Genomic DNA, 69,789 nt, shown 5'->3' with positions numbered 1-69,789 from the left:
CAACCTGCCAAACCCGGCCGAACGTTCATGACCCGAACCCTGGCCAAACCCGACCCGAACCCGTCCCGAACCCCAGACCGACAGTTAGAGCTGAAGTTCTTTGCCCGAACCTGACCAAACCCGACGAGCCTGAACCTTCAGTGACCGAACCCTGACCGAACCCGCAGTTCTTTGCCGAAACCCTGACCGAACCCGACCGAACCCGACCGCCGAACCCGGCCAAACCCGACCGAACCCGACCTTCAGTTAGAGCTGAAGTTCTTTGCCTGAACCTGACCAAACCCGACCCCGAACCCGGCCGAACCCGACCGAACCCGACCAAACCCGAACTTCAGTTAGAGCTGAAGTTCTTTGCCCGAACCTGACGAAACCCTGCGAACCCTACCGAACCCGACCGAACTCGGCCGATACCCGACCGAACCCGACCTTCAGTTAGCGCCGAAGCTCTTTGACCAGAACCCGACCCGAACCCGACCTTCAGTTAGAGTTGAAGTTCTTTGCCCGAAACCCATGACCGAACCCGGCCGAAACCTGGCCGACCCCTGACACGGACCCGGCCCCGACCCTGACCGAACCCGGTCGAACCCGCCCGAACCCGACCGAACCTGGCCGAACCCGGCCGACCCCGACCTTCGAGTTAGAGCTGAAGTTCTTTGCCCGAACCTGACCAAACCCGACTCGAACCCGGCCGAACCCGGCCGAACCCGGCCGAACCCGGCCGAACTCCGACCCCTAACACGGCCGAAATCTGACCGAACCCGGCCGAACCCTACCGAACCTAACCGAACCTGCGAATCGAACCCGGCCCGAACCCGACCGACCCCCAACCTTCAGTTAGAGCTGAAGTTCTTTGCCCGAACCTGACCAAACCCGACTCCGAACCCGGCCGAACCCGGCCGAACCCGACTCTAACACGGCCGAAATCTGACCGAACCCGGCCGAACCCTACCGAACCTAACCAAACCCGGCCGAACACGCCCGAACCCGGCCAAACCCGGCCGAACCCGGCCAAACCCGACCGACCCCAACCTTCAGTTAGAGCTGAAGTTCTTTGCCTGAACCTGACCAAACCCGACCCCGAACCCGGCCGAACCCGGCCGAACCCGACTCCTAACACGGCCGAAATCTGACCGAACCCGGCCGAACCCTACAGAACCTAACCGAACCCGGCCGAACCCGCCCGAACCCGGCCGAACCCGACCGACCCCAACCTTCAGTTAGAGCTGAAGTTCTTTGCCCGAACCTGACCAAACCCGACTCGAACCCGGCCGAACCCGACTCCCTAACACGGCCGAAATCTGACCGAACCCGCCGAACCCTACAGAACCTAACCGAACCCGGCCAAACCCGGCCGAACCCGGCCGAACCCGACCGAACCCGACCTTCAGTTAGAGCTGAAGTTCTTTGCCTGAACCTGACCAAACCCGACCCCGAACCCGGCCGAACCCGACCGAACCCAACCTTCAGTTAGAGCTGAAGTTCTTTGTCCGAACCTGACCAAACGCAACCAAACCCGAACTTCAGTTATAGCTGAAGTTCTTTGCCCGAACCTGACCAAACCCGAGACCGAACCCGGCCGAACCCGACCCCTAACACGGCCGAACCCTGACCGAACCCGGCCGAACCCTACCGAACCTAACCGAACCCGGCCGAACCCGGCCGAACCCGCCCGAACCCGGCCGAACCCGACCGACCCCAACCTTCAGTTAGAGCTGAAGTTCTTTGCCCGAACCTGACCAAACCCGACCCCGAACCCGGCCGAACCCGACCGAACCCAACCTTCAGTTAGAGCTGAAGTTCTTTGCCTGAACCTGACCAAACCCGAACCCGGCCAACCCCGACCTTCAGTTATAGCTGAAGTTCTTTGCCCGAACCTGACCAAACCCGACCCCGACCTTCAGTTAGAGCTGAAGTTCTTTGCCCGAACCTGACCAAACCCGACCCCGAACCCGGCCGACCCCGACCTTCAGTTAGAGCTGAAGTTCTTTGCCTGAACCTGACCAATCCTGGCCAAACCCGACCGAACCCGAACTTCAGTTAGAGCTGAAGTTCTTTGCCCGAACCTGACCAAACCCGACCCCGAACCCAGCCGAACCCATCCGAACCCGGCCAAACTCGGCCGAACCCGACCGAACCCGGCCGAACCCGGCCGAACCCGACCTTCAGTTAGAGCTGAAGTTCTTTGTCCGAACCTGACCAAACCCAACCGAACCCCAACTTTCGGTTGAGAGCTGAAGTTCTTTGCCCGAACCTCACCAAACATGACCAAACCCGACCCCGAACCCGACCTTCAGTTAGAGCTGAATTTCTTTGTCCGAACCTGACCAAACCTGACCAAACCCGACCTCGAACCCAGCCGAACCCGACCGAACCCGGCCAAACCCAACCTTCACTTAGAGCTGAAGTTCTTTGCCCAAACCCGACCCCGAACCCTACCGAACCCTACCGAACCCAACCGAACCCGGCCGAACCCGACCGAACCCAACCTTCAGTTAGAGCTGAAGTTCTTTGCCCGAACCCGACCTCGAACCCGGCCGAACCCTACCGAACCCTACCGAACCCAACCGAACCCGAACGAACCCGACCTTCAGTTAGAGCTGAAGTTCTTTGCCCGAACCCGACCTCGAACCCGGCCGAACCCTACCGAACCCAACCGAACCCGGCCAAACCCGGCCAAACCTGATACCGAACCCGATACCGAACCTGGCCAAACCCGGCCGAACCCAATACCGAACCCAGCCGAACCCGGCCGAACCCGATGCCGACCCTGTCCGAATCCGACCGAACCCGATCCCGAACCCGATCCCGAACCCGATGCTGAACCCGACCGAATCCGACCGAACCCGAACCCGGCCAAACCATGCTGCTTTTATCCGTGGTCAAAACAATCATACTACTAATAACTTTTTGAGCGTGTTGAACAATGTTGTAACCATATGTTATCCACATAACATTAGGGGGGAGGGGGGTGTTGAGAATAGCTGGACATTATAACCGGGTGAACCCTACCGAAAGTGATCGAATAGCATTAACGTTAGCTACTTCTCAACCAGCACATTGTAGTAACGTTCCCAAATCCAATCCCGAACCCGATACCGAACCCGGCCGAATCTGACCGAACCCGGCCGAACCCGACTGAACTCGATACCGAACCCTACCGAACCCGACCCCGGCCGAACCTGGCCGAACCCGATGCCGAACTCGGCCGAACCCTGCTGCTTTTATCACAAATTTATTTTAAATGCATGGTTTTCTGTTTTTCTGTGATATCCTGTTTCTCAGACTGGAATACTATCAGTCCAATCATTTCCTGAAGGAGATTCTTCTCTATGATTATGCTTACCAAGTGAAGCTCAGCAGTAAAATAGATGTAAAGCCACAGTTGCACATAGTTAACCAGTTTGTTGCATACATAACATTACAATCAAACAGCAGACAACAACGAAGTACTGCTGACCACTTTGTTACCACAAGGGTTTGGAAACAGTAAAGGAAGTAAAGGTTTGTTGGGTATCCGGCTCGATTGGAACGCATCTTTCACCCAGAAGACTGCTCATCAGAACATGACAGTACTGTATGGGGTCACTTTGGCAGGGATGGATGGTGGTTTGGTGTTGTATGATGTTTCTGTTTTGTAGTGAAGACAGTGATGGACAGTGTGTGTGAGAAATAACGTAGCTGGAATGGAATGAATCCTTGTAAAATAACTGCACTGATTTGTGTCCAAACCTGCTTGTGTGCAGTAGCCATTTTTGGCACGGGCAAAGCGGGCAGCTGCCCAGGTCAGCATTTATTCATGACACATGGGGGGCGGCACGAGCACTTAAAAAAAAAGAAAAATCTTCTGCGCTGCGAAGCCAAATGTCTTCAAATGAAAGGATTGAAACGTTGATAATAAAGAACAGTGATTTATTAGTGATCTAGGGATGGTGCACTCCCAGGCCGGGGGGCAGTTGTATCTGCTAATTGTAGTGCTATCATCAACAGTTTGTCCACCACTTGTTTTTGGCTCAATTTTATCAAGGGGCAAAGAGTTTTAAGAGGAGTTCTGCTTACCGCAGGTTCTACCCTCACTCCCTCATCTGTCCCTCTCCACCTGCGTCTCCACCTCACTGTGCATGCCACTGCTGCCGACACAGACACCACCACTATCATCAGCAACTTTTTCTCACGCAAATTCTCTGCACCTCCTTTGCGTTTCTTCGCCATGATCTCTATCATTATTCTAGCCTGGCAGATGCACACTGAGCTACGTGTTTCATGGGCCACGTCTGTCAGAAGAAAAAAACCCTAGCCTATGTGATATTTTGTGTTAATACTTGTTATTAAGTGTTTTGGGCCAGCCCAGTGTCAATTGAAAAAACAATGGGCCGCCGATCTAGGCCTACCACTTTTATGGGCCGGTTCATGGGCCAGACAAAAGAAATACAAAATAAAAAAATAAAAAAGTGTCAGCGGTCGGCCCAAAAAGCACGTTGGCCCACCAGGAAAGTGCCAGGTATGCCAGATGGCCAGTCCGCCCTTGGCTGTAGCCTACATTCACCACTTCGAACCAGAGGCAGAATATAAAGTAGGCCTAATCTCGGAGATTATTCCTTCACAGTGCTGTGCAATGCGAGAATATCTCAGAGCTGAACCGGGCAGACACAGCACTTTTCATCATACTCACCCTGGGTTAATTAAGTCTAGTCTACTGCTAACTAATAACATTACCGTCGCCAAAATACTCCCACGAATCAAATCCCCTACTTCACCGACGAGCCACTAAACCTGTATGGAAATTAACACCTCTGCTGAAGTGTTAAATTCGTTGACGATCATACAACACCGTTGCTCTCTCTCTCTCTCTCTCTCTCTCTCTCTCTCTCTCTCTCTCTTTCTTTCTCTCTGTGCACACACACACAAACAGTCCAGTTCTGGTCGTTGATGAACGCAGATATGTGCTGATTAGGTCTCATAACGGGCTAGGTGGATAGCGCACTGTTGAGTCCATGACTGATAATGTCTGATTACTCCACATTGTTATTGTCTCGCCCAGGGTGTAATTCAATGTAGAACCTCCACTGCTTGTGTGCATGTTGAATATGTGTGCTGGTCTACTTTGATGAAAGACATGTACTTAAATGAAATAAGTTGCTTTTTTAAGGACAGAGAAAAGCAGCCTTGGGGTCTGAATACAGGCTAGGAGAGGGTTTACATTATCTGGGATTATCAGATTATCAGTTAAATTTTGATTCAACCTTGACAAAGTCTCATGACTCTGCCTTTGAAAGTCGTTTTATAATTCCAATATCACTGCAACAAAAGCTGCTTAGTTTGTAAAACAAACTGAGAAACAAACTGAAAAAAATGTTTGTTTGTGAATTTGGACTAATTCTGATAGTAAAAAGAGTTACCATCCAGAGGAGAGGATCATGACTCATTTTCACTCATATTCATGCTTGGACACAAAAAAAGTGGTGTTTGTTGAGGGGTTTTCAAATTTATACCAATACAATTTTCAGATAATCCAATGGGATTTTAAAGGTGTGTCATTTGTATGAGCTAAAAAGTAGGAGAACTAACAAATCATTAATATGGTTTTTACTTGTTATATCTACTGTATATCTGTGTTTTTCTGCATAGTTGTATATTTGTTATTGGCACAATTAACCACAAAACACAAACATACTCATTTGAAAGCAGACCTTTATACATATATACAAAAAGAAAAACAAAGTCTCCACACATAAGAGGAAACCAGTCAAAGAAAGTTTCATTCCGTCTGCAAAGAAGTCGTTCTGGAAAATCACAAGAGATGAATATTGACACTGAGATGTAAATACAGCAAAACAGAGTGAAACACAAGAGGCCGTTGTAATGAACAAGGAGTAGCTCTGCACCAGCGTCTTTGAGGGAAACACTAAATGTTTAAAATGGTACACCATAAAAATGTCTCGTAGAAGTTCTGCCTACTTCTCTTTACTGTGGTGTTTGAATCTGACACATTAGACACATTACACACTCATACACACACAATATCCACAAGCCGCAGACCAAAGCTTTATTGTTTTGATATTCTATAGGTTGCTGGATTTAATGCATATTTATGAGAGCAGAGACAGAGCCTGTTAAATATGAAATCAAAGTTTCCGTTTTCTCACAAGCAAAATGGAAGGGTTGAGATAAGATATAACAACAAAAATATAACAATGATTCTGTTAGCATTCAACAGCCCCCATGAGACTCATACGATGTTGTTTGAATGCTCACATAAATTACTGTTCACTTGTCGTGTCCTAAATGACATATTTGGCAGCAGTCTGAGAACACACCAGATCCTGATTTCATTTGAATCATACTGCCAGCTTCACACTCACCCACACACCCTTTAATTTTGAGACGTGGCTATACCTAACACACGCCCATACAAACTCTCTCTGTCTTTACTCAAACACACACACATTCAGAAGTAGCTCTCAGCACTGGTTAGCTCTTTCATGTGGCCAAAGCCAAGAAGCCAAGGAGCCAAGCCCATGTCCATTTTTTTTTGCAGGCTCTCCATGCTCTGAGTCTGTCCGGTTTATTTTTCTTACAGCATCAAAAGTGTCTCCGATCCATTGCTGAGTTCCCCATTTGGAAGATTTACTGGCTTGGTCTCTGAACCTTCATTTCAGCTCCTCTCACTGTGATTCCACTTATGTCAAACACGCACACAGATGCATACTGTACAGACAGACATATAACCAGCAATGCAAAGGGATTGGGATCCTTAAGGACCCAGCATGGGATATCTTTACTCTAACATGGACAGAATTGCGTGCTCAAGCATCGTTATTATGGAACGAAATTAAATATATGAAAATATGAGAGGCTGTTATTATTGAACTCAACCATGCATGTATATGCATCGTTTTCAAGTAAACCATCCAAAATAAAGCATAGTTTTAATTTAGTGAGATTGTTTGCCATTCTCCTCCCGCTCCATTCTCTCTGTAAACTACAGCAGAGCACCGGCTGAGTTCTGATGTTTCAGGATTCGTTTGTATCCGTTGTTGTGGGAAAAATATAAACTCTCAGAGAAACAGAAAGCCATCACATTTCTGATCTTGCTGCCCTGAGCCAAAGTAGTTACTTTTACTTTTAAATGCCTGCAGGAATGGCCAGATTCTCAATTAAAAATGACCAGGATTGCAGGCAGGACTGCTCTTAATTTCTACAGGCGGTAGTGGGAAGGTGCATCAACAGAAGCAGATGGCAACCATGCAGACTTGAATGTGTGGGCACACAAACATACAGTACATACATACAAAGACGGACCAACACAAATGTTAAATAAGTCCAGTTTGTGATACATTATGGTTGAATTGGTTGATTTGGGAGCTTGATGTATTTCCCAAAAACTTTGACCTTGCAACTTCTGAAACAAGCAGTTTCACTCCAGACTAAACAATAAATACCACTAGGAAGAAAGTTACATAGAGGTGGAAGTTGTGTTCATTTAAGATTTTAACATTCAGAACAAATCACAATTTACTGCCTTGCAAAGTCACTGAAGTCGCTCAAATTCCACACACCAGAGTCCATTTGACACCAGTCCTGTTTAGCACTTTCTCAAGTTCCAATTTTGTATAATAAAGGCTTATTTATTATAAATCAAGCCTGCTTCAAAATTTACAGCCAGATGTCATTATTAGCTGGAGCTACAAGACCAGCAATATATTACTGCACTTCTTTAGTTGGGCTGGATCCCACTCAAAGTCACAAACGGCCCATTTTGGGTCCTGAGCCGTGGGTTAAAAAACATGCATGTTCTGTACAGAGTCTCTTGCCAGTTCAGTTCATGCTTCGGTCCTCTTCGAAACCTGTTTCCTTGTCCATTTTGTATGAAACAAGACTGAGAAAAAAAACAAAAAAAAGCATCTTGACATTCTACACGGTTCAGTATGCTGAATTAATGACCAGTGACAATAAAAACACAGTTTTATCCAATAGATAGACTCTTACATTTCATTGGAAATATGATTTTGACCAATTCAAATATTTCTGTGTTTGGCCAAAAATGTCTGGTAGTAATGACCCTGGTTAAGACTCATTAAAAACATTTAAAACAGATGTCTTGAGGAAAAAGTTCTTTTTTAAGACAAGTAACTGGAAAGGCTTGATTGTGCCTCGTCTAATAGCAGCTAAACATTTATTTTTTCCCCAGAAACTTACAGAGAAAAAATTACAATTTGTAGATCAAACTGGAGCTGATGTTGAGATGTTACTTTTGTCCTACATAGCAATAATCATATTTCCTATATCTGTACACTATACTCATGTGGGACTCCAGACAATCAGAATAGGATAGAGCATTTCTTTTCTGACATTATAAAACACATCAGATCCACCGTGCCTGTTTACTTTTTCCAGCACTAAGCTCTCTGTTGCGTGGCAGGGCCAGATATGTCTGTAAACGTTACCAGCTAACACTTGTGAACCTAAGGAGAACATAATGGCAACATCTCCTGCAGTGTGTGTGTGTGTGTGTGTGTGTGTGTGTGTGTGTGTGTGTGTGTGTGTGTGTGTGTGTGTGTGTGTGTGTGTGTGTGTGTGTGTGTGTAGCTATTACGTCCTGGGAAAGCTGATCTGTAACCTCATCAAAGCTGTCGTCCTGCTTTTCTCTGCCTTTCATCTTTGCGGTCACGGTCAGTCGTTTTCGCAGTAAGACCCTGCCAATCTGAAGACACCAGTAAAACTCTCACTGAAAGTGAACTGTTGGTATATATCCATTTGGGGAAAAAGATGCATAATACATTGCTACTATAATACAGTGCTATTTACTGCTATTCACAACCTAAAGTAAATAATTACCTTCTCAACGCCCTTTATTTAACTATCACTATTATTTTCCAAAAAACACCTACATCACAGAGAACATTTAAACATTTTGTTTTGAAAATAATGCTTGCAACTGCAATACCATAACTTTGAGAAACATATTCGAAATCTCAAGCATTTTGCATGTTTCTGTGAGTATGCTTTTTAAGCATACTGAATTTAATGGAAACCAGTGCCTGCCTGGAAGGTACAAAATCAATCTAAACACATCTGTTCTGCTTTGGAGAATAATTGGCAGTGTGTATGTGATTTATAATCAAGCCACCAGTATGGTCCTTTAAGGCAGCACTCCCTTCAGAGGGGTTGGATGCTTTTTCAAATGCTGAATATCTATTATTGTAATTTTTTCTTCTCTGTAGAGGCTCCAAATCCAAAACATGCTCTGCCATGTCCTTGTCACAACACAGACTCAGTTAAACTGAGTGATCTGGATGTGCGGTTCATCCTTCATTCAACATGCTACGCAGCCTAAGGTTCTACTTTTTCCTTTTTATTCACAAGTCTTTTGTCCTCCTGTACATACTTCAGTTTGTTTGTGTGTAACTTAGTTTGAAAGTTTGTCACTATAATGAAAGGATGCCTTTTTTTTGTAGATAAGTGCATGCGCATATTATAGTCTCTGTACATACAGTATGTGTGTGTGTCAGTGTATAAGTTAACTGTGTACATGTGTGTGTCTTAGTGTGGACGTTACCATAAGTGTGTGTGTGTGTGTGTGTGTGTGTGTGTGTGTGTGTGTGTGTGTGTGTGTGTGTGTTTATGTCGCCCTCCTGTTCTGCGACACATTCAAGCACTCCTCGGTGCCCTTTGCTGCGGCTTGCTCCTGCTCTTCCTCCCTGCTGCTCTTCCTCCCCCTCCAGCTCCACCTCCTCCTCCTCCTCCTCCTCCTCCTCCTCCTCCTCCTCTTCCTCCTCCCCCGTGCTTGTGCCGCTCCCCCTTCTCTTTCTCTTTGTTCGGCTTCACCATGATGTCACTGTGGCGACGGTGGTTGCGTGGGGGGCGGTATCCTAGCGCCTGGCAATGCTGGCCGAGGTTTCCAGGGTGAATCAGCGCCATCACGTCCTCATACCAGGGCTGGGTCCCTGCGCTCTGATAAGACGAGGCGGACCAGGAAGCGAGGAGGCGATTTGCCGAGGGGCTCCAGACGGCGAGGCGGACAGTGACGGCGGTCCAGTGGTAGCCATGCTCTTCCACCTGGCAGTGGTAGACGCCGCCGTGAGACAGCTCAGCTTGACGAATCAGGACACCCCGCTCAATCACTACGAGCTGGTCACCTGTTACCACCTGGAGAGAGAGAGAGAGAGAGAGAGAGAGAGAGAGAGAGAGAGAGAGAGAGAGAGAGATCAGATGCTGAGCACTTGTGTTTTTGGCAGTCTGGCTAATGTCCATAAATTAGTGATGAGGGACTTGTGGAGGACACTGATGCTCAAAACAAAAAAACTAAGTTATACACTTGTAAGGTACTCTGCTCTGTCTTTGCAATTATTGGCAGTCGCTGTATTGGAAGACAGGGGTGCTAGCTGCTTTTTAAAATAAAGTAGATGGGTCGCCACTGTCACACTATTCTTGTTCTTGGGGGAATTACTAGAATTATTGGGACTTTATAAATTATAGAGTGTGGTCTAGACCTACTCTATCTGTAGTGTCTCAAGATAACTCTTGTTATGATTTGATACTATAAATAAAATTGAATTGATTTGGTATTGGAAAATTCTTTATTTAATAAACAAAAGGATTACAATAAAATGTGTGTGTGTGTGTGTGTGTGTGTGTGTGTGTGTGTGTGTGTGTGTGTGTGTGTGTGTGTGTGTGTGTGTGTGTACCTGGTTTAGTTCCGGACTGTTCTCTCCAGCCTGTTTGTACCAGGTAACAGCAGCGTGTCTGGATCGTGGCAGACACTCCAGGTAGGTGCTGTTGCCCTCGGCAACCATCATCATCCTCTGCTCCGCCTCCACCTGCAGCCCGGCTGAATGACAGCAAGGGAAAGATGTGACTGATTATACATCTGTTTTTTGTTTAATTTTAATTCAGTTTCCTTCTTTTTTTCCCTCCAAGAATTGTCTCTTTCATTTTTTTTATCAATTTATCACAGATTTTATGTGTTGGCCTATTTACAAAATGTCCTTATTTTAAGTGTGTTTTACTCATTTATGGAGTTTATCTGGATAAAGGTTCTAAGAATGGAGGGTGTTGTATGTTGTGCTGATTGATGATGACTGTAAAGCTCCTTCATAATATATTCAATCATATATTTGTTATTTTGGGCCATATAAATAAAATTGACTAGAATATTGTAACTAGTTTCATCTAAATGTATTATTGTATCTTACTGTAGCTGAGGCATTATTAAATTGTTACAGTAATTGCCTGCCAAAGGTTACACCACGTTGATTGTGTCTTTAAGTACTGCTGAATGAATCAATACTGTACAGTAAATTAGCTTCTCACCTCCCTGTCTGACACACTGAGTTAGCGGATCCTCATCCTCCCCTAAGTGACGAGCATTCCTTCTGTAGAGAAAAAGATATGAAATTACAGTAAACAAAGAATCACAACCTGCTAGTCGCAAGAGGTTGCAATGTCTATTACATCCTGTAGTGTGGAAGTGTTTGACTTAGCGAACAATACACAGACAGTAATAATAAGGTTTAATCCACTTAGAACATTATTGGATTTTGTGTTTTATGTAAATATGTCTGTCATACTTTGTAATGGAAAAGTGTTGGTCAAGTGGAAGATTTCATTTCAGATGTAATTTGAGCCACATTTCAAACTATCAACAAATGTGGTTAAAATCTGATTTAAGAAGATCAATTCCATGTGTTTGTCCTTTCCTATTCAGACTTTAGTGAATCTTTTTAACTTGTAAGAGATATGCTACATAGCCAGATTAATGTTGTTTGGATGAACAGATCAAATTTGTTGTCTCTACCTGCGTACGGTGGGCATGAAGGGGCTGCAGGCGTGTCCATCCCAGGTGCAGTATGGGTCCCTGGCCAGGCAGCACTCAGCACAGGCCTGGCCATACAGCTCACACTGGTACAGGGCCAGCTGGGACACACCCTCCCTGGAGCCCACAAACAACCACTGCTAGAAGAGGAGGAGGAGGAGGAGGAAAGGAAGAGGGGCATGAAATATAAAGATAGAGGAGAAAACAATGGACAACATGGGGAAGGAGGAAACAGAGTAAAGGATGGTCGGAGAAGAGGGAAGGAGGAATGGAAGTAGGAAAGAGGAGGAGAGTAAAAAATGAAGGAGCGACAAGAGAGAAAGGAGAGCCAAGGACATTTAGTTTGCTCCCATAAAACAGAGATACATTGACAATCAACAGCTGAACCAGATACATCTTCACTCTCTGAGTCACACTCGCACTATAACAATGTCAGTGTGTGGCCACAGGGTGTGTGTGTGTGTGTGTGCGTGTGCGTACGTTTGTCTGTCTGTGAGAGAGAGGGAGAAACATGGTGATGCTTGCATTTTATAATCTTGATGTGTGTATGTGTGTGTGCATCAGCTTTTATTTTTATTTCATGAAACCCAGACTATTTTAATAATGCAAGGTGTATTTCTGTGTGTGTGTGTGTGTGTGTGTGTGTGTGTGTGTGTGTGTGAGTGTGTGTGTGTGTGTGTGTGTGTGTGTGTGTGTGGCATCGCTTCATTACTGCACCCACTGAAGTAGAGTAACCATAGCAACTGGTGATGAAGCTGTCCTTGGAGATACAAGGTGGAGAGATGAGTGATAAGTGTGATGTTGTGCATGTTCGTGTGTGTGTGTGTGTGTGTGTGTGTGTGTGTGTGTGTGTGTGTGTGTGTGTGTGTGTGTGTGTGTGTGTGTAGGGGAGTTTGGAAGTTTGAAAGTGAGTTTCTGTCTGTCTCTCTCATTTGTTACCTTTTTCTTTGAGAGTGTCATGGCTGTCACAGGTGATTTGTGCTGTGAGGAAGAGAGAAAAGAAATCCAGCTCAAATTGAGACAAACAAGAAAAGAAACTGTCGCACTCAGATACACAGACAGACAGACAGACAGATAGATAGATAGATAGATAGATAGATAGATAGATAGATAGATAGATAGATAGATAGATAGATAGATAGATAGATAAAAGAGAGGGTCAACTAACACTGAATAAGGCATTTGTCTAAACAGCTTTTGGAGCGGCTGCAAACCACAATCATTTTAAACATTTTTAAATAATTATGAGAGCTGATCTCATAGTCTGGTAGTCATTCATATCATTTCAAATGGGTTTCACAATGCACATACTTTACAATAGAGAGCAGAAAAAAAAAATTTGAGCCTCCAGTGGAATTAATATTGAGCTGAACTGGGAATATTGTGAACTGTGGTTGCAGGAAAATATACTTTTTTACAGTCTAACACAATAACTATGTGCAGCTGTAGAATTTTGTGCTACATTTTTGAGTCTTGGTAAGTAACAAGTCTTGGATAAAAGCATTTGCTACATTTCATGTGTAGCTATTGGTTTCCATTCATTTTCATATTTTAGGAACAGTAGGTTTGTAGTTTGTAGTAGTGAACATCATGTTTGTTTGAACAACTGTTAGATCAAGTTTGAAAAGTCTGATGTTTGATATTCGTACAATAAAGGAAATGGATGGACAGTGGACACCGCATAAAATACATAAAAAAATCTGAAACATAACAACTAAAACATTTGCAGAATGATTAGCTGTTATGCAAAGTACACAGTACTCAAGTGTATAATAAATATGGGAACCATGCAAAATCCCTGGTATGGAAATTGCATTGTGTTTTGTACAGAAGGAGTTTGCTGTACCTGAAAGACCTGCAGCTGCTCCAGAGTGACCTCCTGACTCTGACCGTGTTCTCTGGGCAGATGGATGGCCTTTAGCACCAGGCCTGAGTCTGCAGAATTAAACCATTATTGTGAAACAGGATACAACATACACATTGGGAGTAAAGATCCACTGCACACACTCTACCTGTGCCGATAAACAGAACATCATAGGTGCCGTCGACGGCCTCCACTCTGTCCACCAGCAGTTTGCTGAATTTGTAGTGAACACCCACTCTGACCAGGAGGGGGCGCTCTCCCAACGGCAGCACGTTTTCCTAAAACAGTGTGACAGTTAAGGGTTTTCATTTTCAGATTTAGAAAACATTACATGTGAATGAACAATGCCATTTATTTTATTGTGTTTTTGTTAAATCATTTTTGTCAGTGTTGCTACTGGTGTCCCTTTGGTGAGGACTGTCGGCTGATTTAATATGTTAATCTATCTTAAGAATTGGAATAAATAGAGTGCGCTTGACCCCTCTGTAAAATATTCCACCATCTAATTAAATTAGATTGGTGTAAAAAAAAAAAAAAAAAGTGAAATATCAGCCGAACCTGCAGCAGCGGGTGAGTCCTGCTGAAAAAGATGACGTCATCAGGATACTGTCTGGTTGAGCTGTAACTTCCATATGTGCTGCTGGGACACTGAGAGAGAGAGAGATAAATAAAGAAACAGAGAGAAAAAGAAAAGGATAAGAATGTTTGGAAGACACTGAGAAATATTTATTCAATACGTGTGATGTAGTTCAACTTAAAAACAATTGCCTGAAGGAGTTTTGATTAACTTACAGTTCCTGGTCGCGGGTAGGGCACCTTGCCTGTAAACTCTGCCCACTTATACAGAGGCCCCTCCTTATGAAGGAAGTTTCCCTTGAAAGCCCGAACCACATCCTCCATTCGGTAAACGCACACTGCTGAACCATTCAGGATATCACTGCAGATAGACAAGAAAGAAAGGAGAACTGTCATTCATCACAGTCAAACTCATATATAATCTTTCCATTTGTTATTCCTCCAGCATACATGAATAAACACATACACTGAGTATGTCTTTGATGAATTCACTTTGTGAGTTACAATGGTCTTAAAGCAGCAAATTAAATAATGAAGTGATATACTGTATGTACTGTATGAAGAGCTGTGAGTCATTGTGGCTTTTCAGCTTGAACGCATCAATTCACTGAATGTGGTCCAACCCAAAGTCCAGCTTGGATGAATGTGCTGCTTTCAGCACATCAGTCCCCACCCCAACACATCCCATCCACTGTGGCTAAGATCATGGTTAAGATTTTGGCTAAGTGTATCTGAATTACAGATTCCAGTTGAGTTTGACAAGCAGAGCTGCCCAGAAACAGAACAGATAGAAAAGCAGTGTTGTAATATTTTAGGATAGTTTCCTTCAGCTCAGATGGCTGACACCAACCTCCAACCACTGGATGGGAAAATGGTATTTTACAATAACTTGGAATGCACCACGAGGCTGGCGAGGCGAGGCTGAGTCTGTGCTTTTTAGACAACGGCAGCTACAGTCTGGTGTTAGAATCCTCTCCAGTGAAATACAGTCGCACTTTACACTGTTTAGCTTTCAGCATTTTAACCGTGTTTACTCCAGCTGTTAGCTGCTGCTAAGTGTAGTGTTAACTAGCGTCCCGTGCAGCGATGTTTCAGTTCCCTCTAAAGTCCGTTTTTGGAGCATCAGAGAGAAGCACAGGCATTTAAGTGGCATCTAAATAAGGCACCGAAATCCGTGTTGCTATTTCGGTCCGGTAGATAAAAACTCTTCAGATCTACACGATTCACGTGGATGACATTTTCCCATTCAAAACGGTAATTTTCGTTTGCAGGTATGTACTACTCTTTGGCCGGCTCGCAAGCCCAAACAAGTGTGTCTGTTGTTTTCTTTCCGGTCTAGCCAGATCCAGTGTAGTGTTGTAGTTTTTCTAATGTTACTAGTTGTTGCAACAGCATGTGAAAAAAACTACAAAGTTTGCTAGGCCAAAAAGAACATTAATCTCGCAATAAAAAAATTTACGGCGTTAACGCCGTTAATAACGTGTTTAACTGACAGCACATATATATATATATATATATATATATATATATATATATATATATATATATATATATATATTACATGTAGATTGTCAATTAAAATAAGTAATGAGCCAATGAAAAACTAAATGATACAAGCAAATAACAGAGGACAGATCCACAGCCTAGACTCACTTGACTTCATCACAGGGGACAAAAACCTCTGTGTGTGCAATCATCAGTGAACCAGAAAGAGAAGTTTCCACTCAATGAATGATCTTTCTGCAGACTGCAGTTCTGTGGTCAGGACCCCACCCTGGTTGATGCTTTGGATTTCTGTCCGTTCCCCGCTGAGATTCCAGACACTTTCCAAAACCCAGAAACAGAGCAACTCCCTGCTGTAAAGCTCTGGCGTCAAAAACTGGGTTATTCTCAGAGCATGTGGTGCCGTCAGTAAATCTGGCGGAAATGAGACACTGCAGGCATTTTTACTTTGCTCATTTGTGCTGGCTTTTCCTCATTTTATATTCCCCCCTTTATTTCAGCCAGTGCCTATTTTTCAGTATAATTATCTGTTCACCTGTTATCTGTCTTTCAGTCTGAATGAGAGCCTCTCTTTTTGAGTACCAGACTTAATTTCGATCCATCTGTCTGTCTGCCTTCTGTCTTGCAGTGTTATATGTTTGTGTCAGTGCTCTGTTTCAAAAGGAGACTCTGTTATGATGACTGCCCCTTAACAAGATGCGGGCAAATTACCATTTTGGAGATAGTAACAGAAAGTATATGGACTCCAATTTAAACCCTTTTCAGTGTTGCTTCACATTTTCCATGTTTTGACATGGTTTTTAATAAAGTGTGTAGTTGCACAGGCTTTTGTTGTTCTGGTTTGACCATGCAAATTGTATTTTTTCTTTCTTGAAGTTTCTTGCGGTCTCCTCAAGAAGAGATCTCAGTGAGAAACTCTGATTGAAAAGAAATTAAATGAATAACTCGCTGTTAAACAGTCAGAGCACTGATGATGATGTTGATATGATGATGAAGGCTCAAATGAGCTCCATTTCGTTAACACAAATTAATGTGTTTCATTAATGAGTCACATTGTGACGGAAGACACTTCGGCCTATGTCTATCAAGGTTCAAGTTCAAGGCTCCTTATTGTTCATGTGCACGACAATAACACATTGTATCTCACAGTATGTGACATCATCTCTGGGTCACACATTACATGGGTGTCATCACATGTCACAGATTCTCTCTCGACTGCGTTATTGTCTTATCCAGAAGTTCTTTTTTCTAACTACTAACTTTTATAGCTACTGTAATTCTCCATATGGTAACATAGACCTGTTTCATGTAAAATAAAATAAAACAGGTTCGCTATTTTGTATACAAAATGGCATGTTTTAAATAGTCCTTTCATAGAGCAGTAATATTATCCGAAACAAATTCCATCTCTCTGTTGTGGATTATAGAATAGGTGTCAGGTCAGTTGTGGGAAATCTTCTCCGCATGAATCATCGCCAACTAAAACGTCACAATCACCTCCACTGTCAGATGCAGTTCAATTCAAAGCATTGGTTTTTAGCTAATACAGTTCCTTTAAACTTCATTTACACAGCTACAGAGGCTGATGCTGCCACTTGGGGCCACAGAAGTGCAAAGTTGCCTAATGCAGCTTTAAACAAGAAGTTAGAGTTTCATCCCCCACGATCAATGTTTGTTTTTAATTTTAAAAAAAACTAGTTTTCCTTTGTTTGATTTTTAACAATGAGGATTTCAGGAAATCATATAATATACATAGTGTGTAAATAGTATCCCATTTACACATGAGGCTTACATGAGGCCTCTGAGCTCAACTGAAGCTGTTGGGGGTTAAATGCCTTCTCTTCTCTTTCACTCTTCTGAACTCTGGAGTTCTTTCTTTCACACACAAATAATGGTTCTGCTGTCCTGCACTGTAGCACATATCAGCTGAGCCTAAATATATCTGCAGGGGTTGTTAATCAATTCCAATGACTGAATGCATTTTTCTTTCACTATAAACAATTTCTGTAGGAATGAAAATTCTCCACCCAGTGGAATTTGAAAACACTCACAGTGCCTCCCACCCACCATCATACTGGCACATTCAACTTTTAAACAAGGGTGCACAGATTACTAATACAATTTAAAGTCACTGCAGTATATTCCCTTGTGTTCTGCCTTACAGAAGTACATACCTAGAGGTGGTAAACAGGCCGTAGATGAGAGGGTTCTTTTTGTCTTTCGCCTGGAGGATAAAGATGTCTTCTGGATTGAGGGAACAAGGAAAGGAGGGAGAGTTCAGGAAAAGGATACAAAGAAGCAAAACATTAGTTAAGCCAGAGTAGAATCATAACGATGTCTGAACTACTGAAGAAGTTTTGATGTTGATGTGTTGCACCTGCATGTGTGTGTGTGTGTGTGTGTGTGTGTGTGTGTGTGTGTGTGTGTGTGTGTGTGTGTGTGTGTGCGTGCATCTATCAGTCTGACTGTGTGACTAATATCGTCGGGCATGCTGGCAGCATGGCTGACTGGCTGCTTGTAATGAATCTGTAGCCATTAATAACCAGCCACAGTGGGAGAGCTGAACACAGAGTCTGCCACAGGAGAACTAAAGCTCCTGCTGTCATACACACACACACACACACTATCACCATGCCTCAGCCTTCACTCTCCATTTGAAACAAAGACAATCACAGCATTTCATACATTTTTCTCACTCAGACTGCGGCCCCTCACACAGCGCAATCAGGTGGAATGAGGATTTTTCGCTTTCTCCATCTGTGTGTCTTTACAACCTGATGTCTCAGACACCATTGGCATTATCGATTATTAAATGGTGTTCTAGCATTTGAGAAATTACCCTGATTGGATCCTTGGCAATGTTTATATTTATATATAACAAGATATATCATATACCAAATGTCTGATCTTGACACATTTTAAAGAGAAGATAAATCTTTGCGTTGCGACTTTGATGAGTGACACTAATTAAAGCTCTATGTACTAACTTGGTACAATAGCAAATCTCTGGAAAAAAAATTATTCACTATCAATTAGCAATGAATTCGCCATAAAAGATTAATCACACAAAGTTTAATTAAAGGTATCCTGCAGAGTTTTTGACCACGAGTGGCACTGTGGAATAACGCTTTGCTGAGTGTGTCCCCATTTTGTTTGTATCTTGTAAACATCAGCATCAATGCAAGTTCATCAATATTAAACAGGTTATAATTCATTTTGTTAGACATGTATTAAAAACAATAAAAGAGGTGCCTGACAACACAATAATGTGTAACAAATAAAGCAAACTGCTGTTCCACAAAATCCATATCCTGTGGATATGTTGCTTGCTCTTGGGGGAATTACTGGAATTGTTGGGTCTTTGTAAATTATAGAGTGTGGTCTTGAGATAACTCTTGTTTTGAATTGATACTATAAATAAAATTGAATTGAATTGTGGTTTCAAAAAAACAGATGGCAAATCAGGAAACCAAAAAATACCTTTTAAAAGCATGTATATGTAACTGCATTTTGTAACTGCATTTTTTTTTACAAGAAAACTCCACTTGGTGTGTGCAGTGTTTTTTTCTTTGAATTTGAAAAGCCCAAACTCCTTTCCTTTCAGTTCAGTGAACACAAATCCAGTCCATAAATCCAGTCATCCTCACAATACACACTGAGTGGTCAAATGGAGGCCATATAACCTTAGCACAGACACTACTGGTCCAACTTTGACAAATTGTGATGAATTTTGGATCTGCGTTCTTGTGTTTAAAAAACATTACACTGATGCATGGTCTTAAAATGTTAATCACATTTTCAACATTTTTGCCCTCATATTTCTGGTGTTGCTCATCGTATAATTCAGTTGTCTGCTGTCACAGCACAGACAAGGCCTTGATTTCCACTGTTTTGCAGGTTTTGTTTTGTTTTGCACTTTTGTCTAACATAAGAGTTGGGAATGTTTTTATCATCATATCACAACGATGGAGCCTTTGTTTTCTGGGTGGCATACTGTGATAGTCTATAAATACATGACTTGACTCGGCTCTGAAGTTACAGTGGGACTAATAACAAAAAGTCTTTGCAACTCTATAAAAAGGTTTTTATAGAGTAGTCAGGGTGATGTTGAGATACAAAAAGTGTGGCAACCTTTGCAGCAATAAAGGATGAAAAAGGATGTTCAAAACAAGGTTTGGTTGTGCTCTATATGTCTCTGCCTCTACTCTTCTCTTCTCTCTTCTCCTCTCCAAAGATGAGGCAGAGATGTTGTTGTGGTGACGGAGACAGCGAGGCGTATCACTGTCCCCACATTCCTGACATTACTGCTGCTTCAGATGGCCTCCATGGAACTACAGCCCTGCAGGAAGCCTAATCTCATCACATACACACACACACACACACACACACACACACACACACACACACACACACCTGCTACACACAGTAAAGGAGTCGGGAGCGTATACACATCAAACAAAGAGAAATGAAAGCATGTATGGCCACATGCATGCACCCACACACCAAACTGCAGGGACCAAAGCACAGTCAAACACACGCTGACACTGTACGTATAGACACGCATAGCATCAGTAGGCCCCTTAGGGCAGAGCAGAAAGGAATATGGGTAGTCTGCAGCCTGCAGCGTACACATTGCTCACTCCATCCCTTATTTAATGTATCACTCCTTCACTGTTAAGTTTTCTTTAGCTCATGTGTGCTGTTATCTCTCTCTTTACTTTCCTTCCTGTCCTCTATCACTCCTTACCATATTTTACTCATACTGTAAATCATTCCTCCTTTTTTTCCCCAACCTCCTCTTCTCCTCCTCTTTTTACATTTCTAGCTACTTTTCTTTCCTGCTCGCATCTCCCTCTTCAACTCCAAATTAACACCTTTTATCATCTCTCCATTTTCTTCTTTCTCTCCTTCTACTTGTCTTAAAGTAGTTTTTTTTATGGCAGTTTTGCTTTATTACTCCAGATGCTATATATGCTTTTTGGTGAATGCTTTCATCCAAAGCACCTCAACGTTTTTTTTCAAGGAAGGGATGAGCCAGACTCAAAGGGAGGGCATCGGAAGATATACATCTAAACCTGCAGAGCTGAGTTTTAAAGCCACACAGCCAGCCTGGTGGAAGCCATTTCTGTCTCCCTTTAAACCTGGTGGGAACATGTTTACCGGGTGATCGGAATGGGATCTGATAGATTAAAAAAAACGTAATAAGGTATTTGTACGTGCACCCAAATATGCACTCATCCAAATCACATCTACAGAGGTGGTCAGAGCCATATTTGGCAACATTTACGATAAAGTGGTGACGCAGTTTGTCTGCAGGACACATGTTTGAGTTGTGGAATGGTCAATAAACCTTCATGTGCAGAGGTGAAGAAAAAAAGATGCAGCCAGTTTAGAGAGATACAGTAAACAGGGAACTAAGCTCCCATAGAGCAGAAGTGCATTACAGCCATGTGAGTCCTGATGACACGTAGGTTAGGTTGGGCTGGACGTGGTTGAAAAGTGAAGTGAGTTTTTTGTTGTTGTTAAATGTCTAGGTAATACATTACATAATGTTTAGCAGATGCCCTTATGCAGAGCAACGTACAACAAGACACAATTAGAAAATAAAACCATTCCAGTAATTGCTAAAGTAACTTTAGCATGAATAAGACCATTTAATGGATTCTCCAGAACAGGCCTTTTTTTGAAGTACACAAAAGTTAGTCACAGTATACAGAAATGAATATTTTCCCTAAATGGTTGAGTTGAGAAGCCTTGAGAAGTAGAATCACAATTTATTTTTCTTTTTTAGCTGCGCAATTGTAAACAGAACAATGCAGAATAACAACACGGCAGGCTATAAACTTTTACAAACCAAATCTTTCAAAACCACTTAAATACAAAACCAGAGAGAGGTGGAAACAGAGGGCAGCGGAAAACAGAATACAGTGACTGGTTTCTGTTTGCTGCTCTTGTGCTGACTGTTACTGAAGTCTGCTAAACTACTTTTGAACCTGATGTGTACGACGTCCTCTACTCTCTCCCAGTGATCAGGTTTATAAAAACAAAAAATATCTATAGATGAGAAAAAGCATGAAGGACAAGCACATGAAAGAATAAAATATTGAACCAACACCAGAATATAGTATAATAATACACGCATGTACTAAGCACGGTGCTGCTTTGAGCTAAATGCTCATGTTGGCATGCTTACCTGCTCACAATGACAATGCTGATGTTCAGCAGGTACATTGTCGCCCTCCATCTTAGTTCAGCGTGTTAGCATGGTAACATTTGCTAATTTGCACTAAAAACGAACTGAAGCTGACAGGAACATCATTTTTTTTGTCATGGACAAAGTGACATTTTGACCTGTTAATGTCTGCAGCAAATGTCATGCCAATCCATTTAATAGTTGTTGAGAAATTTCAGTCTGGAACAAAGTGGACCAACTGGCTGATTGACAGACTGACACTGCCATGCATGCCTCCAGCTTGGCTAAAAATACTCCAAAAACAAAGTAAAAAGCTGTAATCATTCGCTGGCAAGGGAAAGCGAAATCTCAATTTACTGTGTATAACGAGATGTTTTAAAGCCAGGTAGAAAGGAGGCCACACAGCGTGTGAATGTAAACATGCTCATTTCAATATTGAAAAGTGCTGCGTAAACTTAACACGAACTTCGTTAAAGCCTGGAGGGAAAAACTCTGAATCCCTGACTTTGGCTTGAAAGTTAGTCAATGTATCTTTCTTCTCTTCTGCACCTCACTGTGCATTGAGTTTCAAATGAAAACAAAGTTAAACTTTGGAAGAAGCAGCCAGAACATTTTTCTTTTTCAGACTTTGAAGAAGACGTCTCAGTTATTTACAGCTCAGCTCGGTAACAAATTCACTCTTATCTCTCCGTGACAACAGTTTAAATCACACCTGATTTAGTGCCCTTTCACCTTCTACATCTACCGTAAGTTTGATTTATTAAAATGTGGGGACATTAATGTCATTAATCTTTAATGGGGGGAGGGAAAGCAAAACATGCACACATTCATCACAAACACTGAGTTCAGGAAATATGAGGCCAATCTGCTTCTGCCTGCAAAGTTATCTGACCAGGTGAGTCTAGGTGAACGTTTGATCATTTTTCAAGTTGAAGCAGGAAGGCGTGCAGATTCTAAGTTATAAAATATGTGAAACAATTCATCTGAATCATGTTGCGGTTACAGGAAACATCTTCATGCCTTCTTTTTTTCTCTCTCCTCTGATCTTTTTAACCACATCTCGTTTCTCTTTCACGCTCAGACAGCTGAATCTTCTTCTCACCTTTTCTTTCTATCTCTTTATCTTTTCATCAGGTGATTATCACTCGTCACTTTCCGCTCAAATCCACCTGGACTTCCCAGGATGCCTCTGGGTGTTTCTCATTCCCTTTTTTTCTCACTTTCGCCACCCCTCCCTCCCGCTATCTCTCCATCCCTCAATCTCCCCATCCATCTGTCTGTCTGGCCTATTTTCTCCGGAGGATTGTTCTTGAGTCTTTTCTCTAAACAAAAAGCAGCCGTGTTCCCCTGAGGGAAGATAGTCTTGTCTAGCCTGTAGACCTGCAGCCTCTGCCTCTATCTTCCTCCTCCTCCTCCTCCTCCTAATTGTCTGGCCATAGCCCCCCAGGCGCACACCCCTATCCTCCTCATTTCTCTGCTGTTCCCTCTTTCCCTCCCTCCCTGCCCAGCCACCCTGAATGCCAACATCCACCTCCTCCCTTTGTCATCTTTCTGACCACACTCCCTGTCTTTATTTCCTCCTCGCCATCTTACAGTAATTTGTCAATAATAGCCCTGCCTCCATCTTGTCTGGTTCTTTAACCCCCCTCGGCTATTGGCCCTATTCCTTTTGCCACTGCACCTTTTTTTCTCTGTGACACATTTGTCACCCTCCAGCCACTGCTGTTATCCCCATCCTGATGTCTCTCTCAATTTTAACATGTATGTCCAGACTGAGATATCCATTTGGAAGATGCCTACTCTTCCAATGTGTCAATGAAGGACATTTTCACTTGGTGGCAAATGTCATTGTCTGGATACATTTTGTCTCAAAAATTGCTTTTTTGTTTCAGGATAAAATTGATTGTATTGTTCAGAGTTATTGACCAGCAAATCAAAATGAGATAAACACCATATTATGTATCAATTTGGAGGAAACGTTCAATGTTATGGTGTTCATTAAAGAATGCTCACTCCAAGTCCATTAAAAAAACATCAATATGGCACTTGGCTAAACCAATCATTTACATTAAGTAGGCTATGACTTTTAAAAAGTCTCATAATCTGCTTCACATTGTAAAGTGTGTCAAAATCTATAACTCCTGCCAAAGAAACCATACATCTCCTTGTTGTTTTCTCCTCCCTCCCCTCCCTCCCTCACCTCTGCTCCATCCTTCCCCTATTAACCCCATTCCCCTCCTTCCCTCCCGTCTCCCTCCCATCGGCCCCTAACACCCTTTTAGCTTCACTTCACCTCACTCACCCCTCCATGTCCTTTCAGGAAAAATGCCTTTTGTCTGGGCTGTAGTATGTCCTGCTACATAAATATCACCTTCCCTTCTCTCTGAGTCTTCCCTCTGGTTTTGTCCTTCTCCTCCTCTTCTGGACACTTTAGAGAGATGTAAGAAATAAGATCTGCCAACGATCAGTGAGGACCCTTTTTTACATTCAAAACGTACTTTGGTCATGCCCTCTCATCCGAATTTCTGCACTTATTAGCCATCCGATTGCTCTCTATATAGTTCAAATGTGACTTCCCTTGTGTCACTTTCAAGCCACCGTAGCTCAAGGGGAATAGGAAACTGGTGGCAGAGGAAAGGCTGTACCAGAGTGGAGGCAAGATCTGCCCCATACTACTGCAATATCCACTTTAGAAGTATTAAATAACCTTTAAACACAGCCACAGAAACTTTTTTGTTTCTTCCCGAGGATCAATATCCTTCTTTAGGACAGAGCTCCTCCCCCCCCGTCCTTTCTTCATCATCCACTTTCTTTACTTTTCCTACCCTGAAGCCAAATGTATTTCAACCCTCTTCCTAATCAGCTATTCCTTCTCTCTCTCTCTCTCTCTCTCTCTCTCTCTCTCTATCTCTCTCTCTCTCTCTCTCTCTCTTTCTCAGTGTTAGAGCAGTAACTCCTGTTCTACTCCTCATCTCCTTTCCTCTGCCTCTATTTTCCTCATCTCCTCCTCCTCCTCTCTGGTCAACACCTTGTGCTATAACCTCTACCCTCTTACTTGTCCTACTTCATCTTTTCTCTCTCACCCTCTTTCTAAAGCGAGAATTATACTAGACACAGCCCAGCTGGCGCGTACAAATGTGACGTCATGGGATCGCCGTGACTATTTATACCCGCGCTTGTGCTCACAACACTAGTTGCAGTCTTCTCCTGAACAGCTAATGAGCAAAGGCTACCGACGTTGCTCTTTCTACGGACTAGAAGAAGAAGAAAAAATTAAACAACGGCAGAACTGGCTGCAGCATTGCCGTCAATGCTTCGATTTGATTTGATGACCTACTTCGTCGGATCAAGCCTTTCATTCACCATAAAAGAACTCATCTTAACCCAGTAAGTTTACAAGAGAGACTTGCAGTCAGTGTGAGAGTCCTGGCATCCGGTTTTCGGCGAACTCGTTCAGGCCTCCCGTTTCTGCTTTGTCGCGCGCCGCTGAAAAAGAAAAGAGCCGTGCGCGACAGCTGGGCGCGCCGGCAGGATATTACGTCATTTTGACGTCATGATGGTGCGCACCACCTTGGATGCGTCCAGTATAATTCTCGCTTAAGCCCTCCTCTTCTTCTGGCCAGCAGCAGCTCCCTCCTCTCCCTCTCTATCTTTCTCCTCTGTTTCTCCTCCTGATAAACTGGGCTTCCATTCAAGTATTTTCACACAAGCTATGATGGAGTAAAAAGGCTGAATGGAGGTGTCAAAACATGATTAACTGTCTTCAATATCACAAAACATGTTTTCATACCCACTTTAAACAGAAAGTGTTTTTGTTGATGAGGTAATTAGGCAGTAAATAGCGAAAATGCATTTGTCAGGTTAATCTGACAGAACTGGGCGTCCTGGTGGCTCGGTAATAATAATAATATGTAACTGTACTTTCCTCAGTTCATATATGGACTGAGATATTATCTCGCCCTCCACTGCCTTTTTTAGTTTTATTTCTCTATTATCCAATAAAGACAAACTGACCCCAAGAAGATACAATCAACCCCCAAAAAAAGCTTTAATTGCAGAGTAAAACTGTTCAAATGTTGCCTTGGATGAGTGAATGTGAATCTTCTTCTTCTTCTTCATCCGCATATCCGGGGTCGGGTCGCGTGAATGTGAATGTTGCCTACAAAATTCCACAAAAGGCTTAAAGTAAAGTAATTTATACTGGCGCCAGGTGACATTATCTCAACTCACCGGCAGATTTTATTTGTACTTATAATCTTCATATAATTTTCTGACTCAAAAATATACCAACTGACATTTTGAGACACTTTTATTTCTATGTTGAAGCACACTGTGGTTGGTTTATTTGTTGTAGCATTTCAAACTAATTTTTCATTATAGTTACATCTGTATTTACACTCATTTACGGCTATGTTTGCATCCAAGCAGCCTGAGGCTAAATATAGCTACTGTCTATTGGTCTCTCCATCCTTCCTTCATCCCCAATTTATCCACCAAAATCTTTCTTTCTGGCCTTGGCAGACTTCACCTTATCATAGGCGTTGTGAAGATGACAGTCCACATTTTCTCCATCTTCCCTCCCTCCATTTGTCATATTTATCCTTTAAGCTATAAAACATACTTCATATTCTTCCTCTTCTTTCTCCCCACCTCTTGGTGTAACATTTTCACCTCAGCAAAGTCCCAGAATGCCCCAGTGACGTCCTTCCAAACATAAATACTCTCTATTCTCTATACTTTCCTGCTATTCCCTTCCAGCATTAGAGGGTGATGTAGTGACAAGAATATGGGTGCTGTTATATGTCTGGAACATTGAATCTCTCACACACAGACTAAAATAGATGACAAAAATGCCTGAAAATACCTCAGTGTGTCCGGCCACAGAGGGCTGTCTGTCTCCAGCATGACTGTCCTCTTCAACAGCTACAACCACAACAGGGACAACAGCAGTAAACAGCAGATAATCAGCTTTCTTGTAAGCTGGACTCCTGAGTTGTTTCAGCTTGAAAGGGCAGCAGGAGGAACGTCTGTCCTCCATTAGAGAGAAAACACTAAACATGAACCACTTCCACTCTACTGTTGTTTTTCTTTTTTTTAAATTATGGTTCAATAAGGCTTCACGTATAATTTCACACAATAAGAGACATCAACATTTGCAGTGAGACTCATGAAAGTGAACCTCTACAACTCTAGACACAAAAACAACTGAACAATAAACTCAAAGCAAACCCGCCATGAGTCAGTCCATGTGGTGATCACGGACCAGATGCTCTGTTCAAAACAAAGCCAACTGTGAGGGCGTTCAAGATTTTAAATACGTGAGTCAACAACTACACAAAGACACTAAATGAAAGAGAGGTGAATATTACAAGTCCTCCAAATCTAACAACACAATACATTGTTTGTAACTTCCCATTAGAAGAAGACTTGTGCTTTCTGATCTGACTTCGCTATCGACAGCACAACATCATTTGGAATTTGTCTGGCTTCTAGCAACGGCGCCCAAGGCTCATGGGTATAGTATTACAGTAAGACCCAAATATATATCAACATTGAAAGACTCTAGCCGACAAGAGGGTTTGAACCTAGGACCTTCAAGTTGTGAAGAGACTGTGCTACCCATTGTGTGAACAGAAAAACAAAGTTTTAGGATGGATTTGACCCACATGGTATCGAATACTTTTCACCTGTAAAAACAGCACTATTTGGGTTCAGCTCCTGTCTGCTGTGAAGACAGGAGCTGAACCCAAATAGTGCTGCTTTTTTGTGTGTTTTACACAAACACATAAAAAAACACACTCACATCTGTGTCATTTGTATGCAGCTAACTCAGCACCCTCAAAATGTTCAGCAAATTTTAACCATACATTACACACACACACACACACATACACACACACACACACACACACACACACACACACACACACACACACACACACACACACACACACGGCCAGGTGGAATCTACTGCTCTGCTGCTATGAGGGACCCGCAGACTGCCAAGGGTTTATGGGATTTGTAGTGTTTCTGTGTGGCAGAGCGTGGCAAACACAACACTGACAGCATTCTTGACCTGATGGGTTAATCTCTTGTATATGGGTTTGTGGTTTTGTGTGTGTGTGTTCTGCTGAAGTGTTTTCACAAACAACTTTGTATGCACCCTTATCAGATGTGTAAAACGTGACCGCAGGCATGCCTGGTAGAAATGTTTATGCTCCTGACAAGTCAGAACTGTCTTGTGTACATAGACAAGTATGTGTGTAACAGCTCAAAAGCTGTATTTGTGTGTGAGCATTCAAATGTTGCATGTGTATCTGCATAAGGGGTTGACTATATAAAAAGAAAAAGAGTGTATGATTTACTGTATGTGTTAATGTACTGTATATGTTCACATAAATGGTAATTCTGTGGGTGGGTGTCATGTCGTTTACTCTGAGAATCTTCTGTTTACAAAAAGAGCAACGATAAGACCCCAGTCCTGTCTCCACAACATTCTCCCTCTATTTCCATGTTCTCTATCTGCATGTCTCAAACGTTTATTTTTCACCAAACAAAAGGTGAAGCCATGTGATGCTGACATCAGAGTGGCGCAGCAGAAACATGGCCTGTAACCCAGAGGTCAATGGAAGCTTTCATGGCACTGCTGCAAAAGTGACATTTATGCTTTACTCTATGAGGTCCTAGAGAATTGTAGGCATTCATAACTAATGCATTGTAAGCATTAGCATAAATGACTCCAAAGCCCCAGTGGCCTAATGGTTAAGGCACTGGTCTCCTAAACTGGGGATTGTGGGTTCAAATCTCATCTGGGGTGGCAGCAGAGTGGTTCAGTGAAAGAGTGCTGGGCTATTAACCCAAAGATCAATTGTGCAACACCACCCTGTGCTTACTTGATTTTACAATTTCAATGACAGAAAGTGGGAAGACAAATACATAATTATAGTGCGTTTCATTTGTACTCGGAACTCGGATTTTCCGAGTTCCAAGCTCAGAATTCAGACAACCTTGAAGTAGCCAGAGTACAAAATCCAACATGGCTGCCCCTTGTATCAACAGTTGTGAAAGCTGTAGTAACATAAAGTTATAAGCACTTATGTCTTATTTGTGTCTCACTAAATCAGTCGTTCACACAGGCATGTTCAACTTCTATCTGTGGACATGTTGTTACGCTGTTTGTATGCACAAAAAACGGTGTAATGCGTTGTTATCAACTGGTATTGCTAACAATGGCTAACCTGGCTAGAGCTAATGAAAACAATGAAAATCTGACTTGTAAATGGAATTCAACTCGGGTGTAGCATCATTCCCAGCTCCGGCTTCCGAGTTCCGAGGTAAATGGAATGCACTGTTAGTTTTAGTCCCCTGTAAGCTCCCAAAACAATTGGATCTTAAAATTCAGTTTAGCTGCAAAGTTCAGGGTGTCGTAATATGCGCATGTGCACCAACTACACATGTGACTATGTCCACTAGCAAAGACACCTAATGTAGTATAAACAGAACCATAGGTGCATTCGCTGTCCGCACAATTTATTTGTGAACAGGCATGTGCACCTGCTCTTCCAACGTGTGTAGTAATGGGGTGTTCAGAGGGCAGAGCACTCATTTTTTATTACTTTAGTACCGGAAGCTTGGTGAACTCATTTAATCCCTAGTACTCAGCAACTGAAGACGCCTGTGTGGATGTGCAGGGCCTTTCAAATGTTACACAACTCTGAAGGCAGGTGATTGCCCTTCATACATTAATAGTATTGTGTTCATTACCACTGAAAATCAGTGTTTGTAACTGCAGACTTGTGTATCTGCAGCTACAAGTTTAGACGAAAAGCTAAGGGGCTAACTAATTCGCTCAAAATACATGTGAAAGACTTAGACCTGCTCCTAAGGAGACAAACACACACACACACACACACACACACACACACACACACACAACCAGCCAGAGGACACTGGCATGAATCCTTCATAATGAATAAACCCACAGGAACTAAATGTTGATGCCAGTTTCCGTGGTTACCAAGGCTGAGGCACGAAAACGAACCCAAGGTGACCGACAGGGCTGTTGATCACCTTAGTAACGGTGGAGCCACGCACGCACACACACACACACACACACACACACACACACACACACAGAAGCTGTGGTTGAGCACTTCTAAGTTTCTGCGAAATATCCTTCGTCATTTCAAAATATTTGAGCAAAAAGTTCCAACTCTTTGTGTATCACGTCATAAACACAAACACACACATACTGGCTGAGTATCTGAACTCACTTTAATGAAGCATTCAGTGGCAAAGCTCCAGCTGTTGATGTGACCATTGATTGACGCCTGTCTCATGTGATTAGTTTCACTGTGCATGTAATATGCTTTTGCCATTCAATGCCTGTGTGTACTCACGCAGCTGGTCAAAGTGTGTCTGTAGGCCGTCTGGTCCTGGGACTGAACACACCATACGAGCCTTCTGGAAGGTACTCCACTTATTGACTAAACTCCTCTGGCCTCCGATGTCATTCTACACACACAAAATAGAGTAAAAGATTTTTAATCATCACTCATCATTCTCTCTTATCCTCACAAACACAATCTACTTCAAATTCAAAGAATGCAAAAACATAGATGACACTGGTTTATTTGTATTTTTAAGAATATTCTATATGAACCTTGTGGAATCTAATGGGGACCAAAATAAAGATTAAAGAATATAAAGCCTTTTTATAAAGATACTAAACTATAATTTTGTAATGACTATGACTTAAAACAGTCAACTTTACTGATTGATTTTTAAAACATTTGGTAACACTTTATAATAACCATCATTAATAGATGGTAAATTGATAGTTAATTAATCTTTGGTTAATTGTCATTTAACTGTTAGCAAACAGTAATTTTACTGTTAACAAACAATTAAATTATAATTAATAATGTTTACTAATTATTAGTAGTGCTGTAAATTAACAGTTTATTGTTACACACATTACATCCCTCATATACTATATTAGGTATTGGTTAATGATTAAAAAATGTTTGTAACCCTTTAAGAAACCATTTTTAAATCATCTATAAACATTACATCGATAGATGGACCAGATATTCCTAACACTTTGTTGAGGGTTACTAGTTGGTTTGTAAACCGTCTATAAACAGTTTCTGGATGGTTATTATAAAGTTGCAACAGATAACTCTAATACCTTGTTAAATAGTTAATAAATACTTTGTAAACCATCTATAAACATTATTTAGATAGATAGTTAATACTTTGTCAGTGGTTACTAGTTGGTCTGTAAACAGTAGCTGGATGGCTATTATAAAGTTGCAACATATAAAATAATTATATAGTATATATACATACTAAAAGTACATACAAAAAGTAAGGAAATTTGTGTTTGGTAGATTATTTCTCTGTGGTAACAATGCTTTTTGGCAGTGAATCTTATACCGTTGGAAAGCCTGTTTTGTTCCCTTTCAAATGGTGCCCCATTTGTAAGGAACATGCATTTGTGGGATGAGCAGCAGTGCTAGCGAGTATGTGGGTTGCGCCCATGAACAATTTGCCAAATCTTCTCTGCCAATGCCAAACAGCTTATTCTGCCATTGACTCATTTGGTGTTTGGTGGATTGGATGATTGAAGTTTGAAGAAACAAGACATATTGGCAATTGCTTCATTTCACAAACAGGAGCCTCAGTAGCGTGTGGAAGAACCATACACAGCAACAACAGCCTGGCACCTCCTCCTCATGCTGGTCACCAGCCTGGTCACACACTGCTGTGGGATGGCATCCCATTCTTCAACCAGCATTTGTTGCAAGTCAGCCAACGTGGTCGTGTTGGTCACTCTGGCACGAACAGCACGCCCAAGCTGATCCCACAAGTGTTCAATGGGGTTGAGATCAGGACTGCTGGCAGGTCATTCCATCCTCTCCACTCCCACATTCTGGAGGTAGTCTCTGATAAACCCCGCCCTGTGGGGGCAACCCACATACTCTAATCCCTACGCTAACCCCACAAATGCATATGGTGCCCCATTTGTAAGGAACTAAACAGGCTTTCCAACGGTATAAGATTTATTGCCAAAAAGCATTGTTCAAATAATTTACCAAACACAAATTTCCTTAAGTTTATATATATATATATATATATATATATATATGTATATATAAATTATTTTATATGTTGCAACTTTATAATAACCATCCAAACACTGTTTATAGACGGTTTACAAAACAACTAGTAACCCTCAACAAAGTGTTAGGAATATCTGGTCCATCTATCGATGTAATGTTTATAGATGTTTTAAAAATGGTTTCTTAATGGTTTACAAACATTTTTTAATCATTACCCGATACCTAATATAGTATATGAGGGATATAATGTGTGTAACAATAAACTGTTAATTTACAGCACTACTAATAATTAGTAAACATTATTAATTATAATTTAATTGTTTGTTAACAGTAAAATGACTGTTTGCTAACAGTTAAATGACAATTAACTAAAGATTAATTAACTGTCAATTTACCATCTATTAATGATGGTTATTATAAAGTGTTACCAAACATTTTCCAAATGTTGAATAACACACCGACGCGCAAACATAAGCAGAAACAAACCTTTATGCAAACACACGAACACGGTCAAGCATGTTTACACAAATCAACATAAAAAGGGAAACAGCACAAACTTTCACAGTGTATCACAGTGTATCATAGTGAAGATACAGTGAAGACACAGTGATAGGGACAAACATAAACAGTGCCCTATACACACTCTTCAAAAGGCATATCTATACGAGCTGGCAGGAACATCCAATCACACATAGCTGCTTTTTACATAAACACACACCTGAGCAGGCGCAGACACACGCACTGATCAGCATGTACGTGTTCTACCTGTTCAGGCAAACACATGTTTACGTAAACTACATGCAGACAGTTTCTGATATAAGCACACAAACAGACAAACCTGGTCTCTATCTTTCTCCAACAAACACACTCCATACCTTGCACACACGTGCCACTCTGGAGTAGAGCACCTTCCCAGCAGCCCCTTCTGCCTCCTGAGCGCGCTCAGTGAAGAACACATAGACCTTATCATCCTCTGAGTTATCAGTTTCAGACAGTGGCGCTACCCGCACAAACTGGGCATCTAGAAAGAGAGAGAGACAGACAGACAGACAGATATGTACAACTGGGTTTACAAACAGCAGAGATAATCAACATGTATCTTGTTGTTATCAGCAGCAGACGTGGACACACTGGCCTGATAAAGATATTGATTTAGAGTAAAAGACATTCAGTTTAGAATATTCAGTTCACAAAGCAAGAAGTTAAGAGAAAGATGATTGTTAAATGTATTAGTTTATAGCAATCTAATGACTTGACACCAAGGAGAACAAAGAGAACAGAAAAAAAGATGTAGAAACAGTACATGTATGAATTGAAGGAGTAGTTGTTTGATAAAGAATTTAAATGTTGTTGATAATATATCATTATTGGATAATCTGATTGTTCTTTGCTTAAAAAGAGCCAATGGAAACTGAACTGTTAGCGTGTTAGCTTTTAGCAGTGTGCCAGTGTGTTTTAGTTCTAACACACCCTGTCTCACACTTTACAAAGAAGACAACCAAGAGACATCCTGGGTAGCATACTAACAAACTGCAAGGTCATTTTATGTGGTGTTTTCTGGATGAAAATATATTCAAGTGAAATTCCAATATTTGCTGATTTATAAAAGGACCTGGGACCAGCCATCTCAGGACTGTTGTTGTACAAAAACTACATAAGCAGAGACTTCTGTTGTGGCATCCGACCACTGTAGGTAAGAGAAGAGTTTTCAAAAGTAAGGAGTTTTTTGCTTTTGTTCTGGTTCTCGTTGACATTTTTTTGTACTTACCCTGCAGCCAGGTGGAGTCGTACTGCTCAGTGCGGATAACATGACGGCTGCCGAGACTACGGAAGAAGGCTGAGTCCCGGCTCATGAAGTCTGAGGTGATCCCAGCATACAGCTCTCCATCTACACAGAATAACAAAAGGTTTAGGTATTTAATTTATTCCAACATATTCTCACAATAGTTCATGCAACCAGATGGTGTCTTTTTGTTACATCCCCCCCACCATGACCCCAGTCTGTAATGCAGGCTTTTCTGTTAAAGATTTGTAGTCTCCAGAATCAAGCCAACTCTAAAGACATCTCATGGTGGTGGCATTGTGGTGCTCCCAGTACCACGGTGAACTTAGGGGGCCATTGTTGTGTTATTATGTAACACATACATATTGTTGCTTTGTAGTGGAACTCACTGTACGCCAACCAAACTGGTCTCCTTGTCTGTTGTGTGGCCCCAGTGGCCTAATGTATAAGGCACTGGCCTCCTAAGCCAGGGATTTTGGGTTCAAGTTGTTATATACAACAAATGGCACAGTGAAAGCATACAGTATAGATAGCAGAGGATGTATTGAAACCATCCTCTTCTTTCTATTCTTTAAGGAAGTTCTAACAACTTTAACCTCCACTTTCCTGACGACGACAACAACCCCGCTGGTAACAAAGGTGTCCTTGTAGTACATACTGCACAGAGGGAGAAATGTATCTTAGATGAGACTAGAAGCTGTTTATTCCTTTTGTTAAAGAGAGATAAAAAAAATGCTGCATTCAAGAAAAGAATATTGAGCCCGCACCTGCATCTTCCAACCTGCTTTACTGATCAAAATGTCTGTAAAGTCTAAGTCCATGAATGTTGGGGTCCCATCCTAAACCAGGGATTGTGGGTTCAAATCCCATTTGGTGTAATTGACAGCAGAGTGGTGCAGTGGAAGTGTGTTCTGCCCATAACCCAGAAGTCGAGTCGATGGATCGAAACCATCCTCTGCTAACAGAGAATTTTACTGGCAGCTGATTGGCCCAAAAGCCATTTGTGAAACTGTCATGGATTGGGGATTTCAGAAACAAACTGTACATGTCAGGAAAACAGTGCGTACTGCAGATGACTGCTGAGCACTATTGCATTGTTGCTTCTCGACAACCCTGCTTTTGTCCCATGTTCCCCATGTTTTCAGTGCTTTACTTCGCCATGTTTGCTCCCTGCTGTTTATGTCCTTCTGTGCATTATCTAGGTTGTCTCTCTGGCTTTGGCTCTGAAGACCTAAAGGATAAGGCACAGGCCTCCTACAGCAGAGTTGTGCAGCAGATGCATCCAGGGCTCATAACCCCTGAAGGTTATGGGTCACATTGAAACCATCCACTACTAACTGTTCCTTACGAAAGTTTTAAGAGACATTTTACTAACGACGATAACCGTGCTGGAAACAAAGGTGTCTTTGTAGTACAGAGCAGCACAGAGAGAGAAATCATACTTGAATGTGACTAGAAGAAGGTGATTGAAAGCAGAGTGGATCGAGACCAGCTATTTATGCCGGAAGCATTGCAAGCTATCTGATGAAAAGCAACTCTTCATATTACTTCCAAGAACATACTGTAACTAATTTACACAGCAAAAACTCCTACACTCAAAACTGTGTTTGAACGCATCCTGTGAAAACACAGACGGAGCATTAAAGCTGCTGCTCTTTGCTAGCATCTCCTGTGTGGACACTGTGTAGGATGTTTTACTGCAAACCACCCATATTATAAACTAAAATCTTTTGCAGCCTCAAAATAAATGTAACCATTATGTTGAGATGGCGTTGAGGAAAAAAACTAATCTCTCAAATGAATCATAATATTATATACAATGTCAGTAGTGTGCTGATGTTTCTGCAGAAGGTGTGCAGAAGAACAAACCCATGTTTTTTGTTTAGTTGTTTGTTTGATTCAGTTGTCTTTTGCTCAGGTAAAACTGGTCATCCATACCTACCTAAAACCTCACAGACAAGTTATAGCTGTTCCTATGAGAACTTATAATTCATAGTTTATTTGCGTTGGGGTTTGGTCAACTTACCAACGACAGCGGAAGCTGTTTTCTGGAACGGATCGTAGGGACATTTCCCTTTCCCACACTCTGTCTGGCTGTAGGAGAGAGTCTGGTGCTCTGACTGGCAAAGAAAACAGAGACAGCAATAACTCAGAGAGAGAGGGAGACAATCAGAATACAAGAGTTTGGGCAGACTGACAGGCTGTAACTCTTTGATTCATTCTTTAATTCATAAATAATATCATTCATCTGCACAAATAAGCAGAAAGACTTTTTCAGCCTACCACACATGCACAGAGTGAGCAACTAATTGAGGGTAATCAGGTTAAGTGGAGGGATTTTAAAATGTGTGAAGTCCGGTCTTAAACTAGTCAGCACCACCAGCTCCTCTAAGCACCATGTCTGAACCTCTCTGATCTCGCACAGCCTTTCATGGGATTACAATTTACACAAATATGAATGCAGGAATGCATATACCCACACACACATAAAATCACACAGTCTCAGATCCCACATTCAGTTAAAACCTCTCACATACACGCACGCACACACACACACACACACACACACACACACACACACACACACACACACACTGAGGGAATTTAGAACCATTAACCTATTTCTGACAAAATGATAACCCACATGTGTCTAAATCATGAGAAATTACCAACGAATCAGTGTGGAATGAAGAACTCTTGGGGCCAAGAACTACACTGACATTATATTTGACATAAAAATGTCAACTAAAAAATCGCCCCTAGAGTCAATAAAAAAGGTACACTGTATATATTATAGACAGATGGCACAGGATGAACCCTGGTAGATATATATGGGCATAGGGGCAGACACCACACATATGATATTTCAGCTGCTGATAGGCCTGTGTATAGGGGCTGGGACAGGGAGTTGGAACACACACACACACACACACACACACACACACACACACACACAGGAAAGTGGGTGGCAGGAACAGCATTCCTTCATTATAAAAAAAAAGTGTAAATTTCTTTTATATTTTTTATGTTATTTAAATTGTGTTCATATATATATATTATATTGTATGGTCATATGTCTGCAAAACTTTACATTAGCCTGCATGCTAGCTAACTAAGGAGCTACAGCAACCATCAGATGGGGATTATGGGGGTTACATTTTGTTAACAAAAGAAAATTACATCCACTGCAAAATCCTGCAATAATGATTATATTTGAAGTTGCAGTGGCCCTAATCCAGATCGGAGTCCTTTAATATTGAGTATCTACTGATACCGATCTGATACTTACGTATATTTACCTAAATGCTTATTACTGTAAATATGTATCTGACACTCTGAAATTAACTGTTGTAGCCTTCTAAATTTGCCAACTACTTGATCTAAATACTGAAGGTCCTGATTAAAAAATATTTAAGTGTATACGCTTCAAATTACTATTCCCCTTCCAGGTATTGTGACAAAGGGACAACTTTCTAGCTGGTTACAGAAAAGGATTTTTGTGTGTATACAGTATGTGTGCTTGCAGCAATACCTGTTGGAAGACGCTGGTGGCTATGAAAGCACATCGGGGGTTGAAGGCTCCAGTGCCACAAACGTACAGGTGAGTCTGATTAAAAGGCTGCAGAACTCGCAGGAAGTTAGCACACTCCAACTGGACAGAGAGAAAGAGATACACACACACACACACACACACACACACACACACACACACACACACACACACACACACAAACACAAACAAACACAAACACATACAGAGGGACCACAATGTGAGAAAATAATGGAAGAAGTGGAGTACTTTGTAATATTGTTTTATTACATATATCTATGGTAGTGGTTATGTCATATTAATTGGTTGAATTTCTATCACAAGGTAGCAATATTGGAAAAGTAATACCAAAACGAGCCAAGTTTAATTTTATTGAAATAACATCATCAAAAACATGAACTTTATGTTTCTCATTTGGATCTGTTGTGCTTGTTAAAAAATGCAAACTTTGCCCAAACTGCCAGAGTATTTACGCACAAAAGACATGAAGGCTCTGGCTACACTGAACTTGAAAATAAGATTTGTTTGCTCAATGAGCATTACCTTTTCTTCCCTGTCAAAGTCTGTCCATTTTGTCCTGTACATGTTGTTTTGTTGGGCTAATGAATCTAACTAACCTGCATCTTGATATCCTCGCCAGCATCAGAGCTCTGTTGTTTGTTCATTGTTCCCAAATTAATCAGATTCATTCAACTTTAGTTCCGCACTAGATTGTAATCTATCATGCAACTGCCTTACTTTATTGCTGCAGAACTCTTTAGACAGTTTCTTGTGTGCAGCGGCAGTATAACATTGCAGCAGGCAGTGAAGAAAGGATGTTAAACCTGATATGACATGACCTGTAGGCCACTGATCCATATATGTGTAGAATTCTGTGTAAATGAATTTTTCTTCCCTGTGTGACTTTAAAACTAATTGCCTGCATTCATGGTAACACACAGTAGTGTGTGTGTGTGTGTGTGTGTGTGTGTGTGTGTGTGTGTGTGTGTGTGTGTGTGTGTGTGTGTGTGTGTGTGTGTGTGTAAAATCACCTCTGGATCCTTCCCAGCCATGAGACATTCTTGGACACGGTCTGGACTAGCTGGCCAGTACAGCTACAGAGAGCGAGAGAGATAAAAAAACGAAGAGGAAGAGAAAAAGATTTTAAAAACAGCTTCTATTACTCACTCTAAATCCCAGATAAAAGGCGTTTGGCATTGACAGGTGCTTGACGAGGAAGGGAGGCAGGGAGAGTCAACAAAACATGACTAATCTACATGAAAAAAGGCAGGAGGAGAAGAGGGAGATTGTAATACCTCTTGTGAGTCAGCTTCAGGGAGGAAAAATAAAAACCAAATGACAGCGCAGCTGAGTCCTGATGATGAGTCAAGCTGTCAACCATTTAACTGTGACTACCGTGTCTTTAGCTACAGTCACATGTGCACAGTAATGCAACTGTTGTCATTAGTTTGGATAAAGCAATCAGTTGATTTTCTAGTTGTGTGAATTAGCACGCCTCTGGCTAAATGTCCTGTTAATGTAAACAATAATCATTTGGTCATTCATAAACATTTGTTTTAAATATAATTATTTGTGTGATTACACCAGTTCCAGTTGTGCCAATTGTTTCGTTACATAAGTAAATTATGCTGAGTGTGGCGGTATTAAAGACTCCATGGTTAGGATGCTAACATTAAACACTTTTGAGAGAACCAAATGGAAATCTAAGGACCCATCAAGCTTCCAGTTCTTCTAACTTGGTTTTCTGTCATGACAGATTTGTTTTCGTTAGCAACAAGTTTCTAGTCTGTCTGGTGTACGTTAAGGGTTTTATAGGATACGACAGGACAATAAGAATCAGACTGTGTGCCTAGTATGTTAAAAGAACAGCAGGCTGGCTAGAAAGCAAAAATGTTGTCTGATTTGTTTTGGTTAGACAGTTCGCCCACACGCAAGCCAACATACTTGCCTTATGTCTTATTCTGATCTTCAACCAGCCCACAGGCCAGTTCATTATAATTTATTTTTTATATTTTATAATGTATTTAGGCTCTTTGCCATGTGCATCACTGCCAAATAAGGACATGAATGACAAAGGGAAAAGTAAGTAAAACCCCTGCTATGCAGAAATAAAGGCAAGCAATGAAACCTGTCAAATGTATGGCTCAGGGTCAGATATGAAGACGTTAACTGATTTAAGTATTTAGTTAAGGCGTGAGAAAGTCTTTATCCACTTTTTTTTAAACTGTCTACATCACTATGTCTGAATAAAATCCCTAGGTTGTTTAAGAAGCAGGTCATATTTGCTTGGGTCTATTTAGGTTTGGTTGTGAGTGTGTGTGTTTAAAAAAAAAAAGAAAAGACTAATTAACTAATCAGAAAATGGATGACTTCACCAGCGGATTATTTTTAACGTAATCAGTATATAACAATATAAACACTCCAAAATGGGGATTATTCCACTGCTTTCATGTCAAAATAATAAAGTCAAAGATAACGAGAGAAAGAAGTGCGGCATTGTGTCACATAGCAGCTACATGACTAAACTAAATATTTGCCTGAGTCATTCCCTCAGAGCAGTGAAGCAGAGATTGAATCGATACGACAAGTGAAAAAAAATGCAGGTACTTATCTTTTGTTTTAGTTCACATCCCTTTCAAATGAAAAGTGTTAAATTATCATTAATAGTGAAAGAATAAGACATGATCCGTGCATGGATGTTGGCCCTAACAGAAAACTCTCGAGCTGCTGATTTCTTTTGGCTCTACAAGTCTGAATTTGCTTCAATCTATAAAATGTGACACCAACTCTTTGAAAGTGATTAACAACAAATGATGGTGCTTTCAGGAAACCATTTCTTCTGGATGTCCAGTAATCGTTCCCTGATGTAGTCCTTCCCGCAGAGCCCGGTGCGGAGCCGAGACGATCAGATTAGATTAGAGACCACATTCCCTCTTATCTCCAAATACCACACACTGACAGGAACATGGACCACCACTAAAGGATTCTCACCAGGTAAGACTTTGGTTAATGTAAATGTACCTCTCCGTGAAGAGCGTGCTGACTGGCAGTTTAAAAAACATACAGGAACATACTGGGTTTATGCAAAATATAGAAGTCACTGGCAGGAAAAAAAATATAAATCAAATAAGAAAAAATTGATGTTGAGAAATGACACATTTCTGTACTTTGGCAGAGAATACCAGTGCTGAAAAGGAAAGAAACAAAATGGAAACAAAAGTAGTGAGAATGAATAACGAACAAATATGCAACAGAAAGCCACAAACACACTCAAACCCTTGGTGACCCTTTGTGTAATGTGGGTTGCCAGCTGTGGACTCACACAGAAGGAATGCCTTGAGGTTTTTTTGGCCTGATCAAAGAAAAATGTGACTGAAGGCAACACTGTCACGTTTGGCACCCTGCCCTGAACTGTGATGGACTGGAGGAACTGTTTACGTGTCCATCTCTCTGTGCCAAAATCAGTTTCACTGAGCCAGTAAGACTGCACATATGTGTTAGGTTTAAACTCATGAAAAGAACAAAAAAATGAAAAAATAGGAATAACTTGGTCTCAAGCTGCACTGATAAGAAGCTCTGGATGTCAGTAGCAGAGAAAATAAACAGAAATGTGGAGAAGATGGCACTGTGAGTGGTTTTAACACCACAAGGGAAGAAACTGCACATGAGCTAGAACCATATAAACATACTATAAATACTGTATGTACAAATATATAACTTTCCTGCCAGCACCGAGCTGTGTTATGAGTCGACTATGACTATCTATCCTTTTGTTGGCTCACTGCATGGCTGAGTGGGTGGCTGGCCAGCTTGACTGCTGTCTGTTTGTCTGCTTGCCTACCTGATAGCGTGCATGTACGTCTGACAGATGAGGATATTGATTTGATCCAGCAGGGCAGAGTTATGAAAAGGCAACATTGTCGCTGTCCTTGCTGTGACCCTGAACTTAAGCAGACTGGTTGGCAAACCATCACCAAGTCTGTCTGGATTTAAAAATACAGCTGCCGAAGAAAACCCAGATACTTTAGCAAACCTGTAATTTATATCTAATTGTCAATGTTTTTCTTTCAACCCAGATTTCTATATTCCTGTGCACCTAAAAGTTGGTGTGTTTCCTGCTGAAAATCTTGCTTTGGGCTTCTTTGAGTAAGAATAGCACTGATGTTAGATACGTGAAGCATCCCACAGCCCCATTAGCATGAGTGACATGTGTCCGGGCAGGAACTTGATCAGCTGAATCAAGACAGGGCAGCGCAGAGGAGTCTTTAACGGTTTTAAGATTCATATCAGTAAGCTTCATATTATCCATGTTATGCAAAAATTCTGGTATTTAAAATGTTGATGTACACATAAAAAGAACTTGATTATTCAACTACATCAGAAATTGCACAAAAGCATGACACTCACTGGTTTAAGAAATCAATAAATAAGTAGGCTAAAAAAAAAAAAAAAGCATAATAGCTATCCAGCGCCAACAAGAGTTCTGCTTTTTGGCAGTGAACGTGGACAGTGGTGGAGGTAAGAATGTGAGAAATGTGCAGAAAATAATTTGTGGCCTGACTGAAACCCATTATCTTGCTATCTGTTTGTCCATTTGGAAAGTTACAAAACTAAGGCAACAAAGGAGTTTTCTCCCTCAATGAGGGTGTCTGAATAGTAGTTTAAGACTGCAAGCTATTAAACATGGATGTAAACTAAGCTGGATTTAAAATACTTAAAAATCTGCTTTGCAAATGATTTATCACTAAGGAAATGCACTCAACACTTTTGTTAGACCTCTAGGATACACACAATATGTTTTGGTGAGTAACACTGAATGTAAAAGGTGCAATATGTAATACTGACAGCTAGTGTTTAAAATAGTTACTGCAGTACAAATTCAAAATACTGGAGAGAGTCGTCTCCCCGCCCCCTCCTCCCCAGACTCGAAGTTCACGGAGGTTGCCAGGCTGAGACCGCAGCATCCACAGCACAGTGGAGTAGCTAACGTTAGATGCTGGCTATATTGACAGTCATATACCCAACTGACAGGCACCCTTTTTCTGCTTAGAATTTGAAGCCTTAGAATTACGGTGAGAACCGCTAAAAATAACACTACCTTGCCGTCCTCTCCACCCGACTGAACACACTTTATTGGCTTAGAATTACAGCAACAATCGCTAAACACACTGCAAACTCACGGCCCTCTCTTCCCAATTTACAGCCCCCTCTCTTGGCTTAAAATAACTCACTGTTGTCGGCTACGCCCCCTGAACAGGCTGCACATTGTAAACAGCCGTGGCCCGCTTGCCTGGTCCTCTGGTAACGTTAGCTAGCAGTTAGCAGGGTTAGCATGGCAGCGTTAGCCAGGACCAGTCGGGATCACTTTACTGGCTGTGTCTCAATTGTTTTTGCGAGTAACCAACTCGGGTACTCTAGCTATATAATTCAATGTGAGTACATGAATGTTGAAATGACATAAAATGCCTGTCCCTAGTAGCTGTGATAAATTAGCCTGAAGTTAATGCTTACCTGTTCAGGAGGAAATTAGCCAACTTGGTGTCCTTTTGGGCTCTAAGCTGTCTCCAGCTTTCAAATACATCTCCAATATTTACCTGGGGTTTGTTACGTCTCTGGTCACGCAACTGTTAGAAACGTGCCATTTATTTTTAGGTCGGGTAGAATAAATTTTCATTGATCCTGTTCGTTTGTTTTCTGCTTTCATGACTGTACTAACGTTACAGCTATAGCGCGCTGGGTTTACGTTTTTACAGGTATATGTATATCTGGCAACCCGGCCTGGCTGTGAAACTGGGCAGTTGGTAACAACACACAGGCTAAAACACGTCCGTCACAGAACGGAAATTTCAAAAAGGAGAAAATACTGGCATTAGCATTGCTGTCAGAAAAGCTAGTGTTGCAACTTAGCATGTTTCCTTAATATCTGATGACGCATTGGGGTCATTTTTGGATTTATTACAGTAAATATATTACATATTGGACCGTTAATAAGAAAACTCCAAAGGGCCCCTTTAAGTTCTACAACTAACACAGGCTTGTTAGGCCTTTGACATACTGTATTTCCAAATATAAGTGGATAAACCAAACAATACATGGTGATGAGGCCAAAATTAAGTGACAACACTGCAGCTTTAATGGAGTGGCCGAGTTAGAACAAGGTGGAAAGGGGAGCCAGGGGGAGATACTGTAGTTCTACTGGTAAAATACTGTTACTGTCTGTGTGAAGTTAATTCATCTTAATATGAGTTACTAAAGGTAAAAACCAGAAAACAGGGGCTGAGGTGTGTATGTGTGTGTGTGTGTGTGTGTGTGTGTGTGTCTCTGTCTGTGTGTGTGTGTGTGTGTGTGTGTGTGTGTGTGTGTGTGTGTGTGTGTGTGTGTGTGTGTGTGTGTGTGTGTGTGTGTGTCTGTCTGTGTGTGTGTCTTCCGGTTCTAACCTTGCGTGGGTTCTGAGTTATGTCGTCCAGACTGGTAGACAGTAGGTTATCTTTCATGGCCACATACAGACGCCTCCTGTCTTCGTCAGGCTGCAGGGAGTGCAGGTTTCCAGCCACCAGGGGCAGCGTCAGCAGGCGGCCATTCTGGATCAGCTCTGGCAGAGGAGAGGAAGACAAAATGAAGGATTCCAATCAGCAGAAATTGGCTCGCGGCTTGTTCAGTTTTGAAAATGTGCAAAGGAATCTTGAAGAAATTAACATGTAATACACTTTCTTGCTGAGAGTAAGATGAGAAGCTGGATTCCACCTGTGCATTATAGAGCTCAAGCCAGGAGTTGATTAGCTTAGCTTAGCATAAAGACAGGAAGCAGATGAAACAGCTTTCTACAAAAAGACACCTTCCAGCACCTCTAAAGCTCATGAAACGAACTATCTTGTTGGTTTTAATCCGTACACAAACAGGAATGTTAAAATGACAAGTTGTGGTTTTACTGTGAGTAATGAGAGTCAGTCTAGCTGCTTCTTTATTATTTATGCTATGTAAAAGTAAGCTTATCGACTCCTGACTTTAGCTCTATAGGGGGGAGTAGAGTCGAGTTTTTAATGTTTCTTATGGGGAATTTGGTTTACACACAGGCATGGGTATGAAGAACAATAAACACATAAAGATAAAAATTAAAAATATACACAACACCCAATGCAAATTTCTGTTTTTGTAAGTAGGCCACAGATGGTCAGATGTTTTTTTTTTTTTTTTTATGATTTATTTTTGGGCATTTCAGTCTTTAATGAAAAGGACAGCTAGATATGAAAGGGGAGAGGGGGAAGACATGCAGGAAATCGTCCAGGTCGGACTCCAACCCTGGACCTTCTGCGTCGAGGCATACACCTCTATATATGTGCGCCTGCTCTATCAACTGAACTAACCCAACCACGATGATCAGAGTTTTTGAGGATTATTTTTTCAACAGACAAACAATCAGATAAATTGACATGTTGGTCAAAGACACGCTTTCCCACACCTGCAGTATCCATCACATGCACACACATACACAATTGTCAATCTTATCACACTGGACACTTCGGGTGAAACAAAAGAAACTTGGATGGAATGTATCTTTTGTGAATAAACAAACACAGACATGCACACTTACACACAGACACACTGTACCTGAACTACATTTCCAGACAGATTTCATGATAACTAACGATTCTGAAAGCACAGATAACGAGCGTGCACCTTAAATGTTTTTCAAATGATTACACTGTTGCACCATGTAAACTATGAGAACTATGAGAACACCGCACGTCCGTCTGTCTTGTGTTAACTTTCATATTTTAACTGCCAAGTGTTCAGTGGATTGGACTTGGCGTCGGCTCACAAAACTAAAAGCATAAACATATAGGCTTTAAAGCAGCACCAGGCATGGCTTCACACATTGGCAGCTCTAAATAGCAGTGAGAGGCAGAAAGAGCTTATGAAGCACAGTTTGAACTTCAAAACCCAGAAAGCTGGGCCCATAATGTTAGTAAAATGCACACAGCATAGTCTTGTCTAGCAAGCTGGCCACTCTGCGATGCTTTTCCAAAGGGACAAGAGGCAAAGTAGTATATTTTCCAACCAGACCCTAAGGAGAAATGGGATATATGGGATAATATAATACAGCTTGTAATTAACATAAATTATTGCTCACAATATTGGTTCACTCAAGGGAAGATTTAAAGGAGTTATTAATGATTAATCATCTTTCACTGCGGCAGAAAACTCAGCTTGCTCTTATTAAAAGCGAGATGTGTGTATGGTTATACAGTGGTGCTTCACTTCTTCCTTTTGCAGTGATGGAGAACACCTCTCAAACATACGGCGTGTTTCCTCAAGCATCTAAATCTGTACTGAGACAAAGATCATACAGAATATAATCTGGTCAATATTCCTTACATTATCACGGGCACAGCAGTGTTACCTTCCAGCATGAGCACCTTTACTGAGAATCATTCATTCAAACCTAGCAGCTCTAGCTCAATGAATTACTGCATGTTGAAGTATAGTGTGTATCAGAAATGCACTGATTTTGACCAGTGTCAACCAATTTCTGTAAAGATCAACAGGAAATGTAAGCATGCAATAGAAAGCTAACTCATGTAGCTTTGTGTTTGTACGGACATGGCTGTTGATGTGTCCGTCTACGTCAGATTTCATTGCAATCTGATAAAGTTAAAACCTGTTCAACTTCTTCTGAGCTGATGAAATGAAAAATACATCGTAATTTGCCAACGCTATCCTCTTGTAGGCTTATAAAACACAAAGATAAAACTTCTTCTCATAGTACCTCTGCTTTTCCCACCACATTTACAACCCAACAAACACAAAGCTATCCATCAAAATATAAATCTGTTGACACATCCCTGTGGCTGCCCCTTTTTCTCTACATTTTGCCCAAACAGCCTTGCCTCTCCAAACACATGGTGATTATCCAAACTATAGCTGACTGAAGCAGATGTGGGATCTAAGAAAAAAAGTAATTAATGACTCTGAATATATGAATAATCTGTTGTTTATATGCTACATATCACGTTAGTTGGCACGTGGGTATAGTATTAGAAAAAAGAAAATGGTTTGAGAAGAGTTATAGGGTGAATGAAATGTGTTGAGGAGTGAACACTGAGAGGAAGAAAAGGAAAACAGAAAAAAGGAGAGATTGGCATACGTGGTGAGAAGTGGGACACTGCTGAGGTGCTGGAGATCGATCCGAAAGACTGAGAAATAAATGAAACAAGACCGCTGTCGAGGACCATGAAATGAATACAGACTGGATATAAAATACAAGGATAGATGAAGAGTATCTTAAGCTATAACACACAGGCAATGCAGGTGCCGCTTGTTCACTTCATTTCAGCTTCACGCAGTCCCACAAATATGGATTTTCTCGCTATGGTAACTAAAGATGCCACCGAGCTGTAAACTCCAGGCTTCATATTCGGCCATTTCATCATGCACTTTTAACTGGTATGAGCACCAGACAAAGAGAGTGTGGAAAAGTCCATCATGCTCAACTACATTTACAGGAACTTGAATCTATATATGTTAGGACCAGATCCAAATTCATCAAAATGTCTAACACGGTGGGGTGACAGGTTTTCACAACTCTCCCCAATTAACAAGAAACATGCTGTGAGCCCATGTGACTTTTGTTTACGGTTCCTGGCTGCTTTATTATTATGTGATCCGACAGAACTGAATATTGTGAGTCCATCATTCTTGTGGACCAAAGAAAACGTTCAATTTGCTGAATCTCTATCATTATACTGTATTGCCGATTTGTTTTCGGAACACTTTGTATCTGTATTTTTCACTGTGCACATAAACCACAACGTAATTGTGAGATAGCAAAATAGCAAAGGTGGATAAAGTCAAAAAGAGGAGGAGGCGGAATAGAGGATGGTAGGAATGACAGAATGACAGAAGTGACAACAAAATGAAAACGGTCTGATGGGTGAAGACAGTTACGAGATGAGAATAGGAAAAATGTCAAAACATGACAAGATGACAGACAGATGAGGAGAAAAGGGAAGAGGAGGGGGAGGAGGAGAGCACAAAGAGAAAGCTGAGTGAAAGAAATGTTGATGCAAGAAATTAATAAATATTGATGGACGATGATAAGGATGAGCAGGAGGAGGAGGAATAGGAAAAGACAGGTTGGGATTGGGCAGGAAAGCTCGATGAGGATAGAAAAGAGAGCTCCTGTAAAAACCATGTTGCAATGACAGGGCTGGGGGGAATGATGGGCATATGGGTGGATTGAAGAGGAAGTGGAACCAAGTGAGAAAGGAGGATGAAGGGGAAGAGTAGCCAAAAGCGTGACGGAAAATTGTAGTGTAATAACAGAGTGAGGAATGATGGATATATAGGTGGATTGAGTAGATGGGGAGGAGGAGGAGGAGAAGGGTGAGAGAGGCAGATGAAAAAAAAACGCAGAAGTGAGAGGAAAAATGATATGATGATAGTGAGAAATGATGATTGGATGGATGACGGGTGAGGGAAAGTGCTGGGAAGACAGCGCGTCTGTGAGAGAAGAGAGGAGTAGGAAAAATGTCAGAGAGGGAGGCAAAAATGATACTCAGGGAAGCAGTAAAAAAGGCTGTCAAATTAGGATGAAGAGGAAGAAGAGAAGGAGAAAGAAAAAAAGACAGAGGAACCACAACATGACAGTCAGGAGAAAACACAAGAGATGGATGAGCAGAAAGGAAATGAGAGAAAAAAGAGAGAGGAAGGCATGACTCAATGGAAATGGAGAGATAATGTGAAACAGAGAAACAGTCACAGTAGGAGAGGAAAGCTCTGCACTATAAAGGCAGACAGTAGAAACCCATACCTTAGCTCAGTGGGAAATCTCGGCTTATTAGCCACTGGGTACTTTGTTAATATTCAAGAAACGGTCAGAGAGGTATATTGTTTTGCTTCACACAGATTTTGGCTTCAATAATTCCAGTGGGTGCAGCACAATTAATTCAACAGAATCGTGACTTTTCTGTTTGTTTTGTTCAAGGTTTGTTTGTTTGCTCAAGACGTCGGCACCCTTTTTTCCCCTCAGCCCACGCGTTACTTGTTTCTAAACATTATGTTGAATTGCAAAAAAGACAAAATCATTCATTCCAACTTTAAAAAACAGAGCAAGGCAATGTCCATTTGTATTGTCAGTCGACAATGTTTTCATGGGTTAAACTATTTAAATTCCAAGCCCATTTGAAGACGAGACGTTTCTGCCACCCTCTTCACAGGGTATCTATCTGAATTACAGTCTGTGTGCCACAAGAACGACATGACCTTGCTTAATTCAATATAAAGGGAACAGCTCAGCTTAATTGAATGTGAAACCACCTCTGCAGTGGAAACACCAGCGACATTCAGCCTCTGTTACCATCACAAGATCCTATTGGGTCAGACAGGCTGAAATCCAGCTCGCATCCTCACTTTAAAGTGCATTAAATCAGCATTATGGCAAAGATGATGACACTTAGATCTGCAAGAGGGAACTGAGAGTGGCTTTGTAAACACACACACACACACACACACACACACACACACACACACACACACACACACACACACACACATATATATACATTTGCAGAAATAGATAGTGTGTGCAATTGGTTAGTCAGCAGCACATGTTCATTTCAAGACTGAAACTAATTTAGCTTTAGCTTCCACAAGTACAACCCACAAAAACAATCTTTCGGTTTGGATTTCGGTTACAACTTCTTTATCCTGCACACACCATCTTACACACAGCATTTTTGGAATTTTTTTGTCTACCATATTGAACTCACAATGATGAATGGCTCTTATTCAGTATGAAAAAACACACATTCTTTTCTCCACCACATACACACACACACACACACACACACACACACACACACACACAGACACACACACACCCCTGACTGAAACGCCAGCTGCACCCACCCCACCCATACTCTTGGGACAGTCGCCTTGGAAACAGCAACCATGCCGACATTATTTGTGACGGGGTGTGTGTGGTGTGTCTCTTGGCCTTGCCTCCTCACCCCACACCCCCCACCGCCCATGCCTCACACACGCACACACACATTCACACAGATGAATGATTTGGCCAACGCCGCTCATCAACACTTTGGCTAAAACACAGAGGGTAGTTTGGAATAATGGAGTGTTTTTCCAAGACATCAAAGCTATTTAGTAAATGGGAGGGCGCGCACACACACACACACACACACACACACACACACACACACACACACACACACACACACACACACACACACCAAGCACACATATTTCCAGATATTGTAGGATACAAAAAGCATCATCTGTGTCACGCAGCCTGGCTATCTGTCAGTACCAACATTCAACAGGATATTAACACACACACACCTGTCAAGATGACTTAAATGAGATGTTCGACCATTACTAACCAAACACAGTCAGTAAAGGCCAATCAATTCACCTCACAGTCTACAATAACTTCAGAATAAATGCTTTTATAAGTCGTAGTGAAAGTGTAAGTGAAATGTTCAGCATTCGTCAGTGTCTGTTTGTGATGATTTCATCGACCCAGAGGCAATCTGTTCTCCACTCTGCAGCCTTTTTCAGAAACTCTGAATTAAAATAGATTTTTTTTAAATGACTCTCAGCTCCTAAATGCTTTCAAATTGCATTGAAAGTAGCAACATAGTGAGTTGTCATGTGGCACAGAGAGAACATAAAGCAAGAATATCTTGCATATATGTTCTATAATATATATTCTGTGGGTACTAGTTAGTATGAGGCTAAATTGTAGCTCTGCACAGGAAGTGATGTGGTTAAAATGTTAAAAAACTATTTCACAACAATGTTTTTTTCACACAGTGATCTGCAAGCACCAAGTACCACATACATTATATTATCAATAAAAGTTGCATGTTCAATAAAAGCAACACAATCTGCTCATTCTGCAAACACATACACAAACTTGCGTGCACACACGCGCGTCTGCTGAGTGCAGCCATTCTTATCAGCATCAAGTTGACAGGGGGGTCAACGAGGGTCGTGACCTCTGATCTGAGCCAATTGGCCTTTGACTCCTGTCACTGAGAATCAAAGACGTAAAAGGTTAAGACGTAAAAGAACAGAAACTCTAAGACATAATCCTACTGGTGCGTGCACACACACACACAGACACACACACACACACACACACACACACACATATACACACATTGAAATGTGAAATGCGTGAATGCTTTCTTTATAGTAGTAGTATAAGTGTCTGCTTGTCCCTATTTGCCTCCGCGAGTGTCTGTTTTTGTTTATTTACTGTTTTTGCATTTATATATATATGTGTGTGTGTGTGTGTGTGTGTGTGTGTGTGTGTGTGTGTGTGTGTGTGTGTGTGTATGTGTGTGTGTGTGTGTGTGTGTGTGTGTGTGTGTGTGTGTGTGTGTGTGTGTGTGTGTGTGTATCTGCGTGTGTTAGTTGTGGGTATTTTTTATCCATGGTGAACATTAGATTAAAGGCTGTTAGTCATGGGAGCTCTGATGGACTTCGATGTGATTAGAGCAAATGTGTGGCGTGTGATACAGCTAAGAACATTCCTGCAAACACACACACACACACACACACACACACACACACACACACACACACACACACACACACACACACACACAGCAATGCATTTGTGTGGTGAGTTTGTCATGAACAAACACACCGCACATGCAGAAAGACAGCTAAAGACTTCATACAACATGCAGGTAAATACTACTGGATGCCAATTGTTTGGTAATATGCCTCAAACATACACAGGTTCTGGTCAACAGTCATTGCTCAACCTATATTAGGTTGCAGGTAACCATAGCAACAGTACTACAGAGGTAAAGCCAGAGATTCTCACACAGTTATTGGCTGCGGGGTTCCACAAATATCAAATAGTCACTGAACGAATGTGTACTCTTTTATACAATGAGGTCCGTACTTCTTCCGTAAGTTACAGCCCATAATAGCCAGGCGGGGCAGTAAAGATGGCAGCACCATGCTCTGTCTGTACCTATCGTTAACAGAACTGTCACTGTCAAAGCTTTTGTGCTTGTTTTAAGGATTTGTCATAGTATTTGTCTTTTGGAAATAAGAATTTATGCCAATTTCAGATGTGTTGGGAAGTGTTGGTTGTTTTTTGATAAGCAATCAACAAATTACTTTAAAACTAATTCTTGACAGGTGACATGAACCAGAGGTTTGTTACTCAGAAATAACAATCTCAGAAGAGAATAATCACTAGTGGTCGGTAAAGGTTCCTGTGTGTCCCTCTCCGAGCTCCACCGGCAAGACTTTTTTCAGTGATGTTTGAGATATATGCTTGTGGGTGGGCATGACCAGCTTTGAGCTCAGGTGTGACTGTCAAGATGAGGCTGTCCAAAGGTGCAAGGACGTCACAGCAACAGAAACAATGGAGGAAAGCAGTGAGACAGGAAAACTCTGCTAAGTATCCATTAGGCAAACAGTGAACTTCTGCACTGCTTTCCATGCTGGCATCACAACACATCAGGGCTGAGATGACAACTGCACACTGCTGACAGGTAGGATGTTTGCTAATTTGGTTAGCACGCAGGTAGTGCTGGATTATTCCACAGTTTATGAAGCTATAACACATTTTAGAGGAAACCTTCCCAACTGAGTGCAAGACTTGCAACACATAAAAAGTAAAATATAAGAATAGTTCTGTAATCCTTGCAGGAGTTTGCACTGGCACAGTGACATATGAATGACATATAAGGGACTGACTCTCCTTTCACCAGCAATACATTTTGGATAACCCTCCAAAATGATACAGAAAAAAGGGTTGACTCTCCCCAATAATTTATTAATGCCTTCTGTACTAGTTTGCACTTGACAAAGACATACAGGAAGCCATTGTCTTTTAACAGCCATGACATATGTGACTAAACCTCTGCATTCTTATCTTACACATCACACTCCTCTGTTATGGTGTGGTGGCCATTTCAGTAGATTTACTCACTAACATTGTTGTGGAAACACAATAAGCATGGAAACTATATGCACACTTCCTGCATTAGTTGTGCAAGTTACTCCTCTAGTAAACTAGTATTCACATGAAATAAAACAATAAAACATTGAGACCATTTAGCAAAGCACACTGGGTAATTCAACACTGGTTGCTATGGACTCGTCACTAGGCTTCCTCAATCATTGTATATTTTAGCATATAGGTAAAGCTGCCAAAGCTGAACATTATCCAAAACTCCATTTCTCAGATGAGCGTCAATTTGGGAGCTTGCATGCTACCACTCCTTCCTTCTCAAATGCCTTGAAAAAGCTGTTGTTTATATATATATATATATATATATATATATATATATATATATATATATATATATATATATATATATATTTTTTTATTTATATTTATTCAGTTTGGGAAATCCCACGGTCTCTAAAGCTACAGTTGAAATTGTCTGGCTGACTAGTTGGGAGGGAACCTAGCGATAGTGGCTGAGACCACTATCTAATATGCACCAAACAAGCCACTTTTAAATGTTGCTGTTCTCATCAATACAAAAGTTGGGTGACCCTCCCCCCTAGACTAAAAAAATTGGATGACCCTTCCCTCAACAAAGAATAAAAAGACATGACCCTCCCCTATTTTCCTGCATGCATTCCATAAATACCGAACGGTCCCTAAGAAATAAATGAAAGAAAGGATGATGAAATAATCAAGTCTATCTTTCAATCGTTATCTCACTCATGGGAGTTCAACTTTGTTATTTTCCTAGTGTATTACTGTATGTTCTCCTTGTTTTTATTTTCAGACGCACCACTTTTTGACGCACGCACGCACGCACGCACGTACACACACACACACACACACACACACACACACACACACGCTACACTTATCATTGATTTATCCAATTATTCCCTCACAGCCTACAGCATCGTCCATGTGAGTGTGTTAGTAAGCTACACATGTGTGTAGATTTGTTTCTGTGTCTGTTTGTGTGTCTGTTTTTGTCCGTCTGTTCATCTACTCGCCAAGCTCCAGGGAACATTAGCTGTCTGGTGCAACGTTCCCAGGGGGAGGACTTTGTTGGCTGTGCCACCAGGGGGGGATGATGGTGGCGGGGGCGAGGAAACTGGGGCACGTTTCCTGTGGAAATGGGGTTATCACTTACAATTACTGGTGCAATTACAGCGGGAGGCCTGCAGAAGCCTGGGAACAAAGCCTATAGGCACACAGATGGGCACTCATGTGGAGAAATGTACAAGTATGTGCACACACAAAATAATTTCTAACATACATGCATGCAGCTGTTTTAAAATCTCACTCTGTCTTTCTCTCTTACACAAAGATCACACCACACTACATTTATGTCTTTTGAGATGGTCACTATGTCAGATCAGATGTTCTTGGTGCCTTAAAGTCTGCCGTGACTTGTCACATCAGAATCAATCATATATTGCTCTCACAACTTTCATAATATGTAAAGGTGATTGGGCAAGAGAGACTAATTTCAAGAATCAGTAATGTCAAAATCAATGGCATCCAAAACCTGTGACAGTGTCCTGGATGCAGAATCAGTTGTCCCCCACTATGATTTTCTTTTCTTTTTCTTTATTCCTTGGTTGGTTATACAGTAAATTCTAGTCTGTTGACTATTTGTTGAGGATGTCAAAAACGTTGACAAAAAGGGTTGGGGATGTAATGTAATGGATGCTGATGTTGTTGTTGACGATGGTCATAGCTGAATATTTTGTGTCAACTTTGTAGGCTGGTATGCACTTTTCCTACCCTACGTAGGTTACTTTGATGCTGCTATCCATGCACCTTTTACTGGTATTTATTTGTCCTCGTACTGTTACGGTTGTGTTCCAGTTGGACTGTGTGTAGAACTTGTATGTATTTATGTGTCTTGTATGTGTTTATACTTGCTGCACACCTAATCGCCCTTCGGGGACACACGTCTTCAGATCGTACCAGCATTAGGCTGACATCTTGTAGTCTTATACATCTTGCAATTTGCCAGATTTATTCTCTAATCCCTTTGGGCATCATGCCCTTAGGTTGGGAACCATTGTTCTATGGTTACGTACCTGGTCCTATAAAATAAAAAAATAAAAACATAAATGTAAATTAATTAATCATCATTTACATGCACATTAACTAATTCTCTACTCGTTGCTTCTATCTGTTCCACATGGATTTAAATCTCTCACACACACACGCACACACACACACACACACACACGCACACACACACATTATAGCCAAACACACAGATGCAATACGTCTGGACTGTGTCATCGACAGACCAGACCCACGTGGACAGCTTGACCTTCGACCTCTGTGCTTATGATTATTCGTCATCATCAGACTGTCGGCCTGGGTAGCCGTGCTGCTGCATACAGACATTAGAGTCCATTCACTGTTTGCCTTTTTTTTTCATCTTTATTTCTCATGCTAAATTTTCTATTTGGTTTGGGTTTTTGAACACACAATACTTATTCCTCATATGAAGACTAAGATGAAGAGAAAAGACCGGCCCCAGTTACCGTCTTGTCTCCTTCCAGCAGTCAATGCCAATTTCCTTAAACCATGAATCTTTCTCTAACCATAACCAAGTAGAGTGGTGTGTTACAAGCACCCTTAGTGGCCTGGTGACAGATACTCAAGAAAATCACTACTGTGTTCACTCACAGACTAGTGAGTACTCAGCAAAATCATCAGCATGGCCCATCAGAGTGAAAGAAGCACTGCAGTCTATACATTGTCTGTGCCGTCTACTTCTTGGTTCAACCTCAAAGCATGCTAGACATACGGTATACTTCGTGGACATTTGCTTCAGCAAATGGGCAATAATGATATCTCTACATCTTAAAAATGGGCGCCTATAAATAAAGTAGCCTTCCTCTGAAGGTTATGTATAGACATGATTCTGCAGTGAGTTCAGATTTATACTTACAATCAGCCTTTAGGGTCAAATTTATGACGAATGCCTACTTTAAAGCCCCGCCAGCAGACGATAACAACCACTATCTGTCGCTGTACATCCTCACTATTTTCTGATAAGTCCTGCTTCTATTTAAACAGGAAAAGGAAGTCTGACTTCCAACCTTTTGTGGCACTTGTCTAATGTTTCCATCACTGACAAAACAGACAGGAACCACAAGAATTTGATTCTCAATTCTTGTGGTTTCTTCTTGTTTACGCAACCTTGGGAATGCCAGATTGCTAACACCAAGGGTTAAAGATCAGATGTTTTGTGTGTGTTTGGTGTACATGTAGCACTAATCTGAGGCTTGACTGACGTCTACTAGTTGCCATTTTCCTTTAAGTTATCTTATATTCAATCAATCAGATTCTTCACAATCATTGTAGAAAAAGTGAGCTTGATATTTCCTTTGGGAATAAACCTATGAGTATCCCCTACAAGTCTACACGCCCTCATATCCTGCATCTCCAGTCCGTCCTAATCTACAGCTAATGGGGAAAACTGCTGGTTAGAGTTGGTCTTAACACTGTTGATCCCATCTACTTCTGGATTCCAGCTTGCCAACCAGTCAAGTGTGTCTTTGTGGATTAAATTCCCTCATGGCGCTAAAGTGAAAGGAATGCAGTGAGAAATATACGTCTGCACAAAGCCGAAAAGAGTAACAACCCAAGACGTCCAGGTGAGGGTTACTGAAACTTTTTCTAGCCAATATGACTTTTTTTTTGCCTTAGCTCACAAAAAAAGGTTTATCCCCTGGCCGCTTGTGCACAGCATTTAAGTAATAGGAGCAAAAATTGTTCTCATGTCTCTTGAATGTTACATAAGAAAGAAATGCTGACAAACAGTAAGAGAGGTGAGAAACTCAGCTCTAGATTATTGAGAGCAGGGCAGATTAGAGCAAATTAATACTTAAGGGAAATAGAAGAAATACGAAGCTTGTGGGGGTTTTTTATTGCTCAATTACAGGCTTCAGGCTAAAGATAACCTCTGATGTTAACACCAGAAACCTCTCAAGGGTAAATTTACAGCATGTCCACTGTTGTCAGGGGCTGTTGTTGCCAAAGCAAGGGTGTAATTAGACTCCCTTCACTGTCTCTGTCCAGAGAGAAGAGGAAACTCTCAAGCACCAAGCCCCTTAATCTGGTTTTTTTAATGTCTTAATAGGGCCTAAGTTTAGTTAAAGTTTTTTTGCGAGAACATTTTATCAGGCCCTCCAAATATTCTGGAAAGCAGAAGAAAAAAATCAGCAGGGGAGGCTAAATACTTTTCAAGAACCTGGCTAACAGCTATACTTTATATTTTGTCAAATTACTGTAATATTCAAAAAACCCTGCAAAATAAGGTCTTCTTCAAGAGCAAATGGCTGCCCTACTTGTGTTTTTTCTGAAGTGTGGGATGGGCAAACAGCTGCCGTTTGACTCCAATAGTGACAAGCAATGTAGCACCACCGTTGGGGACTGCCTCCATTAAAATTAATAATAGAGAATAGCCTGATTCTGTGCCAGATAACCGTCCCAGTGAAATCCACATCTCAACAACATCCCCAGCCCTGAGCCCGGAAAGCACTGGCCTAGATAGAAACAGATCTGAAAGAATAAATGCATAATGAAATATCTCTTGATTTTTAATATCACTCTGAAGGCTTTTGTGCTTTATTACAGTAATGTACACAGAGAAGAGAAAGGTGAGGTTGGTGGAAAGTGGAGGAAGATGTACAACGTAAACACGGAGAACCAGGTCTTACATCTTGACTTACAACCTCAACACCATGAAGAAACTTACAAACATACAACAGATCAAATAAAACTGGAGCTTTTACCTAAGATTATAGTTTCATCTAAGCACAGGATTCCAAGACAATAAGAAAATAAGAAGCTCTTCAGTCCAGTTGGAAAAGAAAACCAGATAGGCTTTGTGTTTGTATTTACTGTTTCTCTGAGATAGATCTTCAAAAATACACTAAGATATATTTCAAGATTTAAGAGTTTGCAAGTTTCGTTTACTACCACGTGGCTGGCTAACCGAGAGGCTATGACAAGTCAGAACAGTAATAACGTCTTTAGATTCAAAGGAATTCCACACTGAGCCGAAAGGTGAGTGGGGAGAGAAGGAAATACTTTTGACGATTTACAAGCAATAAAACATTGTGATGATGTTGATATTTGTTACGTAGCCTTTTACAATTTCATCAACACATCTGAAATGTATTCATGTAAATACTATGAGTGAATAAATGTTCAATCCCCTGTACAGTGAAGGGGGTCAAAGTTGCAACCGCAATCATTTGAATGTGATTTAGAGTCTATAGAGTCTAATGGTGGCCATGACAGCGGACAGCTGCTTTTTCGTGTGTCTTTAGGCTTGTTTCTGTCACAGACAACACAACTACACAACATCCTTCCAGCATACAAAACAGACAGCTCATCTAGTTTTGTATGAAAGCAGCTGTTTATGGCTCCTTAAATTTTGTCGCTGGGGATGATGAGCTTTGTCCTTCATAAAGTCACAACATAAAGATAAAAATGAAAAAAGTAACGCATTTTTGCTCTAAATTGAATTTCACAAACATGCACATGGGCAAACATGCATCTGGACAATGATGAACTAATCTGCATGATAATAGCATGAAATTGAAAAGGACTCATTTGCATTTACATTATAAGTTGGGCATTTCTCCAGAAAGACACTGGTGAAACAGCGGGATAAGTTTAAACGCCTGAATCACAACCATCACGAGTAATCAGCAGTATAGAGGTCAGAGGTCAAAGCCAATGTCTCCACTCATACCAAAGAAACTCATATGATTCAATTCATATATTCTCCAGTGACTGACTAACTAAATGTCTACGGTAAACCAATTCACTAAGTGAATGCTGTATGAATTAAACATGACTCTCCATGTGGGAAAATAGATTCACACTGACTTAATCGTAAACCATTCAAAATCCCCTTGAGGCATTTATGGAGCTTTATTCTGTGATTGTGACGATGAATCTATATGTATTCTCATGTGTGCGTGTTATAAGTTTGAAAGTAGCTGCATGCTGGAAAGTAGCTGGTGTGTCCAATATGATTAGTTCAATAGTTCTGTACATGTTTCAGCTAATGCTTTGCAGGAAAATGTCACTTTTGTGTGTGTGTGTGTGTGTGTGTGTGTGTGTGTGTGTGTGTGTGTGTGTGTGTGTGTGTGTGTGTGTGGTACTGAGATGGTATCTTTAACTGCCATCAAGAAAATAACACTACCATCCACTGAATGGCTGGGATAATGGACTAATTACGTGTGTGTGTGTGTGTGTGTGTGTGTGTGTGTGTGTGTGTGTGTGTGTGTGTGTGTGTGTGTGTGTGTGTGTGTGTGTGTGTGTGTGTGTGTGTGTGTGTGTGTGTGTGTGTGTGCGCATGTGTGTGTGTGCCCACTCCTGCATATGGGCGACATGAAGTTTGAGTGAATAACTGGGATAATTTAGTCATTAAGAGAGAGATGGGGGTTTTAGAGGTAATCAGGCATGTATTTAAGTATTTAAAGCTGTGTTTTTTTTTCAGACACATGAACCTGTCTGGTCAGTCAGTCTGATTACACTTCACCAATCAGAACAAATCTCTGAGACAGTGAAAGGACCCCTCTCTCTCTGTCAGACTAACAGCTCTGAATGTCAGTATCATCTCCACTGTAACACCTGTCCAGACTTAAGTTCACAATAGCTAAAAGGAAAGAAAATGCATGCTGTGTCCCATTCCATACTCAACATACAACATACTAAAATTACACAGAATATACTATGTTTTTACAGTTAGTATAGAAGAAATTATTAAACTTTACAGTTTTCCAATCCAGCTATGAGAATGTTCATGTGAAAGAAGGTTAGCCGTTAACTACAAGCAACATCATTAGAGCCATGAATGAAGTACTTAAATATGACATGAGATGAAACAATGTTATCATATAACTAGAATAGAATAATAAGCTGTACTATAAATAACTTATAAATAATGAAAGTAAGGTTATACAGCTATAAATGAATATTTATAAAACCTAACTGGTGCAAAATGAACACAGTTTAAACTACTTTAGCACTACGTTTTGCAGCTTTACAGTCTCCTCCTCTTTCGGTTTCTCTTTAATCTTTTTTGTTGTCTCTGTTACTGCCACAGTAGCATCGGGGGCCATTGTCGTGTTATTGAAAGCCAATGTTTGTGCCTGTCATATTGTTGCCGTAGAGTGGAACTCACTGCGTGTTAAGAGAATTGGTCAATTCATGTATTTTTAAGGCCCAGTGAATCAGAATCAGAAAGGGTTTTATTGCCAACGTGTTTGTGTCTGCCCTTGTCCTTGGCTGTGCTAGCAGCGTACCAGATGGTGATGGAGGATGTGAGGATGGACTCAATGATGGCTGTGTAGAAGTGCACCATCATTGTCTTTGGCAGGTTGAATTTCTTCAGCTGCCGCAGGAAGTACATCCTCTGTTGTACTTTCTTCACGAGGGAGCTGATGTTCAGCTCCCACTTGAGGAGATGGTAGTTCCTAGGAAGCGGAATGACTCCACAGTGTCAATTGTGGAGCCACAGAGGGTGATGGGGGCAGGTGAGGCTGGGTTTTTCCTGAAGTCCACAACCATCTCCACTGTCTTTAGAGCGTTGAGCTCTAGATTGTTTAGCTTGCACCACTTCACCAGGTAGTCAGCCTCCCACCTGTAGGCGGACTCGTCACCATCAGAGATGAGTCCGATGAGGGAGGTGTCGTCCGCAAACTTCAGAAGCTTGATGGACTGGTGACTGGAGGTGCAGCTGTTGGTGTACAGGGAGAAGAGCAGGGGGGAACACAAGCCACACAAGACAGCCCTGAGGGTATCCGGTGCTGATGGTCTGTGAGTCGGAGACGTGTTTCCCCAGCTTCACATGCTGCTTCCTGTCAGACAGGAAGTCAGTGATCCACCTACAGGTGGAGTCAGGCACACCATTGCCTTTGGCATAGTCAGTGGCCTAATGGACAAGGGACTGACCTCCTGAGCCAGCGACTGTGGGTTTGAGTCCCATCTGGGGTGGCTGACAGTGGAGTAGTGCTTCAGAAGCATGCTGGGTGTGTAACCTAGCAGTCAATAAAATGAAGCCATCCTCTGAAATCCACTCTTTAGGGAAGTTCAATTTACTTTAACCTCCATTTTAATGACAACAATAACCCTGTAGTACAGAGCAGCACAGAGGGAGAAATCATTGTTAGATGTGACTCATTTTGTTACAGAGAGAGAAAGAATACTGCATTCAGAATTATTGTGCCTGCACCTGCTCTGAAAAGACAAATCGTAGAGTTGCAGAAAAACAATATCCTTGAAGCGAAGTGAAGTAGTGGTCAGAGGTGTTGTCTTTTGGACTTTGGTGTCTGAAGCAGATTTTTCCACTTTGAAACCATTTGTACAAAAAGTGATGTCCTTCTTTGTGAACACATACACGTGAGCCAACATTCTCAACCATGAACACTATCAATAGGAGACAGAGAAACTGGCCCAACCAATCCACATCTTGACTGCATCACAAGGATTGCACCAACATACTACAGATAAGACATGAAGGAAGTTAAGGAAGTTAAGGACATGCATGCCTGCTTCTGTTCATCCCAGTATTAAGGTAAACTGAGGTTTTATAGACACCACTGACTATCCCTGTAAAGATTTTTCCACAATTTAGCACATTGACTATATGGTCCAGCCATAAACTCTCATTGTTAGACTCCCCCTTCCTGGTAAATGGCCATGTCTTTCAAACACCATATTCACAGATTTGTAATGTAACCATCCACCATGAGTTACTTTGTCTCTTTATTGCCACCTCTGCCACGGTGACCTCAGGGGCCATTGTATGCCAGTGTTTGGCATTGTAGTGGAACTCACTGTTCAATAGAACTGGTCAGTTTGTGTGCTGTGAAGCCCCAATGACCTAATGGATAAGGTACTGGCCTCCTGAACCAGCAATTGTGGAAAGTCCCACCTAGAGTGTCTGACAGCAGAGTGGCGCAGCGGAAGTGTGCTGGGCCCATAACCCAGAGGTCAATGTATCGAAACCATCCTCTGCTAATGGTATTTTACTGGCAACTGGGCAACTGTGAAGACATTCCATGTATACTGCAGTCTCCTTTGCTGGCACAGTGGACACCATTGGTAGGACTGTGTATCGCATCATACAACGCTCGCATCTATATGCGTTGTTGTGCGTGTGCTTGAGATAAACAAAACAGTGATGTACTTATAGAGAAACAGCTCTATAGTGCTACTGAAGGTGTAAAACTTTTCAGGGATCCTTCTGTTTTCTCATCTATTTTTCACACCACCATTCAGTTTCTTTTAGATTTTTTCAGCTGTAAGCAGCTCCTTCATTTCTGTTGTGCATTGTATTCTTGGACATTAGCACAATCAATAACAAATACTCAGTGAATATAGTCTGCTCACTGACTTTACACACACACACAGCTTACTGAGTGAGACATATACAGTTTTGTATTTTTGTCCAGAGTATATGCAGTACATACATACTTAAAGCTTCATTACAATCAGAACGTTGCTCATTTTTGGGACACAGCTTTAATATGACGTGGGCTGGTAGGCTGAATAAAATAGTTTCCTGCTGCTGGCAGGTGAAAAGCCTCATTTTCAGCTTGATGGATTTCAGAGTTTCGCCAGTGTGGTTTTAAACATGTTTCAAAAGCTCAGTGGATGGGCAGTTTCTCCGCTAGCAGAAGAAATTAAAATGTGAAAATCAGCAAAATGATTAGGTTTTTAGTCTGCAGACGTGTACAGTGCAAAGTTTTCTTTCAATACCATGCATTAAAAAAGGGTCACGTTCTTTTATAGAATGTTTGCTGGTATGAGATTGAAAAAGCACTACTACAGTTTTGTTTCAGATTAACACCCTTGATTGCTAAATTGATATGTTGACTGTGTATTAAACGGTAATTTCTCTGCAGTTTCACATTTAGTTTTTCTTTATATTCCTTTCTTTTTTCTTTTCATATAATGTGGCTTATGTTGTACACAGTGTTGGGAAGGATACTTTCAAAGCGTATTCCGTTACAGAATACAGAATACATGCCCAAAAATGTAATTTGTAACGTATTCCGTTACGTTACTCAATCTGAGTAATGTAGGAATGCGGCCATCACATACAGCTTACTAAACAGGCCTATTCTGGTGTGTTCTTCTGTTCAAACTGGCTGAATGTATACCTGAACAAGCAGATATATTTTTGTATTTGTAGTCCCGAACTGCATACTACAAAAATCTAACCGCAGTCTAAGCTACCACGAGCTAATTTTAGCTAATGTTAGCTAGCATGTCAAACGGCGCTAGTCAGTATTTCAACGGCTCTGGGGCTAGTAAATCAGCATGTAGGAGAATGTAAAGTCGCACGTCAACTATAAAATAGCAAGGTGACCAATAAAACTACAGCAGACTACCCTTGGCTATTAAAAAAAAAGGTTTAAGATGCTTCTTCAGGTTGAAGGTGGAGTAATTTGGACACTGAAAGGAGGTTGGTTGCTGGCAAGCAGAGGTTGCACTGCACAGTTACATTTCGTTTTCCCTGTTCTGTTCCGGCTCCATCTCTACCTCTGTCAGTGATCACGCAAATAGCTTATTTTTTCGTTCTCATATTGGGGCTTCTGAGAAATGCATGGAGTTGCATTCAGAGAGTGAATAAACTCGTGAAACAGAGAAGTATCATCATGTAATCCATTGATTTCAACAATGTAACTGTATTTTAAATACCAACTATTTAAATTGTAACTGTAACGGAATACAGTTACTCATAATTTGTATTCTGAATACCTGTATTCTGAATATGTAACGCCGGTACATGTATTCCGTTACTCCCCAACACTGGTTGTACACTATACTGTGTGTTAACAGGTTAATTGAATTACTGATCTCAATCTGCACATACTCCATATAATTCGGTTAGTAGATTCTCATACTTGCTGTTTTTTGGTCTGTTTCAGCTGTTTTCTACAGTGGTTGTCAGCTATGAGTTCAACAGATGAAATAAAGTCAACGTGTAAAGTCTCTCTTAACTGTTAACCAGCCTCAGAGTCAAAGTGTTTAAGTGGAGCTGAACTCCTTTTCTAATTACAGCGATTCCCGGCCAAAAAATCTCCTCCCTCTAAAAAAAACCTCCGTGGTGATGGTAAGGGAAATGACCACAGCATGGAGCTCCGACAGAGAGAGAGAGAGACAGGGAAAGAGTGCATGCATACACACACACAGGCATGATGGGGGGGCATCACAATCCCTAGTACACACATCACATCACATATTTTTTTTTGTTCTCTTCCCAAAGATGAACATACTGGCTGTAACCCTGTAGCTATAAAAGACACAGCAAAACAAACAAAAATCTCTGTTGTTAAAATTCATGAGCAGAATACACAACAAAGACTGAGGTGGGCAGATATCCTGGAACTGAAACTGTTCTATTTAAGTACACACACACACACACACACACACACACACACACACACACACACACACACACACACACACACACACACACACATTCAAGCACAGCTCTTTACATTTTCACATTCAGATTTCATTAGAGCTAAATTCCCACCTGGGATAATCCAACAAGGTTTCCCTTTTCCCTCTGTCTGTACTTTCTAGGTCATGATTTGTCGACTTCAGCCTTATCACATCTAGCCTTCATCGCAGACCTTTGTGTTTCGGCTTATGTAAGCATGTGTAATCAGTTGGTTTCTTACTCTATGGTGTCTCTGGTAAACATGATCAAAGGGAGGAGTTTATCTCACTGTAACTAAAGGCTTTGATACCTCAAAGATGCTTTTAATTTGAAAATGCTTCACTGTAAATATGGCTGAGAGGGCAAAAGATTGAATAGCAAATCCTTTTTTTTTTAATTAGAAGATGCAGGTCTTGCTTTCTCATTACTTTTAAACGTCACGTTGGTTATACCTAAACAACAAAACACCCAACATGGGTCAAAGTGTTAAATCCCATCCTGTTTGGAGGAGCAGACTGATACTACATACATCTCAGAGAGTTTCAAATACATTGTCTTCTACTCTCCAGTGAGGCACCCCCCTCCCCCCCCCCCCCCACTGCTGCTTCCACAAGGTTAAAACTAATGGCAACAACTATTAGAAGATTGTGCAGCAAACGCTGCACCATTTAAAAGGAGCCTCCGATTCAACCATGCATAAACCTACTAACAGGAGAGACTGTGCTCTTGTTTAACACTGGCATGTTGATTCAACAACGTGTTTATGCAACGTGCTGCACATGCAACAAGTGCATGACGAAAAAGACTGAGACACTGAGAAAAAGAGAATGAAATACATCAGAATACCAATGCACAATTCACTTCTCCACCACAGTATATGCTTAAAACATAGCTGAAATTTCACATTTTAGTAACATTTAATAATGGATTTCCTTTCCCATTTTTATGGAGGACCTGTTCGGTCTTTCTGCGGTGTTTTTCAGCAACCTCTGCATGGATTTGACTGTGGTGGACAGATCAGCCTAGGGCCAAGAAATAATTCATTTGGTAGTCATCTGGATCTTGGACTTCTGCCATCAGATGATTATTTCTTAGCCATGACTAAAACTAACAGACATAGACACTTGATTTAAAATCCTGGGGGGGGTGGGGGGAGTCTGTCCTGTCAAGAATGATGTCTTTGGGTGTGAAGCATAATTGTTAAATTGTTTCAACGATGTTGGTGTAAGACTGGATTTCGGCAGGATATAAATCTAAAGGCAATAAAATGGCAATATTTCAAAAACGCAGTAAATAAAGGTCTTTAAGGATGAAGTTCCTGGAATAATGCTAAATCGCTAAAAAAAAAAGTTCAATGGGGCAAGGAACATGACAAGTCAGGCAATCAGACAGGTTTTAAACAAACTCCCTGTTTAGCCAAACTTTGGAAGAGAAATTTGGAAAAGAAAACATAGGTGGATGGTAAAACTATAATCCAAACAGTCCTTTATAAACATCCACCACAGATTATAGATGGACTTCAAATTTCACAAACTCTACTTTCTGTAAGTGTGTTTGTACAGTTTTCCAGTGTATTAAAAAATAAAGCCACAGTAGTTTAGATAATCTGGCTGAAGTATTAGCTTGTTTACAACCTGTCTGATTGTCTGACTTGTGTTTCTAATCCCATCTGACTTTGATGTAGAAATGTCACCATGCCTTCAGATCTCAGAGATTTCTTTGCTGAGTACAATATTACCATAAATAAACTATGGACAAAACTATGAAAATCAGACCCAAGTTGGAATAAACTAGAATTTTCCTGTAAGGTGTCTTATAACCTTGACAGGTGGAGGGGGGACAACTCTATTTCTAACATTGCGAGTGTGTTGGAGAGACAAAATGAGCACTTAAATTATGCCACATCTGAACGGACCTCATGGTGAGAAGAGGTGGGTGGGGACTACAGACAAGGCTTTCACAGCCAAACTTGACTGCTGGAGGAAGATAAAGCAATACAGGTGAATATGGAAATGGAGGAAGTGAAACAGTGTGGGAAAGAAACAAAACCTGTAGAGGGACAGAAAGGTAGTCTATAATTCGTGCTCCACATATCGCATAACAGTGTGTGGGCAGTAATAGAACAGGAAAGACAGAAAAGTGAAAAATGAGAAGAGGCGTGTAATTCCTGTCACCTGCATGTGTGTATGTGTGTGTGGAGAATGAGAGCGAGACAGATGTCTTAGACAGTAGGAGCGAAAAGAAAAAAAAAGACTTGAACCACTGAAAACAAAAAAGCCTCTTACCGGAGTGTGTGAACTGCAGTCTTGGCTGAGATGCTCTCCATGCTCCCGTTAAGGTAGCCCCGAGGTGGGCTAGCAGGACCGCTGTCACAAGCGAACACATCCTCCTCCTCACACATACAACACGCACACTGAGTCCAAGTGTGAGTCCAATCCTACAGATTCAGGCAACTCTCCAAAAGTAAAAGTGCCAATACAGTGTCAGTCAAAATCTCAGTGTTGCATTAAACACACACTAACACACACACACAGGGATACACACTCTTAGTCCAAAGTGTTGTACTGTGAAAAACACAAGTCCAAGTCAGAAAGATGCTGAATCCAAACAGTCTTGAGTAAGTCCAGATCCTGAAAATGATTCACTGTTCCTAACAGCAGCACTCACACTTTACCATCTGTGTTTATATTTTTTGATTGTGTGTGTGTGTGTGTGTGTGTGTGTGTGTGTGTGTGTTGGGGGGGGGCTTCGGAGATGGAGGGGAAAATGTATTCCAAGAAAAAACTAAGTCATCTCACCGCTGCCTCCTCGCAGCTTGACAACTCTCTTCTGTTCTGTCTCTCGTCCCAGCTCCTCTCTGCATGTGACTGCTCTCTCTCTCTCTCTCTCTCTCTCTCTCTCTCTCTCAGGGAGGGATCAAGATTCCAGATCATTGTGGCCACCCCTGCACACACATAAATGCAGGCACGCACGCCCATTCACTGCTCCGGGAAAACCTAGTTAAAGTGGAAATGAGAGAGACAAATCAGCTTTCATCTTTATTCCGATTTTACTCTCACTTCCTTTCTTTCACTCTTTTTTTTTTGCACTCAGTCTCTCACTTACTCCTTTTCTCTATCCTACTTTCTTTCTTTGTTCATAATATATAACACTTATCAACACCAGTGATTACGCCGAGCTTTACAGAAGGCGCACAATGACACAATAAACTAAGTGAATAGTAAAAATGTTGATCAGGTAGCAAAAATGATCGAAAAGTAAACAAAGATGATTTGAAGATGAAATGCAACTATAGGAAAAGTAATCTCAATATGCATACCAACATACACACATATTAGGATTAGCCGTATTAGCCAGTTCAAATTAATTTATAAAAAAGGCTTTCAATGAAAGTGGGTTTTCACAAGCAGTTTAAAATAAGATATTCAGATATGCACATCACAGTTGAGGTGTCTATTATCAAATGTTAAGCAGCCTTTATTCATTTGTATTGCCAATAGGCTCCTGCCTCGGGACCTCAGACTGTGTGCAGGAGATATAATCTGAGGCCAAGCTATGGAGTGCATTAAAAGTACACACTAAATAAAGATGGGTTTCAACCCAATTTGGGTAAATCGTGGTACCCAGGACTAGGTCAATCTAGCCTCGACCAACCCATGAACATAAAAACCACTGGGTCACCAATCACACACAAAGAATGGCTTATTTTGACCCATTTTTTAAATGTTTTTTTTATATTGTTTCCATCGGGTTATTCAGCCATACCAACATGTGGTTATTTTGACTCAGCAACGGTGCCATATTTACATTTCTATTGGGTCATAAATTAAACTAAAAAGGGTGGTTACTTACCAGTGTAATGTTATTTTTTATCTTTATATTGGGTCATAAATTAAACCAAAAGGGGGGTGTCATTTTTGTTACCAGGTTTAGTGTTATTTTTGTATTTGTAATGAGTAAGATCATAAAGTCCATTCTAAAACAAACCTTCTTCTTCACTTTCTCTGCACCAAAGTCTCTTACTGAGTCTCTTTCCTCTTTCTCGTTATTTCCTCAGTTTCCACTCCCAACCCAAATGCAATCATTAGAGTCTGTGCCTTCCTTCTTGCTGTGTTATTTTCATTAGATAGCTGCTCACTGGGGTACAGCAGCGCTGGCTGAATTTTTCACCAGCTTCAAGTTCAATCACAGGCTAACGGGGACAATTTATTAATTCTCCGGGATAAATAATGAATTTAGGCTGCGTGCAAATTAGTAAGTATATGAGTAAGTATATACTCTCTCCAATGATTTCTGATTCGTAAATAAATGATTTATTCTCCACACTTGTTTGCTATTGTATAATTAAAAGAGATTTTTTTTTTTCAAATATGACCCAGCAGTTTAATTACATGATTAGAAGTCTTGTTACCTGGTGTTTACACAACCTCATACAGCTTTTAATTGGATGAGGGCAAATTGGGTCAAACCCGCCTGTTAATTAAAGTTATCTAACTATTCAACAGAAGAAGACGAAAAAGTCGCCTCATAGTTTACAGACTGACTAACCCGCCTTCAGTGACGATGTTTAAATAATTACCATTAAATGTTTATGTTGTTCACATCATTGGGCAAAGTGCTGTTCTCTTCAGTTCAGTACAGCTCCATCATTCTCTAAAGACGACATGTTTTTGCTCAGTTTCATGAACTTTATTATCGCTGTGCCATCGGTGCGTGAATTTAATCTGATGAGCAGGTGGCACCTTGTATGAGCCTCGTCCAATAGTGTGTGAGTGGTGCCTGTTGTGTAAAGTACTTTGAGCGGTCGCTAAGACTAGAAAAGCGTTTTATAAATGCAGTCCATTTACCATTACTAGTAATATTACTCTTATTATTGTTACTGCTTACCACTCGAGTCTCATTGCTGTTGTGTTTCTATTATGGCCTGATCTGATCTCAGCAACTAGCCTAGAAATCTAGACGCACCCTAGATGCAGCAAATGTAATTTGCAGCCAGGGTCAGTCTAGCAACTCTCCGTTGGCTTGCGAGCTGGAAAAACCAAACTCTAGTCAGGCCAATCACATCGTGTATAGAGTCGGTGGGCGGGCTTAACATCATGACAGCAGAGTGAATTCCCTGCTACTTGAAAACAAAGAAGATGGCTGCTGCTGCTGGCGAACAGCGGACTTTCGAATCGGCTTTGGCCACGGCTCTGGAAGACTTGAGAAAAGAACAAAGAACGGCACTGAAGTCATTCTTAAAAAAGGAAGATGTGTTCGGAGTTTTGCCGACCAGATACGGCAAAAGTTTAATCTATCAACTAGCTCCGCTACCTTCTTCATTGCTCTGCTTGGTTGTAGCGCTATCCTATTGCGTGCAGAGGGAATTTGAAAGACAACCGTTTATCCCGCCCCTCGGATTGAGCCCTGCCAATGGTGTGTTCCCCTTGTCAGGATACTCAGCAACACCTCTCAGTCAAACAGTGTAGATATTATTGACTCTGTTTACTTATTTTCTGTTGATGATGTTCCTGTAGGTGATGCTCTTTACTTTGATACTTTCACTTCAGAAAAGATCACCAGCCACTCAAGAGTACTACCTCTGCATGCAGATTTTTTTAGGGCAGTTGGCTCTATGACCAACAAAACGAAAGGGGCTCCTGTTGCTCAAGTCACCATGTGCATCACATCTCTGAGGAGAAAAGATGGAAAGGACAGGCATAAAGGCACAGTGCTGTCAGTTTAACCACTCTAAATGTCACCTTAAGCTCTCGCCATAAAACTGACTTACAAGGACCTCCTTAATTCTCAGGTCATGAAGACAATATAATATTAATAATTACAAGTTCTTCTTCACCAACCTTACCTGATCAGTCAGCTTGTTAATTGCAACTAAAAAACCTCCCAGCTAGGGTGAACAAAAAGCCTCTGATCTCTCTC

General features: G+C 41.4%; 1 protein-coding gene across 4 annotated transcripts; it reads right to left on the bottom strand.

The window, feature by feature from the left end:
• Positions 1-9,631: 9,631 nt before the first annotated feature.
• sema3h (sema domain, immunoglobulin domain (Ig), short basic domain, secreted, (semaphorin) 3H) lies at positions 9,632-66,750 on the bottom strand. Of its 4 annotated transcripts, none has more exons than XM_078254537.1 (18): positions 66,156-66,750; positions 43,843-43,997; positions 38,437-38,499; positions 37,388-37,507; positions 35,882-35,975; positions 33,841-33,960; positions 32,948-33,093; positions 30,348-30,462; positions 17,930-17,999; positions 14,469-14,613; positions 14,235-14,324; positions 13,825-13,954; positions 13,659-13,747; positions 12,752-12,793; positions 11,795-11,952; positions 11,311-11,372; positions 10,686-10,828; positions 9,632-10,146 (listed from the first exon to the last, which is right to left on the bottom strand). In XM_078254537.1, the coding sequence occupies exons 1-18, from the start codon at positions 66,253-66,255 to the stop codon at positions 9,649-9,651; spliced, it is 2,340 nt and encodes a 779-aa protein (XP_078110663.1). In that variant the 5' UTR covers positions 66,256-66,750; the 3' UTR covers positions 9,632-9,648. The 4 variants fall into 4 exon arrangements, with proteins under 4 accessions (XP_078110663.1, XP_078110664.1, XP_078110665.1 ...); XM_078254538.1 differs by having other exon boundaries at positions 11,795-11,949; XM_078254539.1 differs by lacking the exon at positions 12,752-12,793 and having other exon boundaries at positions 11,795-11,949.
• Between the last annotated feature and the right edge of the window lie 3,039 nt (positions 66,751-69,789).

This window comes from Sander vitreus, chromosome 7 (genome assembly GCF_031162955.1).
Source record: "Sander vitreus isolate 19-12246 chromosome 7, sanVit1, whole genome shotgun sequence".
NCBI classification, from domain to species: Eukaryota; Metazoa; Chordata; class Actinopteri; order Perciformes; family Percidae; genus Sander; species Sander vitreus.
This window is presented reverse-complemented; position numbering and strand designations above follow the sequence as displayed.

Bases quoted from the DNA above. Each gene is read 5' to 3' on its own strand.
- sema3h (XM_078254537.1), bottom strand. From the start codon at position 66,255: ATGTGTTCGCTTGTGACAGCGGTCCTGCTAGCCCACCTCGGGGCTACC. The intron at 38,500-43,842 runs GTTAGAACCGGA...CGCTCTCTGTAG, and splicing joins TAACTCAGAACCCACGCAAG to CTGTACTGGCCAGCTAGTCC. The intron at 13,955-14,234 runs GTTCGGCTGATA...ACACTGTTTTAG, and splicing joins GGACTCACCCGCTGCTGCAG to GAAAACGTGCTGCCGTTGGG.